The sequence below is a fragment of the Kogia breviceps genome, chromosome 13, assembly GCF_026419965.1.
Source record: "Kogia breviceps isolate mKogBre1 chromosome 13, mKogBre1 haplotype 1, whole genome shotgun sequence".
Lineage (NCBI taxonomy): Eukaryota > Metazoa > Chordata > Mammalia > Artiodactyla > Physeteridae > Kogia > Kogia breviceps.
The window spans coordinates 43,025,344-43,088,691 of NC_081322.1; the positions used below are offsets into that span (position 1 = coordinate 43,025,344).

The 63,348-nt window shown below is 46.1% G+C and overlaps 1 protein-coding gene and 1 pseudogene across 14 annotated transcripts; one reads left to right on the top strand and one right to left on the bottom strand.

Moving 5' to 3' along the window:
- Positions 1-510: 510 nt before the first annotated feature.
- TRAF3IP2 (TRAF3 interacting protein 2) lies at positions 511-43,823 on the bottom strand. Of its 14 annotated transcripts, XM_067011667.1 has the most exons (13): positions 43,684-43,809; positions 42,955-43,153; positions 39,111-39,249; positions 29,735-30,571; positions 19,254-19,446; positions 15,546-15,724; positions 13,368-13,456; positions 9,643-9,711; positions 8,432-8,548; positions 3,530-3,604; positions 2,656-2,842; positions 1,538-1,595; positions 739-1,085 (listed from the first exon to the last, which is right to left on the bottom strand). In XM_067011667.1, the coding sequence occupies exons 4-13, from the start codon at positions 30,561-30,563 to the stop codon at positions 821-823; spliced, it is 2,061 nt and encodes a 686-aa protein (XP_066867768.1). In that variant the 5' UTR covers positions 30,564-30,571; positions 39,111-39,249; positions 42,955-43,153; positions 43,684-43,809; the 3' UTR covers positions 739-820. The 14 variants fall into 14 exon arrangements, 10 of the variants coding, with proteins under 10 accessions (XP_066867771.1, XP_066867774.1, XP_066867770.1 ...); XM_067011666.1 differs by lacking the exon at positions 39,111-39,249 and having other exon boundaries at positions 43,684-43,794; XR_010836258.1 differs by lacking the exons at positions 39,111-39,249; positions 43,684-43,809 and having other exon boundaries at positions 511-1,085; positions 2,737-2,842; positions 42,955-43,356.
- Positions 5,150-5,559, top strand: LOC136792452 (NADH dehydrogenase [ubiquinone] 1 beta subcomplex subunit 3 pseudogene; annotated as a pseudogene).
- Positions 43,824-63,348: the final 19,525 nt, after the last annotated feature.

Sequence of the window (63,348 nt, forward strand, 5' to 3'; positions counted from 1 at the left end):
CAAACACAAAAAAAACCAAAAACAAGCACGTCAGTTTTACCAGGTCCCAAATGCTATGACACTAAAGGTACTTGTCATAAAGTCTTACAAGTGAGGACTTCAGGTATACTAGCTTTTCTTTTCTTTTCCTAGTTTTAAAAACATTCACTGTACCCAGTAGACATCTAGGTTATAATGTAAAGAAAACTAGTGTTCTTTGCAATTCATCAGCAAGCTTTCTTATTTATAGTTGATAAGTACTCATCTTCCTAAGAACTATGATTTTTATTTAGAATCATGGTTGTGTGTGGTACAAAGTTGTTTTGTTCAAAAAATCCTACTGCAGGAATAAAGCTTTCAAGATTAAGTTAAAAGGGATTGTTTAACTCTCTGGCCTTAATCCTTTAATACAAAGTAGTCTGTTACATTTGTCTAATATTCTATTTAAGCAGCTTTATTGATGTCCCTGGAAGCACCTGCCCAGATAAATTAATATACATCTATGTCCTTTGAGATAAGTGAAACACAATGTTACAAAAGAGTAAATATTTTATTATTTGTACATGAATCAGCATCTGGCTAACTCAGAAAAGTAGCCCAAAGTGATGAGAGAGTGTGGTCATTGACATTTATTGCAATGTCACTTGTATTGTCTACTTGCTAAGTGCTGAGAGCCCCTTCTGGACACGTCACACTCTTAGGAGGAACCTGCAGTGGGCTTAAGAAGCAGGGAATGCAGAGCATCCATGGCCTCTGTTTCAAAGACAAGGTCCTTTGAGGTCTGGGGTGGCCAGGAGGGAGAGGGCCCCGCAGAACAGGTTTTCTGGGGTGGGAGGGCCCCTCAGGGAGGGACTGAAAACGACAGCCCTGAACGCTGCCCCACAGCCTCAGCCAGAAGAGTGCTCGTCAGAACAGGGGCCCAAACGTGGCATGGCCCCCAGATCTGGGGATGGAGGGAGTCACAAGGGCACCACCTGAAGTGTGGGCAGAGGCCCTCGGGGGGGAGCCACATACTCTTCCTCTCTGAGCAGCCGCAGCAGGATATTTTTTTTATTCTTCGGCCAGCTGTAGATGTGAGTGTTCTGAAGCCAGGTGGGCACATGCTCCTAGGGGAGAGAGAGTGACGGAAGCAAAAGTCATTAGAGAAAAACCTGGACGCTAGATCCCAGATTCAGTTCCCAATGTTTCCTTCATGGGCGTCTCCTACTAAATTCTTCTGGGGGTTGTACTGTTTTGCTTTCGGAAGGGGTTCGAGTGGGAAATGCTCTTGGCTCTGGGTGCCAGCTGTGTAGCTTGTTATGGAAAGCGCATGTGTCCAGCATCTTCCTTCAGTCTCCCAGGCTACCTGCCCTTTGCATCTCAGTGTGCTTTTCACCACCCTCCCATAAAAGGGATAGGACAGAAGTCATGCAGAGTGATGTGAATTCCCCTGTGGCTTCTGCAGAAGGGTGCCAGGGCTTTGGGCTTAATCTAATTCATTATCCTATCACGCCAGTGACAGCGCTGGCTCACAGAAGAGGAAGCCCACCAGATCCCAGTTATCAGGCAAAAACAGAACCTGTAAGCCAGGGATCGTGAGGGTGCAGTTTCAGAGTGCCCTCGGGGGGGTGGACATTCTGTTGGGGAAAGAAAGACAATGAATAAGTAAAATATATAGTGGGTTCAATGGTAATGCAGGCTGTGGAGAAAAATAAAACAGAGAAAAGGGGTAGGGAGTGCTGGGCAGGGGTGAAAGATTTGCAGTTTTAAATAGGGTGTGAGGGAGAGGTCTCACTGAGAAAACAAGCAAAGATGTGACAGAGTAGAGTGAGCAAGCTTTGTGGATGTCTGGGTCCGGGCAGCTAGGAGAGCCAGTGCAAAGGCCCTGTGGTGGAAGCATGCTTGCCAGTGCGGCCAGAGAAGAATGAACGAAAGAGGGTCAGGGAGGGGTTTTGGAAGTAGAGGGGACTGTATCAGATAAGGCCTCAGAGATTTTTCACTGACTAGACAGGACTCCTTTGGGGATTACAGGATGAGCTTAGACGGAGCACCTGCTGTAGGTCAGGCACCATGCTGGCTATTGATGATGCCCAAATGAAAAAGACACAATTACTGCCTTGAGGAGTTCAGAGTCTTATGATGGAGTCAAAATGTAACTATTTTCTAGGCCATAACATGCCAAGGGGCCGGGGCAGGGGGTGGGGAGCAGTCTGCCCTGAGAGCGGGTAAACAAGGGGACTGTTTGAAGAAGTTTAAAAAACATTAACAAAACCAACTAAAAGCTGGTCTGCTTTTCTCTATCACCATAATGCTCCAGTAATTCTAAAGAATTACTCCCAACAGCCCCAGCCCCAGCCACGCACCACTGACTCAAGGTACTATATATAATTAAGAGCTCTCAAGAGGGGGACTATTCAGTACATTGGCACGGGGGAGGGGAGGAGCCATCAGGAGAGGCTAGAGGGATTGGGTGCCATGGGGATAAGAGTTCGCGGGACACACAACCAAGGAAGGGCACTGCAGAGCAGTCAGAGCACAAGTACAAAGGCACAGAGACATGAAAGAGTGGGGCATGCGTGAGGGCAAGCTGAAACAGGCCACTGTGCCCAGAGCGTAGTGTCATCTGTGCGCACGGCGGCAAGAGGGAAGGCCAGGCAAGCGGCGCAGCCCTCTTCTGAAGGGCCAAGCGCACCATACTGAGGAAGACCGATGTGATCTTGTAGCCGCTAGGAAACCAGCACAAGATTTCTAAGCTGGACAGAGACAGATCAGATCTACATTTCGGATGTTCTTCTTTGATGGCAGGACAGAGGATGGCTTGTACAGGGTCAAAGCGGACACAGGGAGACCAGGAAGGACGTGTTGCAGCGAGAACAGTCAGAGCCTGGGCGAGGGATGGAAAGCACACTGTTTGGCGTCCTGTGAACTGCGCAACCCCAGGGGTCCCGTTCCCGTAAATGGAACCTTCCCTCACCCAGGGCAGAAGTCTCAGTGAAGTCCTGACATCTAGGGATCCTCCAGGGTGGGGCCGGGCCTGAGCTCAGGGTGCTGTGGTGTGGCTCCCAAGATGTTTACTACACTGTTGCCTTCGCTTCTCCATGCCTGGCGTGGGACCTCAGAAGTTTTTGCCCCCGTGCTCCAAATCTGGCCTGCCTCTTCCAGTGAAAAAACCCTCATATGACCCACAGCAAAGTTCCCTTTGGTAACTATGTATGTTTAATTCCCATATTCTACAGCTCTGAGAGCTGAACTATGTGCAACGAAATATTTCCGTGGAACAGCCTGCAAAAAATGCACACATCTGGACTTTTATGTGCAAGAGATAAGAATCAGATGAACAGTCTCTTTTCGTCTCATGAGTTAAAACACAAGCCACTTCTTTGTGTGTGATGGCTGCTGGAACAATTAGGATGAGGTAAAGCTCTGAAACCTTCCTGACTCATGCTGCTCGACTGAGTGCTACAACCTGTTGATCTTTCTGGCAACACTGCTATCTCAAAGGATGGACAGAGGGCTGACAAGCTTTTCCACTTAAAATCCCAGATAACAAACAAACCGTTTGTTTGTTTACCTTCTTAGCATTTGGGAAGAGCACAGGAATGAATCTGAAGTTCATACTTCCTTGTTTTATGAACTCAATCTGCATCTGGAAGAGAACACACTTGAAGGATTAATTTCAGGAATGAGGATGAGTCAATGGTACTCGCATCATGCAAGCCCGCACAGGAGTTTTATTCTGATTTCCTTCAGTGCCCCACACTCATAATTTTTTTTTTTTTTTTTTTTTCGGTATGCGGGCCTCTCACTGTCGTGGCCTCTCCCGTTGCGGAGCACAGGCTCCGGACGCGCAGGCCCAGCGGCCATGGCTCATGGGCCCAGCCGCTCCGTGGCGTGTGGGTTATTCCCGGACCGGGGCACGAACCCGTGTCCCGAACCCCTGTCCCCTGCATAAGCAGGTGGACTCTCGACCACTGCGCCACCAGGGAAGCCCAACACACTCATAATTTTAAACTCTCCATCACATATGTATGCCATTTGTTCATTCATCGGTCATGTATCCAAGGCCTATTGAAAGTCATGCTCTGCGGTCAGGGGGCCTGGCCGGCACCACCACCTTCCCCGCCATGCTGTGAAGGCAGGCCCCGCACCCCAGTGCCCCATGCTCGCACTGGACTCTCCATCTTGTGCATATCTTTAACAACAGCTTCTGTCTCTCCCCAGTCTTCTAAAGACACTCTCTTTATCTTCTCATGCCACGGGTCCCTCTGACAGTCTGGTAAGGACCCCTTCTCCAAATAAAATACATAAGAAAATAAAACACCTAAGAGAACGAGAAAGAATAGAATATCTAGGAAAATAAAGGAACTATTGTTCCTGTTATTGAAAACCACTCGTCAAATATTTTTTAAATATGTAAAAAAATAAAAGACCTATTTGAGATTAAAAAAAAAAAGTCATGCTCTGTGCTGTACTTGGGGTTTCAAGGACTAGGATACTTTACAGGGTGTGCTGAGCTGCCTCGTAGCAGTTCACAGAAGCCACTCATGTGCATCTCTTCCCAATTCTGTGTTCAGTGACTTCACATTTGTAGCTTGAAATCGGCCATGTGAGAGTATTTGTACCATGGAAATGGACAAATGCTACAAATCAGGATCCTTTTTTTTTTTTTTTTTTTTTTTTTGTGGTACGCGGGCCTCTCACTGTTGTGGCCTCTCCCATTGCGGAGCACAGACTCCGGACGCGCAGGCTCAGTGGCCATGGCTCACGGGCCCAGCTGCTCCGCTACATGTGGGATCTTCCCGGATCGGGGCATGAACCCGTGTCCCCTGCATCGGCAGGAGGATTCTCAACCACTGCGCCACCAGGGAAGCCCCAGGATCCTTTTTTTTGAGAACCAGTTTACCAGACACCATGGATATAATTCCTATCCTCACAAAGCCAGCAGTTTAATGAGCAGGCAGAAAGGAAAACTACCGACCACAGTGCAGTGTGAAAGGTATGAACAAATTGCTGTGGAAGCCCAGTGGGGACCATCCTTTTCTACACCAGTGGTTGGAAGGAGTTACAAGGGAATTGTCATTTGGATACTCAGAGAAAATAAGAATTTGGTCAGGGCTGGTAGGTTGAATCTTGAGTGTCCTGACAGGTCAGATTGCTGTCAGAAAAAGTTCCTGTGATCCATATGTATTAACCACAGTAATACCGCATTTTTAAAGAATCATCTGAAGAAAGCACGTAACAAAACAGCATGGCCCATGGACATGGACATGGACATGGTCATAGTACAATGGAACTTCCAGATTATAAACAATGGAATATAGACGGGACACCATTAGAAACTGTCCAGGAGAAGCTGGCTGCATGAGGGCTAAGGGATCCATGGGGCCGCAGTGAAGCTTGGAGATACACGGGTGGCTTTGCAAATAATGTTTCCTTTGTTGGTGCATTATTAAAAGGATTCAGATGGGGATTTGCAGCATTTGTGGTAGCTGTAGGGGCTGAATATTACCTGGAGTCCCAGAAAAAAGATAAGAAGCATCACTGAAGATAATACCTGGAATTATCTTTTAATGTCTTCTTAACTCTCTTATAAAAAGAAGATTTTTTTCACTGTAGCCTACTCATCTGTGTGTTTGTTCCTTAAAGAATACTAGTAAGATTTAATAAAGTAAGAGAACATGAAAAAAAAAAAAAATTGGTCAGGCAGGGAAAATGGGGGGAGGGGAAGAACATTCTCAGCAGAGGAAACAGCATGAGCAAATGTCTGGAGGTGTGAAGGAATGTTTGTGGGGCTGGGACCAGCTAGTAATGCGTTGAGGCCAGAGCACAGGAGGGCAAGGGAGGGCAAGGGAGGCGAGGCTAGGAGGTCAATGAGGAAAGCTCTGTCTGCCAAGCTTTGGGTTTCCCACACCACTTCCAATTTGCTCCGACACTGTGGTGGCCCTGCAAGATTTAGCTGCCAAGAACTCTATCAAAACCAGAATTTTCAATGTGAGAGGAGTTAGAGCCTTCCAAATCCTGTAACCAGCACCAAGTTTTCAGTCATCTGATGACAAAGGAGATGAGGAATTATGTGTTCCCAACTATCTCATCTTCCAACTCATTTTTATAACTGAGAAGTCTTCACCATGCATGGGAATAAAAACAGAACAGAGAAGAAAGTGACAGTGGTGATGACTGAAATCACCATAGAAACAGCCTCATAAACACTCACTCTTACACTCATACACACACACACACACACACACACACACACACACACAGTCACAACACACACAAATCTTCCATGAGGTGTTTTCTCAGAGCCATCTCACATTAAAAATCAGAAGACGACACCAAAGGCATATTTTAAAATGGCCCGAGTGAGGTGCATCTAAAAGCACTGACCACACGAGTACAAACAAGTGAGAGGAAGGGTGTAGGGCTTGTCAGTTAAAAGTGAAGAACTGGATTTAGTCCCTGACTTCCAGGACACTGCATACTGTACAATTTTGCTTGTCCACTAGGCTACCCCGGCGGTGGTGCGTTTTTATTATCTCTTATATTTCCAGAGATGGGCCTTCTGGGAGCCGTTGGCTCTATGATGCGGTTAGTCATGGGTACCTCTTCACTCCCTCCGTCCTGGAGTTTCCTGCTGCCTGGAGGGGACCAGGAACTCAGCCAGGTGGGCAGCAAGGCACTTCTGTAGCTGGCCTCTTCGACCCCTCCAGGGATGAGGACGGGCCCGAGACATCGTTGCCCCAAGAAACCAAGTCTGGGGACAATCTGGTTCATGGCTGGGCACCGTCAGAAAAGCCCTGAGGCTTAGCTGCCCATTACTGCCTGGCATCACCACACACCAGCAGAGCTTGACAGGACCTGGGGCCCTTCACACACAAGAGCTGTCGGCTCCAGGACTGGCAGTTCCTAGAGATAAGTGCTTCGGGGCCATGCAGACGGCCAAGGGGTAGCAGCACCCAGACCCAGCCATGACCCTTTAGGGCAGAAAGGGTGGCTTTCCTGGGCCCCACCAGGGTCTGTCAGGCTGGGTAAGAATGGAATAGGAGGGATACTTATCTCCTGACTCCTTGGCCTCGCTCTCTGACCTCCCTACCTTGCCTCGGCTTTTGCTTTGGGTTGGTTCTGAGCTCAAGCAAGTGGTCGGCACTTGGTAGAAGAGGAGCCAGAGACCCTGAAGACTGAGATGGGGAACGCCCACCCAGCCAGCCTGCCTTTTTCCGGTGCCCCCGACCCACAGAACAGACCTGGATTTCAGTCCACCTCCCCTGAGGTGAAGCTGCATGTCCTTGACCGCCTGACTGCCTCCTGCCTGGTGCGGCTTACTTATTCCATCTGGGTCATGTCTGCTTCCTGCCCCATCTCCCTGTCTTAATCAGTGACCTTTTCTGCCCATTCCAGGTGCCTTCCCCCCTTGTGGAATGTTCAAGCTGAAATGGAGCTTACGAGTTCTAGACCAGTGAGTTTCAAGCCTTTTGAAGTCTCAGAATCCTTGGTAAACCAGCCTGAGAAAGGCAGACAGCTCTGGGTGGGGTGGGAGGCTCAGAGCCCCCAGCACATATGGGCACCTGGAGGGACTCTACAGGAGAGTGTGACAAGTCACAAGTCTAGCCCGGCATCCTAGTCAAGCAGGCACCGTCTCCACAGGGTCTATACGGTCATGGAACGCAGGGAGGCTGCTTGCCCATAACACAGCCAGCTCCAAAGCCGGTGACACTTTCAGCCAGAATGTTCTGTCAGATGCTGAGTAAGCTGAACTCCCTATAAATGTCTCCCCCTGGTTTTAGTTTGACCAGGCCCCCAGAGTTCAGGTGTAGTTCATATATCATGAGCTAGCACCATCCCTTCCCTTGCCCGAGCATCTGATCTGTGCCATATGCTCCACAGGCATTATTTCATCCATCTTCATAACAAACAACACGGTGTTAGTGACCCATTTTCTGAATAGGGACATGGAGGCACAAAGAGGTGTTAGCCTTTGGCCGGCGGTCACACAGCCTGTGCAGGAGGAAGCTAGATTTGAACCGTCTCTCTGACACAACAGGCCGTGTCCTTTCGGCTGCGCGACACTGGCTCTCTGAAAAGGCAGGGGACAGAACAGGACACAGATGCAGGAGCCCTCTCCCCTCACGGCCCTGTCTCCCGCCACCTCACCGCCCCCCCCTCCCCAGGCTTCACATTTGTTGATAAAACAACCAAGCCAGCGAAGCATTGCTTTCCAGAATCTTGGAACTTAGAGATCACAGATTAATCTCCCTGTTACTGAGACGTACACTGAGTCCCAGAGATGTGGGGTCTTGCCCCAGGTCCCGAAGGTATGCGGAGCGGGAACCGACACCCGCCTCTCCTGCGGGGGTTCTTCACCCATCAGCCGGCCTTCCTCAGTTGGTCTCTGGTGAAGGACAGGCCTTCACCGAAGAAAGAGCCTGACTCCGAGGGCCCAGGGCCGGCGAGGTGCTGTGGTTTCCTCACTCACCATTCGATGAATGTACTTAGTATGTAAGCCATGCTCATCCTCGTCCAGCTGTGACTCAGCACCTTCCACATCCTGTTTGTATTTGGGGCTGATTGCTACAATTATCATCACTGTCTTCTGTTAAGGAGAGGGAGAAAGCGTGTTTATGGAAGTGCGGAGTGTGGTCCCTTTGGTGAAGGCGGGATGCAAAACGGCCAGCGCGACCGTGAGCCTTCTCGGATACGCTGCAGGATGGAGGGCCGGCCTCCGTCCGCAGAAAGTGAAAGGCACACGGCCCCAGCCCAGGCGGACTTCCGCCTCCCCTCCTCCCCTCCGTCTCCCTCCCCAGCTCCCTTCAAACACCAAGAGCGAATGGCTCCGGCTCTCCTAAATGGATGCGGTTCTGCCCACCGATTTCTACAACCGTCGCTGATAAATGTCTAATGAAAACCGGAATCACTAAGTGACTCGGCATTGTGGCAAAATGGCTCTGCAACGGCAACGATGAAAACCCCCTCCCTCAGGCGGCAGGATCTAAGCTGTCAGTTACTGCACCCTTGACTGCCCTGCTTGCCGAGAAGCAGGCCCTTCAGCACAAAGCAAACATCAGGCTGCAGACAAAAGGAAAAGCCTCAGAACCCCAGCCTGCTGAGACTCTGTCCCCCACCGCTCCCTCGCTCCCTCGGAAAGAGGCGGCCCGACACGGACAGGCTGGCAGCAATCAATTTCTATCTTGTTAAAGCACAAAGTGTCCCAGTGGTCGGTATAGATTCTGTCAGTGGAAAACAAATCACAAGGCTGTGAGGGGGCGTCGGGGGCTGGGGGGGTGTGGGCAGTGTGCTGCACGGCCTGTGAGGCTGCCCTGGAAACCTCTTCAGCCTGATCCCACAAAACATTTGGGGTGGCCTCAGATTCAATTGAATTCTGACGCTCCCTCCCCGCTCCCTGCCTTCATTTCCTCCTTTCCTATTCTGGTCAAAAAATTGTTTGCTCTGATTGTTATCAACCACCTGTGTCTGGTTCGACAGTTATTTCCTGCCTGTGCATGTCCAGGAGGGTGACCCCATCCTTCCTTTCCAAGTCTTTGCACAGCTGTCAACAAGGGAAGCTTTGTTGGGACTTTGTCAGCTTTGCCCTTGGTGGGTATGCCAGTGCTTCTTCGATAAAATAACTCCACAAGCTAATTGTGTTTCTCACCGGAAAACAAGTTCAGAATTTTGGAATGTACTTACATCCCTGAGGTAGCGTTCCATCCACTTAATGATATCAATGCCTCGGATTCTATCCTCAAATATGTCAATCTACAAGGAAAAGATGTGGAAAGTGACTCTTAATGAGAAGCTCTGTCTAGATGCAAAGCAAGGGAAAGCACAAGAGGCTCTATATATTTAAGACTGAAAAAGTCACTAATGCTTTTTGCAAGGAGGAGCCTGTAAATGTAAAAATCAAGATACAATTTTCTTAAAATGTTTCCTATTTCAAGATTAGTGGGCATTTGAGTATTTAGTATTTGTAATTGTTTTAAAAATCTGAGAGACATAGTAGACCACCAGGTGCATGTAAGTCAGCAACATACGCATATATATATGTCTGTCTGTCGTTTGGAAGGCAAACATGATTCTGGAGCATTTTAATGGATGCGTAGTATGCGCGTACTGAGATAGGATACGGTACTTTGCTTGCATTAACCAGGTCATTATTATGGTATTATGTCCAGTTTCGATCTATATATTTAGAAAGGATTGCATGAAACTTGAAACAAGTCCAAGAAACAGTCACGAAAACAATTACTGAGATGGTGGGGAAAAGGTTTATGATGAAAGTCAAGAAGTAGAACGCCTGGGCCTTGAAAGGACTGGTATTAAATATCAAGCCTTCGGAGGGGAGAAAAACCAGTTATTTTCTGTTTTACAGAAGACTAAATAAGAAGGCCTTTCTTGGGCTCAGCCTTGTTCTGCAGCCAGAGGGTGGTGTGTCTGTGCACAAGGTACTCTCGGTTGGAAAGAGGGATTCTATACGGAAATGGGTAATACAAGGAGAGTGTCCTTGAAGAGGGGTTATTTGATTCAGTCACACTGCCCCCAGATCAATGGTCCTAAACGTTATGCCGCCATTTAGGGCCAGTCAAGTCAAGTCCCAGCCATGCAGCCAGCTTCTGTGCCACCCATGATCCAGGCTTTCCTCTCTTTTCCACACGTGTCCTGTCTACTTTACCCCCCACATTGGTGTCCCCTGCACCCTAAAAGCACAGTGCAAGCCCCCCTGCTCTGTGAATCCGCCTCACACACTGACTTCCTTCTCCACACCTTTATGAACTCTACCCCTTTGTGACCACTGGTGGTACTGGACAATGAACACATTATTATAGCATTCTTTCATTTACTGAATGTCTTACTGATGTCTGTCTTATCTCTTCAACCTGGTTCTAAGCTTCCTATGGAACAAGATCCTGCCTTGTGTACACCAAACTCAGATACATATAGTACAAATATGAGTTCAGAATGTTTTTCTTTTTAACTGATGGAACATCAAAAATGGAATGGCTTTCCTTTTGGTCTGGACGATTCCTGCTTTAAAATGTCCGATGGCCAGTGACTACATCAGGCAATCTTGAGAGAGCTTCTGCAGCTCTCCCAGGTTGTACCAATTATCCATTTCTGTTCTACGAGAGAGAAGCAATGTGATGTCAGGGCTGAGAAGACACGGGCAGCTTGGCTTTCCTCTTGGCTCCTGCCCTTCCCACTCGCATGACTTTGGAAACATTCCCGAAACTCTCTAAGTCTTAATATTTTCATTTGTAATATGTGGTTAATAAACCTACTCCCTAGGGTGGTTGTGAGGATTAAAATGAGTTAGTGTGGAAAGGGCATATCAAAATGCCAGACGTGAAGTAGGTACTCAATAAATGGTCATTCTTATTATTACCCCAGCACCTAAATCCTTCCTTGCTATGGAGGTGGACATTCACGAGGTGCTGGAGATCTTCCATTAGTCTCTCCAGATCTCTACTAAAATCCACAGCTCCTGTCAAGCCAACTTTTCCACCCAGCCACTATTATGAGCTGAATCGTGTCCCTCCAAATTCGTGTATCTCAACATATGTCTTAACCCCCAGTGCCTCAGACTGTGACTGTATTTGGAGATAGGGCCTTTTAAAAGGTGATTAAGGTAAAATGGGGTCTTATGGCTGGGCCCTGATCCAATATGACTGGTGCCCTTATAAGAGGAGATTATAAAGAAAGACCAGAGAAAGACCAGGTGAAGACACAGGGAGAAGATGGCCATCTACAAGCCAAGGAAAACACCTCAGAATGAAAGCAACCCTGCTGACACCTTGATCTTACACTACTAGCCTCCACAACTGTGAGGAAATAAACGACTGTTGTTTAAGCTCCCCCACCTGTGGTACTCTGTGGCAGCCCTGGCAGGCCAATACAGCACCCCCTTCAGGTGGCAGGCGTCACTGTTCCTTTGCCTCTTTAGACCTCAGGGTGGTAGGCACTCCTCCTTTTGCTATTCCTGGGATATTGAACTATTTATTCCCTGTGGATTCCCTAAAACTCACCTAGAACTTTGAAAATTGTCCCTTTATTAAATTTATTTTTCTCCACTAAGGGAATCTTGATGTATCAATATAGTAACTTAGCCGTCCAGGATGGGGCTATGGGATTCTACCACAAGCTTCATAGTGATGAGGATCAAGGACAAATTTAAGCTCGGCCTAAGCAGCCCCTGATTGTTAAGGCTAACAAAAACCTGTCCTCTTCTCCAGAGACAATCAGTATGCTTATTTGGCAAGGACCAAAAGCAAGATCTTTTCTGAAATGTTGACCTTATGTCTTGTCATTTGATTTTATATCATGGCTGCCACAGTGTTTCTTACCCCAGAAATGAGAAACCTAAATGTTGGTCTCTATATAGTCGTATATGTATATAGTCATGAAGTTGGAGTGTATACTTTTAACAACTTTCACGTACTTCCATTTAAAAATAATTATAGACTGAAGAAAAAATGTGAATAAAACTTGTGTCAGAAATGCTAAATAATCTTTACAATGGACATTTAGCTACTAAATGTCAACATTTATCCTTTATCCTTCAACATTCCTATTTGTAGATATTTCCCTTAATGTTTCACCACTCTTGAGAATTGACTGTCCCTAAATACCCAGAGGAGGTCTCTGGGAAGGAAGAGAAGCGATCTCAGCGTTTGAGGAAAGCCAGTCCTCCAAGTAGCCTCCTGTGGTTCTCTATTTATCCTAAGGAAAACTTACACGGGTTTAAGCTGAGCTTTTTCAAAGCACAGCAGGGGACTTGAAGAACATGTGCTTCCTGAGATTTCTGAGGCTAAGATCACAGTGAACTGCAGGGCTGGGGCGTCTACCTTCCTGAACTAGCCTGGACCAGCCGAGAACCTGGCCAGGTACCTCCCTGCCCAGAAGCATTGCTGCTGCAGCAAAGTGTGGACCAGCAGCTTCGCACAGCGGGTCCCCCAGGCTTCAGGGGCCTCCACTGCAAACCTCACAACCCAGTGCAGAACAAAAGGACCTTGTAAGATGAGTAGGTGACCTGGTGAAGCCTGCAGCCTCCTGTACCACAGGAAGCATAACCAAAGCGGGCATGATTGGTGAGGATGGGCAAAGATGCCAAGTGCAGCGAGAGCCTGGCGTTTTCTTCAGGCCGGGCGCCAGCTGCATACATGCTCAGCGTTTACGCCGCTCTGGCCGTTCGGAGGCACTCAGGGTCGCTCAAAAGGCATGCAGGAAAAACATGCTGGAGACTTTGGATAGTTTAAGCTCTAGAAAATAATTACCTAAATCCATAAGCATTTAGTTCATAATCACGTAAATCAATTAACATAGCTTAAAACATCAACAGCTCTTCATAATTTTTCTCGTTTTTCTTTCCATTATACTCACTTTAACAGTTCAGTCTTCTCTTTGGATAAAATACTTACTGCAGTTTGGAAGCCATTTACCAACAAAAAATTCACAAATTTCACCACCTCCATGGCCGTGTCCATAGAATAAGTGATAAAGACTTTCCCTAAGAGAGATTTTTCATATATTAGAAAATAGTCAAATTATTCTATTCTAAACCACACTTAAAAGTGTATGCAATGTCTTTTGTCCTTCTAGAATAATGAAGGGAAGCCTCAGGATGGCAGTGGTCTAAGGGCTTATGGCTACAGCAGGGTGAATTGCTGTCCTCAGGACATAGATCTGCTGGCCCAAAGGGGCAGGGGTTTCTGTCCAAGGGAATGCAGACTGCTCAGAGTGCATGGAAAAGAGAGAGAGTTCTGGCAGGCTGAGACAAGCAGAGGAGGTCTTCTGAAAAACCACAAGCAGAGGAGGTCTTCTGAAAAACCACATGATGCGTTAACAAAAAAATCCATCACCCAGAACCTGCGGGGCCTTAAGATCAGGCCACCCCTGGTATATTAGAGACACTTGGCTCTGTGCCCACCAAATACTCTGACAGCAGGCCAGGAAGTTGAGCCCTGCTAAGGGGCCACCCAGAGGGCCCTCTTTTGATCTCATGATGCTCTCCCGCGGCCCTGAACTTGACAGGAGCAAGAGAGGAGAGGGAGAAAGTGGTTCTCCCTCCTCCCCCTCCTCCCCCCTTCTCCCCCTCCTCCCCCTCCTTCCTTTCCTCCCCTCACTGGTGGGGGAAAGGCCAGGAAGTTGGAGTAGACTAAAGCGCAGCTCAGAAAAGTTACTAAGAACTTCAGCAGCTTGAAGGAGAGAGCCCGCCTCTGGCAGGTCCAGCATCATCGACTGCCTTGCTTCTCCCTGAGTCAGCCCAGAGCCGCAGATGGGATTGTGCCCATAAGCCTAACCCAGTCAGGGTGAGAAACAGGGTTTTCCCAGGCTAAAGTCTTGGGTAAATTATATGGCTAGTGTGTTAATGTGGTAGATGAATAATCTCTCTGTGCTGGCATTTAGTCTGGAATCAACTGGCTACATCTCAGGAAGCCCTGGGGCAGAGGGTGGAGAAGAAAGCGGGGGTTGGAGAGAACCTACTTATCTATGCTTAGGCTCTTGTTTTCTGAAGCACACCTCTCAAATGGAAGTATGTTCAATGGTCATATTGACTCATTTAAGCAGCCAGGCATATCGATGGCACTCTATTTTCTTCTCGACACCTAATATTCAACCAACTCCTCTGTAAGAATTTTAGGACTCCCTTTATAGGTTATGGTAAGGTAAATATGGTCTAAAAACGGACACCCAGACTATATCCTAACATCTTCCATTCTCCAGAAATGCTCAAAATTTAAATGTCTAAGATTTTAAGAAGATTAAAACAAAAATTTTTAATAAAAAACAACAATGGATCATTGTCATAGAAATCTTTCAGAGCCTTAAATGACCAAAGAGCATCGATTCCCCCAGTTGGAATTAACAAATGCAAAGGACTTAATTTTAAGTTTGGTTCAAAGCAGTGGCTAGATTTGGAAAGGGCTTTCTTAGAATTCCAGCAAGCACAACAGAATATAACAATTTCACAAGCAGTGACTGTTTTCTTAAGATTTCTGGAACTTACTGTCCTGACAGACCTTAATATGAGAACATTTTGGTGATATTTCAACATTTCTGGTTCTGGCTGCAAAATGTAGAAAAAGCATCGTCACCTGACACTTCGTCGAATGTTTCTTTAAATAAAAGGCTTAGTTTGCATTTGGTCGTAAAGCAGTATGGAGAATGTGAGACTGCTTTTTCCAAACAAGATTGCTTATTCCTACAGGAAATGACCTCGTTCTTGAAGGCTGCTGCTAATTTATGGCGAGACGCTGGATCCCTGGCCAATACCACATGGACATCAAATCAATCTCTCCAGGGACAAGTCCACTCAAGAGCATCATTTAGAAGAGGGAAAAAGAGTGGGGGTCATTTGCTGTTGGAGTACATGTTGAAGAAAATCTAGTCGTTAAGCACTCTGTGAGTATTGCAGGTAGTGTCAGAATCACTACAAACAGTCCTACAAAATGCTGGTTACTTTTTAAACAAAAAGCAAATTTCATTTCACTGTGTAGTATGTGAGAGATATCCAAGATTATGGATGAATAATCATCAAGTACTCTTAAACTATAAGACCTCACAAGAAGGAAAAAACAACATCGCAAACAACTTACGCAGTTCTTCTGGCAAATTGCTTGTTTTCAGAGTTCCTCTGGCTGGAGGGTTACTTGGGGGTCTAGGGATAGCAGCCGGGGATGGAGTCTGGGGACCCTGCGGTCTCAACTCTGCAGGACACTCCAAGGACCCCTCAATAGCACCAGCTCTATGAGGTGCCTGGTTATAAAGCCGGCCCCTGGAAAGGAATACATTCACAGTAAATGTTCATGTTTTATAAACACAAACCTAGGGGGACAGAAAGCCTTTAATGACTATGGGAAATACCAGTGAGCTATCTCTCTCCTCTGCCTCCATTTCTTTCCTGACCCAGAAGGACAAGGTTTTTTTTCTGCAGAGATTTTGGTCAATGAGCAATTTGGCTGGCTGCCATTTGTAAGGGCCTGTGCTAGGGGTCAAAGAGGGAAGCAGGATTTGATTTCTCTATTTAAGGACGGTCTAAATGGGGAAGATAAAGTCTCAGGTACAGGTCAGACAAGATCATCAACAAAAGAAAGTAATACAATGGGTGACACACAAGGTTCGGTGTTTAGGCATTCGGATAAAAAGACAACTTTTAGCTCACGACAGATAACATTTAATTATATCTCAAACGATAGAAAAGACCATGTAGGTTTAAAAGTATCTATGTTAATATACGAGTGAGAATCTGATTTTGAAGACCCTTTAAAGAGGTTTGTACCATATTTTTTTTTTTTTTGCGGTACGCGGGCCTCTCACTGTTGTGGCCTCTCCCGTTGCGGAGCACAGGCTCCGGACGCGCAGGCTCAGTGGCCATGGCTCACGGACCCATCCTCTCCGCGGCATGTGGGATCTTCCCGGATCGGGACACGAACCCATGTCCCCTGCCTTAGCAGGCGGACTCTCAACCACTGCGCCACCAGGGAAGCCCTGTACCATATTATTATATGGCATCTTTTTAATTATTTTGGTCACCAAAATATTCCCATGAACAGTCTGCTGAGAGGAACAACCAGATGCATTCGTGTGAGATTTGGAAGGTAGACGGAAATGGAGGCCATGCTTCTGCCACTTCTGTGGTCTCTGTTGTTAAGGGCTGTCTGTCATGAGGTGCTGAGTTCAACAGGAGGCATCCCAGTGTCCCGTTACAGCTTCACAGTGTCAAGGGCAGGGCATAGGCATCTGTTTTTTTGCCAGTGCACACCTAGCAGGAACAAAATGTTTCCAGTAGCTGAGGTGGTGGCAGCTTCTGGATTCTGGATTGTGCTGTGGCAGCATGGCCTAGAATAGAGAGCTCCATGGTGGCTTTCTGACCCTCTGCCTCTCTGACCATGCCAGAGGAAGCAGCCTCTTTGGTCTCCTGTTCCGTGACGTTGCTCTGGGATCATTCCTGGAAGCCCAGCCTAAAACTCGTTCCTCCAACCTCTTGACAATGTCATTAAGTACCCAATTCCCTATGTTAAATCCCTTCTGTTTACAATAGCTACAGTTGTTTCTGTTTTCTGTAACTGAATTCTAACTGATATGGAGACTAAAACTGTCTGTAATGTTTTATTTCTTCAAAAAAAATATGAAGTAAATGTGGCATTGTTAACATTTTAAAAAAACTAGGTAGTGGGAATAGGAATGTTTGTTATTTGTTATGTTTGAAATTGTTTTATATTCTAAATTTTACAAAAGTTTTGAATATAAAATCTGTGCATATATGCCTAGATTGTTACTTATGATTTTATATTTTTACCCAAAAGAGTATTAAAAAAATTCTGAAAGTCCTATGTAACAAGATTTAAAATAAAATTATACAGAATCTCAACTATATTATATTTCTAATTGTGAATGTTTGAGGAAATTATTTTTATTTTATATTAATATAGAAAAAAAATTTTACAAAATATGCCTTCATCTAATGGGGATCCAGTTCCATATTCTTTTTTGCATTAAATGCCTTTGTACCCAAAGTTGCTTAGTTGTTATAAAAGACGGTTGCTCATTTGACAAAGCAATGTTAAGGCCTTGATAATATGCATAAACTTTCATATAAAACAATATCATGGAGAGTAATGACAGAGTAAATTTTCTGTATTAAGGTTCTCTTTCAAAAGACCAGTAAGAGGAGAATTAGCTTCATTACCTGTACTTATTTTTCATTATCTTAAAATGATAAAATAAATTCAAGGAGACCATAGCAGGCTTAAATTGATGTTACAAAAGCAGTTACTCTGTACTACATTTGCTATTCTTCTGTATAACGAAAATTATTTCAAAATAAAAGTTTAATTTAAAAATTACTATTGCCTCTCCTATTCAACACTAAACATAGATGCTTAAATTTTGTTTGTTTTCTTGAAATTTTAGATATTTTTTCTGCAAGAGTGCTTATCTGGCTGTAAATCATTACTTAATTCCATTATATAAATTCCATGCAATTTTGTTTTTAAAAAAATACGGCATCTGTCTGCAAAGAAAATCTGAGGGCTTGTCGGATTTGAGTGAAGAGGAAAGGCAGATGTGCCTTATCTGCCATTGTAAATAGAGTGAGCTTTTTTCTTTCAATAAACTTTTTGAGCTGATTACCGATTTCTCTATTTCTGAAAAAAACCTGCTTTAATAGGACCTTCATATCTCATTCTGTTCTCAAAACAGAATATAGATTTACTCTGAGTGGTATATAAAAGTCGTGCTTGAGCAAGAGCAAACATTTTATCTACTCTCTTTCCAATTTTGTCATAAATTAGGAAGCTCCATTTACATGAGTTGTTCCCGTATATTTTAGATCTATAAATTAAGAGAAAAAGAAAACTTGAAGAGTCAAAAGAAAACAATGGGGCTTCCCTGGTGGTGCAGTGGTTAAGAATCTGCCTGCCTATGCAGGGGACACGGGTTTGAGCCCTGGTCGGGAAGATCCTACATTCCACGGAGCAACTTAAGCCGTGCACCACAACTACTGAGCCTGCGCTCTAGAACCCACAAGCCACAACTACTGAGCCTGCGCGCCTAGAGCCCGTGCTCCACAGCAAGAGAAGCTACTGCAATGAGAAGCCCAAGCACCGCAACGAAGAGTAGCCCCCGCTCGCCACAACTAGAGAAAGCCCACATGCAGCAACGAAGACCCAACACAGCCAAAAATAAATAAATAAATAAATTTATAAAAAGAAAACAATGAAGAGAAATATGATTAAAGGATTAGACAATTAAACAATAAAGTCAAGAAAAACCAAAATTGTTTTTCTGGAAGAAGTATCGGAAAGACCTAATGGTGTTCAACATGTGTGAATTCTTTTATTACAAAATAAAATAACAGGTTATTTTAAATTTCTATTAAGAACGAATTGAATTTAAAATTTCAAAGTAAGAAATGGTCTTAAACAGGTGTAGAAACTAGGGATATAAAAAAGAACTTCATAGCTTTGGAAGTCAGTCATAGTAAAAATAAAAACCTATTTCGTGGGCTAAAAGGCCAGGGGATCTGAAAGTAAAAGAAGCAGGTGTGACTTAGCATCTTAAGAGCCTTTCCTTCAAGAGCATTTTGACTAGTCACCAGTGGCTTTATGTGTCTGGTAAAGAGATTCTTTTCAACCAGTTTCCCTTTCCTCCTGACCTGAAAAGTCTATGTGGGGCGTTCCAGTGTGTGACTTGGTCAGCAGCCTGGGTAGCAAACCAACAGAGAGTTTAGATACATTTTGACTGCATTGGCATCATTCTTTTTCATGTTAGAACTGTTTGAAATTTGGCCTCATCATACTTACTGATCCCTCAGGAGCCCTAGGGAGGAGTAGTCTCTTTGTGGAGGCCTCTCCTCTTGGTCCCAGGGGCTGGGATAGTTCAGGACAACCTTCTGCACAGGCTGCAGGCCTCTCACACTGGCTCCAGGTGGGGCCTGCCCAGGTAGAGCCGGCTGGATCGCTTGCTGATAGGCTGCTCGAGGGTAGTCACGGCCATCTGCAGGTAAAGACAGCAAAGAAAACAGGGAAGGTTGACCCTAGCTCCTTTGTGTGAAAGGAGAGGTAAGCTCAGTGCAAAGTTTTGTCTTGATACCAACTGAGGGGTCCAGATAACGTTTACCACCTCTAAGATGTCTGTCATATTTCTGTACTATTATTTACTTGATTGCTTTCATGAAATTGAGTCATTGTTTTTATTTTTTTTTCCTAAATAAAAACATCTGTGGGGCTTCCCTGCTGGCGCAGTGGTTGCGAATCCTCCTGCCAATGCAGGGGACACGGGTTTGTGCCCCGGTCCAGGAAGATCCCACGTTCCGCGGAGAGGCTGGGCCCGTGAGTCATGGCCACTGAGCCTGCGTGTCCGGACCTGTGCTCTGCAACGGGAGAGGCCACAACAGTGAGAGGCCTGCGTACCGCAAAAAAAAAAAAAAGTCTGTGAAATCATGAGTTTGGTGTTCTAATTGGAAAGCACAAAGCTCCACATAGGCCCCGATTTAAATAAGATGCTTAAAATAATCCAAACTGAGCCTATTCCAGCTGCCTGGCTGATAAAGACCAGGACTTGGAGGGCTTCTCTAAGAATGGGGAGGTAGGACCACAGAGACCCCTTTGGTCTAGGACAAGATATACTGCTGTTACACACACACACACACACACACACACACACACACACACACACACACACACACACACACCAATCGCTCAAGAAGAAGTAAATGAATGAAAACTTGGCTCATACCTCTGGGAAGTAGCCAACCATTTGGCAACACCTCCCAACTTTCTCAGTCCTCTGTTGCTAAAGGCTGTGTGCACCTGGGGCCAGGGCAGTTAGAAGAGGGCAGTCTCAGAGCAAAGCCAGGCCTGGCAGTGATTTATATGACTTTGTAACCTAGGAGAAAGTTGGTCCGAGCCAGGCCCAGGAGTAGCAGAGTCCCAAAGGAAGAAGGGCAACCTGTCTGACCAGTGAGAGAAGAGAAGTGAAGGTCAGAGGAGGGCTGCAAGGGAACCCAGGAAGGGTGGAGGAAGGCTCTGGGGGAACTGTCCAGGCCCAAAGGGGCTCAGGTGTGGGAAATCTGAGAGCTCTGATATATCTTAGGGGTGGGCCTACCTTGGAGAGGGACTGGAGAGAGCCAAGTGGATCACCCTGCAAAATGAACCATGAGCACATCCTGGTAATCCAGGCATTGCCACCTCTGCCCAAGTAACAACTTGGATGATGGAGGACGCATAGCTAGTTAGAGCAAGAAAGAACCTTGGTTTTCCAAAGATATTTACTGGTCTTTAGTCTTTTTCTGATTATATAAATAATAACCGATTTGCCTGCTATGTAGGTAGGATACATGCCAGGATGTAAAGTGAAATAAAACTAGGAAGTGAGCAAGAAAGTAACAGATAAAGAAGGTTGGAACCAGAATGTGGAGAGCGAGAACGTGGTTAAGAACTCTATTCCTAGTTTGGTAAGTAGTCAGGAACCACTGAAGTTTTCATGGGAACATCTAGGGGACTATTGGCCTCAAGTACAGAAGACAAATAATATGTGTATTCACTTCACTAGTGTGGCCCCACTGTCTGGACTCAGGAAACTTGGCTGAGTGACCCTGGAAATGTGCCCAAGCCAGTCTCTCAAGCATGGTCAGAATCCCTGGATTTAGTCTATTGTCTGCTCTGACCTGTGACATCAGCTAGGTCCTTCCTGTCCTGCTTCCTTTGGCAAAACTGACCACACCCCTCTTAACCCAGGTTGTCTCCCAGCCCTGACCGTGACCCTTGCCCTGCTATTGCTTAGGCCTGGTTATGATATTAGGGGCTTAAGGAAAGGGAGGAGGATAAAAGGATCTGACTGGGTCTATCCCAGCCCCTTGGCTGAGAAAGACCAGGACATGGAAGGCATCTATAAGAATGGGGAGACAGGACCACAGAGCCCCCTATGGTCTAGAACAAGATAGACCACCAAGGTTTTGTTTTTACAGCCTTCCTGGGGCAGGTCAGACACATTCCAAGGGGTTCAGCTCACCAGTTGGAGTTTCAGGGCTATAGGGCTGGTATCTCCTGCTGCGCTTTTCCCCAGCTAGAACAGGGTAAAAAGTGCCACTGCTATCAGGTCTCTAGGCCAGCCATGTTTTTAGATGAGTCTTGTATGAGTGGACCATTTACAAAACCAGCTATAGATACAACCCTCCAGAGAGTTCCCATTGCATTTAAAATCCACCTTGCATGATTGGGTCTCTGCCCTCCTTGATTTTACCTCCTACTATACTCTGCTCACCAAGCCCCAGCTATCCTAGCTGTCTTTCTTCTTCTTGAACGCCCCAAGCTAGTATCCCACCTCTGGGACCCTGAGTCTGCCATCCCCTCTGCCCAGAATGTTTTGCCCTGTGTCTTTACAGATTGACATCTCGACATTCAGGGCTCAGTTCAGATATCACCTGTTCACCAGTGAATTCACCTGTTCAAATCCCATCTCCCTATTTTTATTTTCTTCCTAATGCTTATCATGTTTGTATAAGTAAGCATGACTCTTACTTATCAACTTCTTACCTGCCTTCCCTACGAGACTCTAAGCTCTGTGAAAGCATGAACTGTGTCTGTTTGCCACCACATCTCCAGGCACAGCGCCGAAACCCAGGGGATGCTCAGTAAATGAATGAATGAAGACTGAAGAGTTACAAAGCCAACTTCACACACGCACACAAGCGAAGCCATGGAGCACTGCACAACCTGCCCGCTAGGTATTGGGTCTTCTAGACTGTCCATGTCTCATCTGCTATCCATTTGCGGTATTTTTCAGCGTCCCCTTTGGAAGTAGGAAGAAGGAAGACAAGGAGAAGAAGAGCAACGTTGCCAGTGGCCTTGAAAATTTTTAATGCTTAGAGCCATTCTTGTTTCCCATATCCATTAAAAAGTGGTTAATAAGGTTTTATTTGCTTTAAAAGGACTACCAAGCTCTAATCATAGGGTTTGTTTCTTTTCCAGAAGGCGGATGTTAGTGCTGTTTATCAAAAGCCTTTGAATCAAGGACATATGATTTCTAACAGATTATTCCTCACACAACAGGTTATTGTCTCATAGCAACCAATCATATCATTAAAATCACTAAGGCATGTGGGCTGTGTTTGATTAGCTGTAACTCTCATTTCTGAAATGGCCACCTGTGATAAAAACTTACACTGGTTTGTGTGAGCAGATGAAAACGATCCACCTCACCTATTTTTGAAATTAGGGTACTGACAATATAGTTCTCTATGCTGCCCTTTGATTGTTAAAGCAAAGAGATATTGAATATCAGAGGGTCAATCAAAAATAAGATTTCCTTTTTTAAAAATAAATTTATTTTATTTATTTATTTTTGGCTGCATTGGATCTTCGTTGCTGTGCGTGGGCTTTCTCTAGTTGCAGTAAGTGGGACTACTCTTCGATGCGGTACGTGGGCTTCTCACTGCGGTGGCTTCTCTTGTTGCAGAGCACGGGCTCTAGGCTTGCGGGCTTCTGTAGTTGTGGCACGAGGGCTCAGTAGTTGTGCTGCACGGGCTTAGTTGCTCCACGGGATGTGGGATCTTCCTGGACCAGGGCTTGAACCCGTGTCCCCTGCATTGGCAGGCTTATTCTTAACCACTGTGCCACCAGGGAAACCCAAGGTTTCCTTTTTGTAAGTGGAACTTGACTGGTTTTGTCTGGAATTTGGCTGGTTGTGTGGAAAAGTTGTGAAATAAAATCTGTATTTGTTGGGTAAATGAATGTCTTTTCATCGCTCAAATTTTGATAGTTTTGTTCCACTATTTTGACCAAGGCTTGCTAGTTTAGCTGGGTACTATATATATAATGGTTAACATTTATCAAGTACTTGTTACATGCCAAGTACTGTTCTAAGTTCCTTATTCAGGATTATAGAGTTCAATTTTTTGTTTTCCTAAAGAAGAAGTTTAACTTAGAAAAAAATCCAAATTCCTTACCACAGTCCTTGCCTCCTTCATTTTCTAGCATATCATTCTCTCCCTGCTCACCCTGCTCCAGCCCCACTTGCTTGCTTTTGGTACATTAACTACAACAAACTCCTTGCTTCCTGGACCTTCTTTTCCTTTACATTTCAGCTCACATGTGTCCTACACTCAAAGAGGCCTCCTCTCTCCATCCTATTAATGTCTGTTCTAACACCTGGCTATTTCCTTTATAACACGTACACTTTGTTATTCTGTTTGTCAATTTCTTCTTATCTATAGACTTATCTCCAACAGACTGTGAACTCCGCAAAGACAGGACCATGTGTGTTGTATTCACCCCTGCACATCCAGTGCCTAGCAGAGAACTGGGCAAATACTTGTTGAATAAGTTGATAAATGAGTGAACAAGGTCTGTTTCCAAATCTCATAGACCTCCTTTCTTTCCTCTGCTCTCCCCTTAGACAAGTAAAGATGGCCTTTCCAACCAAGGCTTGATACCACAAAGTCTCTACTCATGATTAGGGAATCACTCCCTGTCCCAGGAAGTAGGGAACAGATTTCTTTTTGTTCATTCAACAAATATTATTGAACCTCTATGGCTAGGCAGGCAGTGAATAGAAATAAATAGGTTATAGTTCTCCTTAGTAGCTCAAAATAAACGGAGAGAGAAAGAGGAAATCTGTGTGTCCATGGATGTTTGTTTGGAAACACAAACCCACGCTCAGTGCGTGAGTAAGAGAGGCATGCAAGCCAGCAGCCAGCTACATGGTAGATTTAAGAATCACTGCCTAAAATATCTCCCCCAATGACTTGTCCTCATGCCTAAAATTCCATCAAGAGAGTGCATTCTGTGGAATGTGATAGACAAGTGATTTGTTAGCACAGTAACTCCTAGATTCTGATGCAGTGTTAATCACAAAACAAAAATACAAATCTTGCACATCATGAATAGGTGCCCAGAACTGTATGTTACTTGTCAATCTTACGATCCTCTTGGCCTGGGTACACATGGTCTTCGTGTTACTGGGCTTTGACCACTTGGAATTTGTAAACCAAATCCTAAACGAGATTTTCCACTTATCAGTCAAAACAGTCAACATTTTTCTTCCTTATTAAGAATGGTGGACTTCCCTGGTGGCGCAGTGGTTGAGAGTCCGCCTGTTGATGCAGGGGACATGGGTTCGTGCCCCGGTGCGGGAAGATCCCACATGCCGCGGAGCGGGTGGGCCCGTGAGCCATGGCCTCTGAGCCTGCGCGTCCCGAGCCTGGGCTCCGCAACGGGAGAGGCCACAACAGTGAGAGACCCGCGAACCGCAAAAAAAAAAAGAACGGTATTAAAAGAATTTATGAGAGAGAAAATAAAATCGGATTTTCAAGTTGTCAAAAGGCATGATGATATAACGCAATCACTTTAGCCAGGAAAACAAAATGGCCAGCATAAACTGTGACAGGAACTCCCACAGCTGTAAACAGCTGTAGTTCCTGAAAGGCAACGCCTTTCTTTATCTCTTCCATCTGGTTTGTTTTTTCCTTACTTTTAATTGTGCATGCATTCTAGCATACAAATAATCACTCTTTGGGGTCCATGTGAGCAATAGTAGGCATGTACCCACAGGTTTATTTTATTCAGTCTCCTTGGTAGAGAAAGCAAGAATTTTACAGTAAAATAAGAGTCTTTTAGACTTAATACATTCTTTTCTCCCAATTTATTTGCGTCATGGGTTTTATTTGATTGCATAGCCATGAGCTCCAGTCTGGTGACCTTCAGTGGAAGGATTTTGAGGCAGTAAGAGCCTGACTTTTCCCGGGGGGTGGGGGGGAGGAAAGAAACAGTCTTTTCCCACTTCTTGTTTTCACCTGCTTTCATAACTTTTTTTTTTTTTTTGACATGAAAGGGGTGACCAGTAACCATTTTTGCTTTAACTTGCAAAGGCTAAGGTATGTCATTTGCACAGTGATCATTATTTATTTATATTTTCATTAATGGATGAGGAAGCAATACTCTTCTAAAGCCAAGTAGAACCACGTAGCCATGGTTTCCAACTGCATGAGCATCACTTAGGTGAACAGCTCTTTTGAAGTGGTTTTGTTGGCAATTAAATGCAGTTACAGCCCTGACATGAAACTAAGCATTTATACACCTGCTTTGAATGCTTAAAAGCTGTGCCAGCGAGAGGGATCTAGAAGTAGAGGGGTACTTTACAGGGCTGGCTACAGGATCCATTTAGATAATAGCAGTAATAACTAAGAGCTGCTAGTTTTTGAGGGCTTACTACAAGCCAGCCACTTTCCTAGTGTCTTTAATACATTATCTCATTTAATCCTCACAGTAACCTTCCTGAGAGCCATTGCTATTGGAGGCTTCATAAATATTTTGGGCTTGCAGTGCCCTGAAGAAAAACTGTTAAGCACTGAATTTCCCTGACAAACCCAGCCCGACCCTGACCCTCTTCCCTGTGATTAGATGCCCCTGGGAACCAGGACCAAGGCACATGCAGGGTGGTTTAGGCTGAGCCTACCTGTACACTCTCATTTCCCCTTACTTTTCTTTTTTCTTTTTAACTTTTACTTATTTTTAAAAATTATTTATTTATTTATTTTTGGCTGTGTTGGGTCTTTGTTGCTGCGCACTGGCTTTCTCTAGTTGCAGTGAGCAGGGGCTACCCTTCGTTGCATTGTGCGGGCTTCTCATTGCGGTGGCTTCTCTTGTTGTGGAGCATGGGCTATAGGCTCGCGGGCTTCAGTAGTTGTGGCTCGTGGGCTCAGAAGTTGTGGCACACGGGCTCAGTAGTTGTGGCTCACGGGATCTACAGTGCAGGCTCAGTAGTTGTGGCGCACGGGCTTAGCTGCTCCGCGGCATGTGGGATCTTCCCGGGCCAGGGCTCAAACCGTGTCCCCTGCATTGGCAGGCAGATTCTTAACCATTGCACCACCAGGGAAGTCCCTTTACTTATTTTTTAAATTATAAAAGTAATGCCTGTTTGCTCTAACAAATTCAACAAAAATATGTAGAGTTAGAAGAAAAATCTCCCTGTCTCTTCCTAATTCCTTGTTCCCCTTCCCCCGTGATCACAGTTAGCAGTTGGGGCCATCTTACATACTTTTTAATGGAGTCTTTAACATATATAATTTTAAAAAATAACATGTATGGGATCAATACTTCATGATTCTCCCTTAATCTTTTTCATGTCAGAGTGTGTATTTTAGTCTATGTAACAGGGGCCTAGTAGTCTATGGTATAAATAAATCATAACTTATTTACAATAATGTATATTCTTTATAACATAATTTGATAATTATTTATAACTTACTAATTTATAATTATTTACGATAATCTGTCCCCTTATTGATAGGCATTTTAGTGTTTTTATTCTTACTCTAATACAATGCTTTAATAAACATCCTCATTCAGGTATTTCTATATGTTCTTTTAATGTGTCTATAGGACAGATTCCTACAAGTGAGACTGCTGGACCAAAGAGGACACATTTAAAATTTTGGTAGTGAAATTGTCTCTTGGAAGACTGTACCAGTTTATACTCCTATCAAGAGTAGATGGGGAAGTTCATTTCCCCATAAACCCACCAACACTAGATGTTGTCCCAGGGTTTTTTTGTTTTTGTGCACCTGATTGGGAAAAATACATCTTAAAAAATTGTGCATTTCTCAAATTCAGTAATATTAAGCTTGGTTTCATATGCTTATTGGCTGCTTATACGTGTTCTGTGAATTATTCCCTTCTCCTGTCCAAGTTCTCTCCTCTCTGCCTTTCATCACTTATCTTCACTTGCAGGATCCTAGGCCTCCCCTTCCTCCCCCACTTCAACAGAAGTAAATAATATAGAGAGCAAGGGGAGGGGATCTGATGAGAGAAAGCAAGTGTTAAGAGACTAAAAGTATTCCCAGTGGGAGTGTTTGCATTTTAACAGAGCCTGCCCAAAGAGGGCAATGCTTATCTCCAAAGACTAGATTGCTAACGATGCCATTTCAGGGTTCAACAGGAAAAATATTTTCAAGTGAGAAGATCTTCCTGGAACCCTCAAATTATGAGTCCATGCTTTCTCTGTCTATCACAATGGGGCTTTCTCCTGTTAGTGGTTAAAGGCAACTGCTTGGGACTTAGTATAACAAAGCCCTTGATGAAGTATTCACACTTCTACATATTAATCTAAGAAACTAATCAGAAATGCAGGTAAAAACTTATGTACATGATGTATCATATCATTGCTTATTGGATCAGATATTGGAAACTACTTAAAATGTCCAACAACAGAGAATAACTTTAAAACAACTTGATAGATCCATCTGATGAAATAATATGCAGCATTTTTAGGTGATGCTGGAAGAATTACACTGAAATTATTTTAGTTTTATATTAAATATATATGCAAAGAAATAACCCAGTAAATATGTCAGACCCCAATAAGGAATTATTTTTGGGTGATGGAAACATGGTTTTTGGGCATATTTCAACTTTGAGAGTGAGCAAACATTAGTATTATGATCAGAAAAATTATCTTTAAATGCAGATTGGAGAATGTTAAAACAAAAGTATTTTGTGGTATTATTCCCACAAAATTATTCCTTTTTAACCTAGAAATCCTTGAGAAAAAAATGCAAAACCTGACCCTGCCAAGGTTCAGTTTTCAGTGAGTGATTCATGCTCAAGGAACTCTGCCACCACACCCGTCCTATCGCTGGGTGCTCAAAGTACAAGTGAGGTCCTTGCTTCCCAATCACCTGACTTCCCAACATCCCACACCAATACCAGAGTCCCAGTTGTAGACCTCAGGGGCTCTTTCTCCCAAAGCTCCCGCTGCTTCCTCATCTCTTAGCCTCACTCTTAACTCACATTCTGACTCTTTGGTCAGACCATTTGAACTGCTTTCGATACAGTGTGTTTTTGCTAAGAAAAATATTGCACCTCCCAGCCCCATGTTTCATCTGTAAAGCCCTATTGTTTTTTTCCAGCAGTGTCTTAGAGAGCTGACATCAAGAATTGTGATGAAGCTTTTATCTCAGTCTAAGACTTTATCACTTTCAGAGATGCTTACTGTACTGATACAGATTATTCATTCATTCATTCATTCAGAAATAATTTATTGAGAAACTAGTATATGCTGGTCACTGTGCTAAATGCTGGGGAATTATGGATTGAAAATACACCTTTGCTGAATGTGCAAAAACTTACAGTCTGGAAGGAGAAGTAAACAAGTCCATAAGTAAATGCCATACTGGCATTAGGTGCCCCAACAGGCAGAGTATAAGGAAACAGAGAGCCCAAAGGAGGGACTGATCTGGGGAGACTGCCAGAGGGACACTTGAGCTAAGTCTTAAAAGAGGTATATAGTGATGGCTGTATAATTCTAAATTGAATTGTACACCTAAATGGGGGCAGGGTGAACTTCATAGTATATAAATTAGATCTCAAAAAAGCAGTTAAAGGGCTTCCCTGGTGGCGCAGTGGTTGAGAATCCGCCTGCCGAAGCAGGGGGCGCGGGTTCGTGCCCCGGTCCGGGAGGATCCCACGTGCCGCGGAGTGGCTGGGCCCGTGAGCCATGGCCGCTGAGCCTGCGCGTCCGGAGTCTGTGCTCCGCAACGGGAGAGGCCACAACAGTGAGAGGCCCACGTACCACAAAAAAAAAAAAAAAAAAAAAAAAAAAAGAATAAAAGGTATAGAACTGGTTCAAATGTACAAGAAGGGGAAAAACATCCCGGGGAGAGAGAAGAGTATGGGAAAATGCAGGGGGATGTGAAACAGTTCGACAAGTTAGGGGGACTGTCAGTCCTCAAGTGTGGCTAGATGGTAGGGTAGATGTTGATGGTGCAAGCTCCAAAGGCCTTTAAGCAATATAATCACAGCAGCAACTGGATCTTCATGTAATGCATGAATTCAGAGTCTCAATGACATTCTGGGCACCTTCTGATTTTTCTTGACAGAAGGCCCCTTTCTCTGAAAAATCTAAGGTGGAGAAGAAGCATGTAAAGAAGGAAAAACCCAGATGCCCAAGAATTTGGATAACAAACAAGTTTTCTAGAAGTTATTTGAGTTGTCTCCCTGCCTCTTGGCAAGCTTCACTTAAAACTACACTAGAGAGGAATCTGTTTTATACTTAAAGTTTCCTAGAGAAGCAGGTTCCAAGAGGAACGGGCTTTGGGCCAAGATAAAGCGTTATTCTAAAGCCCCCTGCAAATCCAATCACATGCGGAAGGCCCCATAGGAAGCAAAATGTCCTCCCTGCCTTCTGACCTGTCTGTGCTGGTCTAACGATGCAAGACATTGACGTGAGATTCCCGTTTACTCAGTTACCCAGCCCAGAATCTCCAGAGGAGGTAAAGCTCACTTACATGGCACCAGGTGATCAGGGCCTCCAGGACAATAGTAGTGATAGTTCCACCGAGCCTGTGGAGAAGGGTTGGGAGGCAGCATCTGTGCACATGCTGGATATCTCTGAGGTTCAAACTGATGGAACTCCCTGGATCTGAGAGGCCTGGGGAGGTCCTGGGGGTAACACACAGAGGTGAGGGGCAGGGGCCTTTCCAGTTGCCTGATGCCCAGGACGTCCTGGGGCTGTGAATCATATCCCGTGTCTATCGTACGCAGGTCAGGGGCTGCTCGGTTCCTGTGGGTCCGGGCCCGTGGCACCATCTCTTCGCTACTGCCTGGGGGGTCTGCTGAGGCATTAGGTAAACTTTGGTCTGATTTGTCTGAGTCATGGCCAGTGTCAGGAGAAGCTGCTGAAAGCTGAGACCCCAGCCATTGATTACGTTTTTCCATAAGTGAAAACTGATGCTCGGGCGGGAGGGCTCCAACCACAGACTCAGCCTCAGCCTCTCTGGCTGCAGAGCAGCCCGAGGGAAAATCTTTGCCGGGGTCTGGGTGTCTCCTCCAGAAGCTGTCTTCACTCTCTGCCAGGACTTTAGTGAGCAGGCAGGTGACCTGCTGGGACACAGGCTGCTGGTGATTTGAAAGCTTCAGGGTTGGGTGAGCATGAGAAAAGTCTCCTGAGGAAGAGTGAGGGGTTTGAGGTGCAGACAAGCTGTTGGGTGCCATGTTACTTATATCTGGAGTAGGTAGTTCGTATTCTTCTTCTAGGGAGTATTCTGAGAGAGGTTTCAGCAACTGACTTGGGTATGGTTCTGATTCATCAACCTCCACAGGAATGCTTCGGTTCATCCTAGTTTCTGGAACAAGAGAAAAAATGCCACAGCCTCAGAAGTCAGATCATTTCTTGGAGTCCCCCGCTTTATGACCTTAAGGGACCTCATTCAAGATATGTTTTAAATTAACAGTAGAGTAACACCAATGTGCTGGCAGAGCCCTGATCACGTAAAATTGTTCACTTATCCTCCAGGCAAAGGCACTAAGGCTTATTAAGATATTTTTATCTGGAAGGCGAGTCAAAGAATGTGACTGGACCATTATGTGGTAGAAGTCATACACCAGCAAGGGAAAGACACGGATGAAAATCAACAGCCAAGTTTTGAGGAAGGAGAAATAATCAGAACGTGGGTTGTTTCATGTGTATTTGGAATCCATGATGAAAGAAATCTCAGTAACGAATGTGGAATGATCTCTAAAATATACTGTTAAGTGATTAAAGAAAAGCAAGGTGCAGACCAATGTGTATACAATGCTGCTATTTTGTGTGAAAAAATAAAGAGAGGGGAATGTGTGTGTGTGTGTGTGCACAACTACTTGCACACGTATAAAACGTGGATGGAGGACACAAAAGACATTGGTGCATTGGTTGCCTTTGAGAATGGAGCTAAGCTGAGGGAGGGGGGGAGGGGGAGAGTTTTTAACTTCTGAAGTTTTAAACTTTTGCCCCCTGTGACTATTGCCCAATTAAAAAAAAAAAAAGATTTTTAAAGCCTGAGTTTACAAAGCACTGGAAAAAAGGTCATAGGGCTTCCCTGGTGGCACAGTGGTTGAGAATCCGCCTGCTGATGCAGGGGACACGGGTTCATGCCCCAGTCTGGGAAGATCCCACATGCCGCGGAGCGGCTGGGCCCATGAGCCATGGCCGCTGAGGCTGCACGTCCAGAGCCTGTGCTCTGCAACGGGAGAGGCCACAACGGTGAGAGGCCCGCGTACCACAAAAAAAAAAAAAAAAAAAAAAAAAAAAGGTCATAGTGACATTTTCCACTTAAAACTATAGGTTATTTGGAGGGCTTAATTCCCTCTTGCACGATGCCTGCATGACCATCTGGCCTGTGACGTAGTAGCTGCACGGACAAGGCTTGCTAACCTAGCCTTTAGCCCACAGAGCAGTTAGCCCACAGTCCGGGTAATATTGGTTTTACCTATAAAAATAGAACTCTCAATCAACATAACAGAATGAGAACGAAAATTCACCTCCCCTTATCAGAAGATTGGTTGAGATGATGTCCCAGGATGCTTAGGCTCCAGGGGAAGGAAGGAGGCAGGTCACGGAAAAAGATGTCACAGGGTGATGACGGGAGGCCTGCAGAAGGCTCCAGAGCAGGGATAGTGGGAGCAAGGAAGTGAAAAGAAAAATCCTGGCCGCCTGTTCCATGCAGGCCTCGTACATAGCATACCTCAAGTGCCAAACAGGGAGAAGGGGTGGTGCCGGGGGATGGATTTTTAAATTCCTATTTTATCCACGTAGAATTTCAAACACTCACTGAGGGCTTACTGTGCCCAAAGGCGCGACGATGCCCGTCAGTTATTGTGCTAAGACAAGTTGGAAAATTATGAATTCCCCTTCTCTTGTGCCCAGTACCCAACCCAATGGCAACAAGACAGCACGCATTTTAAAATGCTGCCCCAAAGAGCAAAGGTGGGATCAGTAGTTTCCCACCAAATTGATCTTCCTGGCCTATAAAAAGAGACCTCAATCTGCCCTGCACTCCCTGACAAATGAACGCCCTCTAACACTTCTCTGACCCTCACTTGGTATCAAACTTACCTGTCTGCCGCAAACAACCTTTGTACCATTTTCTGGCACAACAGAAAATTCCCTCAGGCTCCAAGTCCCTGCCGGCCCTCCCTCCTTGCCTTGGTGTCCCCTGCCCCGGACTGGCTCTTTTCTAGGCTGCTGTCTAGGCTGGGTGTGCTTCCTGCCCCTTGACTCTGCAGAGGCTAGACATCATCACCTAAATTGCTTAGACCCTGTAAAAACACACAAATTTCAACTGATTTCAATTGATGAGACTTACCCCAAACACACATATTTCAACTACTGAGTATTTTAAAATGTTCACCACTGTTTTCCTTTCTTTCTTACAATTTTTCTACAGCTATGAAATTGGATATGCCATACAACATGCTCTTCAGCTGGTCAGGAAACAGAAGTATTTTCCGAAGGGCTGGCTGAGTGTTGTGTAATCTCCTGCAAGCATCTGTGGGCCCACAGCTGAATGGGGGGGGGGGGGGTCAGGGGGGAGGGGGAGTGTCGGGGTAAGAGGGGCAGCCAGCGAGCCAGCCAGCAAGAAAACTAACTGCTGTCAGCTATTTCTTGGTATGCAATTCATTTTCATTTTCCACACTTCATGTACAATTGTTTATATTCTCCCTGGGTCTTCAAATGTGAATACCTTAGAAGTGCTTCCCTAAAAAAATTAAATTAAATTTTAAAAGTTGCAAATTCTCTTCTAGCTGAGGAACCTTCAAGGACTTGGAGGAAGCTAATAAAAAGGGTGACAAATGTGGTCATCTCCAGAGTGCGGTCACTGACTGGGAACCTGAGGTCCATCCTAGGGTGGGAATTCTAGAGTTGAAACTGGTCTGAAAATGGACAGATGGTTCCTCGGATGATAGTGAATAAACCTGGCATGGCAATGAACAACCTTTCAGGAAAGCTATGGGACTAGTAATCTTTAAAAAACAAAATGAACTCTGATGTTTTAAATTTGTCACTACAAATACTCAAACAGCAAATGATTACTGAACCTTACTATGTGCCCAACTCTGTGCTGTGTACCCCCTCTTCTGAGGCATAAGCTCAGTTAAAATTTTTTTTACAAATGGTAATACCTACAAGTGACACAAAACTCAAAAGGTACAAGAGGGTATATTGTGAAAGGAAAATAAAATTATTTCTAAAGACATAAAACATTATTCCTACTTTCAAGTTGCTTGTGATCCAGCTCAAGGAAGACAACAAATACAGGAAATCAAAGGCCCTACCTCAGGGCCATTGCACTTGCTGTGCCTTCTTCTTGGAACACTCTTCCCCTACATATCTGCATGGCTTGATTCCTTTCTTTTTTAGGTCTTTACTCAGCTCTTGCTTTCTCAGTGAGGGCTCCCTGGTCACCGCCTAAAATTTTTACATGCTTCTTGCATTCTCTGTCTCCCTTCCCTGCTTTATCATTCTCTCTAGCAGTTATCACCACTGTATATACTGTAAAATGTATGTTATAAATACAAATATCTAGTACATTCCTTGTTTATTGTCTCCCCCCTTCCCCAGAATGTAAATTTCATGAGGGCATGATTTTTGACTCTTCTGTTCACAGCTGTATTCCCAGCATCTAGAACTACACCTGGTACACAGTAGGTGCTCAATAAATATTTGTTGAATGAATGAATGATTGATGCCTGTTTCAGAGAGGAGACAGATCCATGTAGCTGGAAGGATCCCTGACAGTGAGGATGTCAGGCTCATGAAAGGTGGCAGGGAGGATTTCAAAGTTCTTGAAATTATACCCTTCTCTCTTCCTCGCAAATATGTATTAAGTTCCACTAAGTGTCAGGCCCCAAGGCGGGCCTGGGCCATGCCTGAAGAGGTCCCACCCCCCCCACGGCAGGGATGACCTGAACCCTTGCTGGCAGAAAAACAGTGAGTCCACCACCTAGAGTGCTGGGACATCTGCTCTTCTGCTCCAGACAGGAAGGCGGCTGGTCTCCTCCTGCATCCTCAGAGCTTCGCAAAGAACAGCAGAGGGTGGGGCAGGCCTGCAGTCACCACGAGGGCCCCTCCAGCCCTAGACCCCGGCCAGAACTGACAGAAAAACGCTGCCACCCTCCTGAGGGTGTCACAGAGAGAAACTACACGCCGACACCACATCGGAGGGCCTTGGGAAGATCAATGGGTTGGGTTGGAAATGACAGTTTTACTTTTTGGTCTTTAATGTCAATTGTAAAAAAAAAAATAATAATAATGCACGTTGAAAAAAATTAGCTCAGGATCTCATCGCTCCTAACCATTTCTAATTTCCCTGTTTTATTCCAGACTCTTCTCTATATGATGTCCAGGCAGTTGTAACCCTGGCACAGCCTGTGCTCCCATCCTTAACAGCGGGTGGCAATTGGTTTTAAGTGGAAAAGCCCTGTTCTCTAGCCATGACCTAGAGGAGAAGTCTATGACCCCTGAGGGGGACAGAAGACCTGCCAGCCAGGCCCTGGTGAGCCCCAGGGTTGGCGGTGCTCTAGACAGTCTCAGCTTATCAGCATGATGCTGAGCTTGGAAGCGGGCAGGAAGCCGGAAGCCGGGGAGAGGCTGGAGCATGACAGCCATATCTAGCTCATCGCTTCAAACACCTGAGGGAAGGCAGAGGCTGGCTGGCCAGGGACCCCAGCAGAGTTTCTGTTTCAGAAGCGCTTTCTGAGGCTCACAATACAGATGTCCAGGCCTCACACCTAGAGATTCTGAGGCGGGGCCCGGGCTCCCTTTTTTTTCTGTTTAAGTCCCACAGGTAAATGGGTTCTCTCATATTTTGCCAAGGGGAGTGTAATCTGTACAATCTGGCCATAACTATCAGAATTTTAAGATCTTATGTCCTTTGACCTAGTAAGTTCATTTCCAAGAATTTCCTCCACAGAGATATGCACATATTATTTAAAACGAAGAGGCTATGAGGATAGGCAATGCAGCAATGTTTGTAACAGCAAAGACTACAAACAACCCACGCGTCCAAAAAGGTTCTGCTTTTTAAACCTATGGTCCAGGGGCTTCTCTGGTGGTGCAGTGGTTGAGAGGCTGCCTGCCGATGTCGGGGACAGAGGTTCGGGACACGGGTTCGTGCCCCGGTCCGGGAAGATCCCACATGCCGCGGAGCGGCTGGGCCCGTGAGCCATGGCCGCTGAGCCTGCGCGTCTGGAGCCTGTGCTCCGCAACGGGAGAGGCCACAACAGTGAGAGGCCCGTGTACCGCAAAAAAACAAAAAAACCCACAAAACTATGGTCCAGCCTTACAATGAACATTCTGCATCTTTTTGAAAAGACTGAGGAAGTGCTGTGTGAACCGATGTGGAACCATCTCCAAGATTTACTGTGAAGTTAAAAAAGGAAAGAGCAGAACAGTGTGTAGAGTACGCTACCCTTTGTACGATCTGAGATTGTGTATGCCCACACCATCATATCCGAAAGCTGGAACAGAGGATGCCTCTGGGAAGGGAACTGGGTGACTGGGAACAGGGGCAGGAGAGGAACTTGCTTTTCAGAGCATTTTTTACCTTTTAAGTTTTGTACCAAGTGCCTGTGTATCTAGTTAAAAGATAAAAAAGGAAAAGGAGAAGCTCCACCAGTGATTCTGATGTTCACAAAGATTAAGAACAAATGTGAGAGGCACTTCTGAGACCACCCAGGAGAGAGTGAACCGTCCCATAAAATACAAAAGACCGGTCCGCAGAGGGTGGGGACATCTGTCCACAGTGGGAGTGGGTGAGACTGGGGTAGCACAGGCTAGGAATGGAGGGCGAGTCCCAGGGCCACACAACCAGGTGAAACCGTGGTGTATGTGAGCCTGGTTCTTGCTCTGATCTGACCCAAGAGACAGCAGTTTTCCTTCTCTGGAATCTCATTGCCCTTTGGACTGTGAGCTGTGGTTCCAGCTCTTAGGATTCTGACCAACATCTTTCTTCAAATTTGTCTGTCAGTTTTTCTGTCCCAGCCTCTCTTGCTTCCTTTCGGCCCCCTACCCTTCCTGCGTAGCCTGGTTTTGCAGATAAGACCTTATCCAGACATCAGCAGTTTTGACATCCCCTGTGACAATGCTCCCTGGTGTCCCATTCACAGAATTTCCCATTCATTCTCTCTTTCTCTCTCTTTTGCTGCCTCCAAGTCTTTGTTTGTGTCTGTTCCCAGCAACCTTTCTCTCCTCCCGCATATTCTGCCTTAAATTATTAGTTTCTCGAAACAGAGCCTATCAGTCTTCTCAGCATTACCTTTCTAATCTCATCGTTCATCCAAAAGCTTCTTTTCCTCCCATCATGCCCGCCTCGCTTTCTGCAGGTCTCTTAGACCACACCCTGGTGTGCATAGGGCACAAGTCTCTCTCAGGACACATATTCACAGATATGATGTCCAAATTCACAGTTAACTGTGGCTTCTGCCATCCAGACAGGCTTACCCTGAATAAATACATATTTCTAGGATGTGGAAAATATGCAGGACTTAAATGCACAGGCTCTAGATTCAAGCTTCCTATGATTAAATTCTTTCTCTGCTAGCTGCACGATTAGACGTGTGACCGTGAGAAAATTACTTAACTTCTCTGGGCCTCATTTTTCTCATCTGTAAAGTGGGGAAAATGACAGCATTTGCCCTATAGGAGGGTAAAAGAAGAAGGTGTAAATAAAGTGCTGACTGTAGGGCCTGGCCCATATCAAGCTCTCCAAAAACAACAGCTGTTTCGTTATTTTTACAACAAGTGATTTGGCTTTAGAACTGTTTTCTAGATAATGTTCACTTGTTTTATACCTGGACGCTAAACCTATTATATGAACCTAATGTATGGAGACCGTATCTTTTTAACCAACATGTGTATTTCTGGCAGATTCGATATACATCATCTCATCTGTTCCTTAAAACAGCTGGGTCCCAGGCGAGGTACATGGTTTCACTTCACCATTCCTATTGTACAGAGCCGTGGGCACATTAAGTAGCCTCTCCAAAGTCGCCGCCAATTCTAGCCTATAGATCTCCTACCTCTTTCCATTAAACCACATAGATCAGGGACTGGCAAACCTTTTCTGTAAAGAACCGGATAGTAAGTAGTTCACATTTGTGGACCACATACCATCTCTGTCTCATACTCTGCTTTTCAGTTAGTTTGTTTGTTCTTAAACAACCCTTTAAAAATATAAATTCTTAGCAATAGGCAGGTACAGAAACAGACCATAGGCCACCTTTGGCTTGAGAGTTGTAGTTTGTCAAGCTCTGATATAGATTATGCTGATAAATCAGTATAAACCTAATGAAATGGATATACTTAAGAAACCTTACCCTTTAACAATATTTGTTAAATGTTTACTAGTGTCAAATACTGTTCCAAGTGTTTTACATGTATTAACTTATACTCTCAGCCACCCTATTTGTAGGTACTGTTGTCAGCCCCGTTTTAGGAATGGGGAAACTGAACACAGGGAGGGTAAGTAACTTTCCCAACACCACAGGGCCAGTAAGTAGCCTAGCTAGGGTTCAAATCCAAGCAGTTTGGCACCAGAGCCTGGGCACTGAACCCACTCGATTCTCGGTTGGGGGCACTGACTTGTACAGCAATGTGGGGGAGGGGAGAAAGCCCACAGGTGGCAGGAGCTGAGTAAACCCTAGAAGCTCCTGGAATAGAGAGGTTTCAGAACAATTCACCCTGAAGCTAAGGAGGCGTGGATACATGCCACCTGTGTTTTATGAAGAATGGCCAGGCTGGAAACCTGTGATGGCTTTCCTTCATGCCACTACAATAGAGGATATGGATGAGACTGCAGAGGCATCTTGATTTGAGAAAAGCACTTGATTGGATCTCATTAAATTTTAATCATAAGCTGAATTCAAAGTAAATTGAAAACTTGTTGACAGAGCACAAACAAAGGGTGACGATAAATGGTGATGCATCTAGAGAGGGGATATCTTCCAGGGGACGCCTCTGAGGCAAGGATGGATGGGATTTAAAGAAGGTGTTATGTCCCTGGAAGAAGACAAGTAGCAGAGCAAGGGCAGGAGTGAGCGGCCTGAGTAATTAATAAACCACAGTACCAGCTCCTAAATGATCAAGGCTTGCTGTTACCAACTGCTTGGATTTTTTTTTTTTTTTTTTTTTGGTGGTACGCGGGCCTCTCACTGCTGTGGCCTCTCCCCTTGTGGAGCACAGGCTCCGGACGCGCAGGCTCAGCGGCCATGGCTCACGGGCCCAGCCGCTCCGCGGCATGTGGGATCCTCCCGGACCGGGGCACGAACCCGTGTCCCCTGCATCCGCAAGCGGACTCTCAACCACTGCGCCACCAGGGAAGCCCTGCTTGGATTTTTTTTAAAAAGCATTCTTTGGGTCAACAGTAGGGTTGAAGGGTCCTAGAGACACACAGCATGAATATTTCAGGTGGACTTTTTTTTTTTTTTTTTTGCGGTACGCGGGCCTCTCACTGTCGTGGCCTCTCCCGTTGCGGAGCACAGGCTCCGGACGCGCAGGCTCAGCGGCCATGGCTCACGGGCCCAGCCGCTCAGCGGCATGTGGGATCTTCCCGGACCGGGGCACGAACCCACGTACCCTGTGTCGGCAGGCGGACTCCCAACCACTGCGCCACCAGGGAAGCCCCAGGTGGGCATATTAATAAATATTTAAATTTACAGCTAGGAAGATCCTCAGATGCAACTTGGACCAAATCCTTGCAGTCACAGATCCTCAAGGTCTTACTTCATTCTCCAGGGAGTAGTTATTTTTCACAACTGTCCAAAAATTTTGGATTAAAAAAAAAAAATCTTTAAACTCATTAATGTGCTTTGTTACTGCCCCAACGCATGCAAACTCTCCCAACTTACTGGAAGTTGGTTTTGAGTGAACTGTGTGGCTCAGGTTCAAATTCCAGTGAAGAAATATTTCCAAGTTGACTTGCAGAATTTCCCAAACGGAGAAGTTCTTCCATTTGGTGTGCCAGAGGATTGGAAGCAGTGGTGAGCCCTGGAGACAAGGGAACATTTACTGGCCCTTGTTCATACCCTGCCCAGTACAGCTCACAGCAGGCTGAAGGCGGTGCAGCGTGACCCGACCTGATGTGCAGAAGTTCGCTCTGCAACTCCTCTGAGCTGCTCAACGCAGTGACGGGGGCTAATGGGAAAGGACTGACTCCACCACGCTGGAAGCTGGTAAAAACCATTCCGAGAACAACCTCAAACCAGCCCATGGGTTCTCTTGTTTGTTTGTTTTGTTTCAGATAAGGTTTCTCTAAACACACGTTCGTGATTCTTAATTCAGTCCAGACCCCAGAGTGAGGAAAAGAAGGGGCAGAAAGGAAAAAAATCGTCAGAGGGAGGAGAAGGGATAGAAAAGAAGAAAGGAAAATGGAAGAGAAGCAAGGAGAGTGGGAAAACTTGAAGGAAAAGTTTAAAAAACTTGCCCTTTATTGGTGGAGGAGAGAGGCTTGCTTAAACTGTGATTTTTACATATTGTTTAAACTGTGATTTTTACGTATTACAGTTGGAAGGGAAGGGAAAGAATGAATGCAGGCAAAAGGCAAGAGTGTTACAGGTAAGCTGCTGAGCTGGGAAGAATCTGGGCAGACAGCACAGAGGAGGAGGAAGGGAAACCGGAGGTGGGATGGGGACCTGGGACCCCGCCTGGCAGAGGAAAAAGGAAAAACACTGGAACCATGAGTGCAGGAAAACAGTGAGGTGGGGAAGAGCCAAGTTTCCATCATCGCTCGGGGAGCTGCCCAGACCCCAGCCAGCCTGCGTCTTCGGGATGAAGGAAGGGGGTCAAGCAGGCCGGGGGCTCCAGTCAGTCCTGAATAGCTGCTTTATCAGGGAACCGGGCCAAACTGGCTCAGCTCTGCGAATTACGAGGGGATGAAAGCCCACCTTCCTCCCTCAGCCAATTTACAACTTCTGGTCCCCAGGAAGGTCTGTGTACATATCTGTACACACACACACAGGCACAGAATGAGCTTAACACTCAGGCATCGAAGCATATGTGGGCAAGTAGGAGGCCTGCTGGGCAAGAGACGCAAAGAATGTCAAATGTCGCAGGGAGAAGGACAGCCTGGGCTTCAGGAACTAAAAATATCTCGGTGACAATGCACTAGGAAGAAACAGGAGAGGCCCAGGGGGAGAGCTTCTTGATTCTAATCCTCAGATACCTTCTCACGGAAGGCCTGCAGCGTTGTTTTGATAAGGAACTGTGATCAAACATTAGGGGTCATTTCGTTGGATCTGAAAGGAATTTAAAGTTTAATACGGCTCATCTGTGTGCTCTTTTTTGTTTTCCCTGCAGCAGTTGCCTGCAATTCACATGTGTTTTGAAAGGCTAATCTAAATTTTCCTGTAGCAGAAAAATGATTAGAATTCAGGATATTTCCGAGATTTCGATTCTTCGAAACATAGATTTAATTTAGACAAACTACTCGCATAATCGATCTTTCTGAGTGCCTGCAACTATGATTCTGAATTCGTGCAACTATGACTGCCTTCTTCTCTTCTTAGTTTCAGAGTATTTGAAAATCACTGACACCTTCATCTTGAGAGAAGCAGGCTTAAATATTTTCCATCTTTGCACCCTCCCAAAGTGAGTACTCCCAACTTAAAAGTCTTCTCCCCAACACACTTTCAGTCCTAGTCAGCCCACCCCAGGCCCGGAGCAGAGCAGGGGCTTCTGTCTAGTGCCACCCCATCACAAATGACACCAGATTAAGAATGACTGTGGGTGGCCTTTCTGGATCAAAGCTAGGCTGGCAGCAAATAACAGCCTGATTTCAGATAGTGGTGCATGTTATTTGAAAACAAAACAAACAAACAGACAAAAAAAAAAAATCAGTAACTCATCACAGGTGAAACATCTTTAAATTTCTGTCCTCCCATCCCAGCGTGATAGAGCCATCTAAAAACATGACAAGGACCATACCAGGGCCTTGATATGCCACAGAAACAGCTGAGCAATACCGAAAGCCAAGAGTGAGTCCACCCCACACAGTCAGGGCCTGTTTGAACTGTATGGAGGGAGAGTAACAGCTCAAAAGAAACAATCAGGATTTTTTAAAAAGTAGTGGTTTGGAAAAGGTTAAGGATTCTGTGTGTCGGTCATCAAATAATGCGTCTGATCCTAGTCATCACCCTTACGTGGTATCTGGATGTGCTTCGCAGCTTCCCTTCACCCCCCATTAAAGCCCCCCCCCCCCCCCCCAACAGTGACTGGTCTAGCCAAGGAGTGGTTTCCAGCTCCTGCTAAGTCAGTAACGTAGCCTTCTGGAGCCAGGCTCGTCTGCCAGCTCTCGGGCCTGCCTTGACTCTGTGGGCAAGTGCACGGACTGGTTCTTCCTGGGTAACCCAAATGGGACATAAACTAATTCAAGAAACCCCCTGCTTTCTCCTATTTAACTAGAGCCAACAATAATACCTAAATTCCAGGCAGCCTCCTGCAGAGCCATGCGGCAGTCCAGCACACCACGCCACCACTCTCAGCCTCTTACTCAGGCTATGGCTTCACCTTTTGCCTCGAGAGCAGATGAGTGAAACAAATCAGAGCAGCTTATATGGAAGAAACCTGAGCGCCTACAAGATGCTCGATAGTATACTGAGTGCTAGAGGGTAGAGAAGGATTAAGAAAGGAGTCGTTTTCCTCCAGGGACTATCTCTTAGTAGCCAGAGGTAAGATGAATGTATTTGAGTAATCAGTAAACAAAACGCACTCTTCTAAGACCACCCATTACGGCTACCCCTCTGGGATTCCCATCACCCCAGCCTTACTTAGTTAGAATTTCGACATAATCTTGTTAGTTCACCACACCACACACACATTTTACTGATGAAGAAATCCAGGCCTAGGGAAACCAAAGTAAATTGCATAAGTCACAGAGCCAGCAAGGAGTGGAGTGAGAACTTGAAACCAAGTTTCTTGTCCTCTGCTTTTATTATTTATTTGGTCTGTTTTTTGCCCTGTTCATTAAAAACTATCCCCCTATGCTAAGAAATCATCTTGAACTTGAGAGTCACAGGAAGCTCGATTAGCTTCTAAGATCAAATAATAGCACTTCTCCCCTGGTTTTCCCTAAAGGCTCAGGCCTACCGTCCGTGCCAGCAAATGTCTGGGTCATTTGGGAGGGTAGAGGGCTGTGGGAGAGGAGCTGAGAAGGCACCACAGCCAGCACAGAGCGGAGATGAACTTCCTGGCCCGAGAACGAGGTGTTGATTCCCCCCCACCCCTCCCCGAGTGAAACAGGGATCCAGAAAACTTGGGAGTTCTCCTTCCCTCTCTGCCATGGACGTGCCTGAGGCTGGAAGCCAATTCCTTAATCTGTGCCACCCCCGGCTCCCTCCCTGGAGAATGGGGCTTGTCTTCTTAATGGAAACTTGCCGGGGGGGGGGGGGGGGGGGGAGGTGGGGGGGGTGGACACTAAGTACTCAAACACAGGCATGTGTGTGTGTGTCTCCACTCCTCAAAGAGTTAATCATCGCTCGCCCCTCTGAAATACGAAACCACCAGCATTTTCTCACAGCAGAAATGTCGCTGTCATTTTCCCAGCCCAAGCTGGTCTCTGTATACAAACAAACGAAAAGGTGGGGAGAGGCGGGTGGAGGAAAGTAAGGCAGCATGTTTCAGTAAAGGAGAAAACTGTTTTGGGAAACGGGTCAAAAGTTAAGAAGGCGAGGCAGATGACAGCTCTGAACAACTTACCTTACAGCCACCACGGACGGACAGACCGGGTCTCAGAGTGATCACGCTCTCTCCTTCTTGGGTCACTCCACCTTGGGTCGCTCCGGGCCTCCCTCCACCCTCTCCCGGCCCAGGTAAGCTGGAACAGGCTCCGAAGCAGGAAGTGGAAGTTGTATGCAAATTTCTACCAAGGCTAGGAAGCCTCGGTTCAAAAATCTCCCTGTGGGCAGTGAATCAACAGCCGCTGAGAAGTCACTCTATTTCTTAAAACAGAAACCTCCTTCATTCACTAGAAAAGGCCACTGGCCAATTAGGCTGCATTTTTTTTTTTTCACCACCCAGCTAAGTAACTGCTGAGGAATGTTGCCACTGCCCTGGACCTCAGCGTTGTCGTCTGGTTGTAGTACCCTGGCCTGACACGGTGCCTGGGGAGGGGATTGAACTTGGGTGTTAAGATGGGTTATTCATTAGCAGCTCCAGAGGAGGAAACGGGGGGGGGGGGGGGGGGGGGCAGATCATGGGGAGGAGTATGAAGCAAAAACTTCTTACTGTCTCTAGCTGCATTTGCTGCTCTTAATCACAAAGGGAGGACTCACTGTCCATCCCCCTACACATACACACACACATGCACACACATGAAAAAGTGACAGACATGAAAAAGTGACTAGTTTTGAGAACCACACCCCCCCCGCCCCGACACACACGCCTCCTCTGGCTGCATTTTTCATGTCCTCAAGTTTATTTCCTCACCTTTCCTTCTCCTTGCTTAATCAGTGCCTACAGAGTTTATTGCCAAAGGAGATGCTAGAAACAGGACGACCAGGACGGCAGACTGTGATGGGAGCTGTGTTGGCCGCAGCTCTGGAGTCAGAGGGACCCGGGTGTGAACTCAGTTACCCACGGGCCAGCGGGGGGCTGGGCATGCGCACTGTGCTCCTGGACTCTGCCTGCCTGTTGAGTCCCGAGGGTCAGCCCACTCGGCTGGCCACCCTTCTACCCTCGAGCAGGGGGCGGGGCCCCAGAGCATCCCTATCCAGACCTCCAGGTTCTGCTCAAGTGAGCCATGTGGAGCAGCTTGCTCTATGTTCTGCAAGCAGAGGGAATGCTGCTTGTTTTTAAAACAACATATACAGGGTGTATACATTCTGGTGTATCCTTACAGTGGAATACTACACAGCTGTTAAAAACCATAAATATTTATGTATATAGTTATTTCGACATACGAGGAAAAGTGGCTCTGAGATATTATTTATTGAGAAACGTAATCTCATTTTTGCCAACAGATATGACAAATACGTGTGTGTGTGTATATATATATATTTGTATTTATGTATGTATTTATTTATTTATGTTTATTCACCATTGGTTCCAACACCTATCACTCTGCCCAGAACATAGTTGGCAAGTACTACATATCCGCTAAATGACCAAAAATGACAGAAATGTCTGGAAAAATGCATACCAGACTGTTAAGTGGTGGTCACCTCTAGGGAAAAGGATTGAGGGGAATGGATCAGAACAGAGGGCTTGGGCTTCCCTGGTGGCGCAGTGGTTGAGAACCCGCCTGCCAATGCAGGGGACACGGGTTCGAGCCCTGGTCTGGGAGGATCCCACATGCCACGCAGCAACTAGGCCTGTGTGCCACAACTACTGAGCCTGCACTCTAGAGCCCACGAGCCACAACTGCTGAGCCCGCGTGCCGCAACTGCTGAAGCCCGCGCGCCTAGAGCCTGTGCTCCGCAACAAGAGAAGCCAATGCAATGAGAAGCCCCCGCACCGCAACGAAGAGTAGCCCCTGCTCGCTGCAATTAGAGAAAGCCCGCGTGCAGCAACGAAGACCCAATGCAGCCAAAAATCAATCAATCAATCAATAAAATTTATTTTTAAAAAAGAACGGAGGACTTTTATCCTATTATAGTATTTATATAAAATATGTATACTATACATATGTATATGTATAGTATACATATGTTGGATTCCTTTTCCAACAAGTGTGTAGTACTTCATTCATTAAAAAAAAGATTTAAAAATTGTACTTATTATCTTGGCCTTGAGCTTTCTGCCTCAAAATTATTATTATAATAATCTTTTTTTAGTTTAGGGGAAAATAGCATTTTTTTGCATGTGAAGCAGTTGGTACCAGGATACTTTGAAAAAGCTATCAGTATTAGGAGATGAGAATAGAAAAGACAAGAAGAATGACAAGAGGAGGAAAAAAGAGGGAGATCAAAGAAAGGGCAGGGTGAAGATAATTTTCATTTCTCTTAGATGCCCTTAAATGGATTGGGAAAAGCCTGAAAGATGCTTCTGTCAAGCATTGCCTTTGGAATACAACCCATCAGGAAGAACAAGAGGAATCTTTTTTTCCAATTCTCCCACCAACTGTTTCCCCAGATGTGAGCCTAAGGGCTCTGTGGGGAGATACCAAGTGTTGCAGTGTTGCTTTTAATTGCTGGTAGCTGGGCCTTGCTCCCATCTCAGTTTATCCCGAGCAGAAAGGCAGCACTTAGGGGAAGGAGTTAATGGTTCCTACCTAGGAGCCCTTGCTGGGGCCCCACTGAAAAGTGGCCTGAGGATGTAAACTGTTTAGAGAGGGTGTCCTGAACACAAGAAACTTCCATCTGGACATGCCTGAGGCAGTTACAGTGAAATATGGATGACAGGGAAAGTGTCAGAGAGCCTAGGAAATGAACACCTCTGGCCCCCAGCAGTACCCCCTGGTGTTCTCAGGCTAATACACACACCCTTTTAGCTGGCATCACAGGAGATGAGCTCTTTTTTAAAAAAATATTTCTTATTTATTTATTTATTTTGGTTGCACCTGGTCTGAGTCGCGGCATGCGGGATCTTCAGTTGTGGTGTGCAGGCAGGATCTAGTTCCCCGACCAGGGATCGAACCCTGGCCCCCTGCATTGGGAGCATGCAGTCTCACCCACTGGACCACCAGGGAAGTCCCAGGAGAGGAACTCTTCACTGAGGACCTACCATATACTACTTGTTAGTGCATTTAATCCTGCAAACCGTCCTGTGAGATGCATTTACTACTGTCCTTCCCACTGTACCTTTGAGGAATCTGAGGCTCAAGACTTGGAGTAACCTCTCCAGAGTCACCCAGCTAGTCTGTGGAGACGGATTCCTGAACTGTCTCACTTCTAGGTGGATGTTACCTCCCCTTCCTTTGTTGCCCTGCTGTAGTCTGTCCTTCCTTATGTGCTTGGATGGAGCCCACGTAACTTGCTTTCTTTGCACAATTCTTTTTTTTTTTTTTTTTTTTTGCGGTAAGCGTGCTTCTCACTGTTGTGGCCTCTCCCGTTGTGGAGCACAGGCTCCGGACGCGCAGGCTCAGCGGCCATGGCTCACGGGCCCAGCCGCTCCGCGGCGTGTGGGATCTTCCCGGACCGGGGCACGAACCCGTGTCCCCTGCATCGGCAGGCGGACTCTCAACCACTGCGCCACCAGGGAAGCCCTGCACAATTCTTGACAACGCTTACTGTGGGTGGGGAAAAGTGTAGGCAATAAAAGGGTGGGGCTGAGACTGTGCCAGTTACCAGGGTGCAGTGTTTATATGGTGATGGCTGCTGTGTACATTATAGAGTAGTCAAGAGGTGGGCCAGCCCTCTCCCTCTAGTTAAAAGTCTAGGAGGGAGGATTCGTGTTTGCCAGATTCTAGAGTTGCTCAGTATTCTGGCAAAAGGCATGATTCCATAAAGGTCAGCTTCCCCCACCTCTGTAAACAAAACCGTTTGGACCTAATGCTCAGAACTTGCCATTCTACAGCTTTCATAGATGGAAAGAAAGGAAAAAAGAAAAAAGGAAAAGATTCATTCCTTGGACAAACTTTCATTTTCCATTTTTAAATGCTATGATTTTAAGTGCTGAAATGGCAGAGTGAAACTATGACACACAATGAGGAAGAGAAGAAAACTCCTGTCCTGCATTTCCCTGAGGATGGTCCTCACCCAGAGGGTCCCTAGCGTTGGCTAACTCTCCCCACAACTCAGTTCTGGCGTCACTGCTGGAACCGAGGCAGGAAGAGAAGAAACACCCAGGCTCCTAGTGCCTGGTCCTTAACTCCAGTCCCACAGCCTTTAGTGAGCCTTAGCCTTATTCCAGACGTGCACTGGGTGCTAGGCACGCAAACTCTAAGATTCTCAACATGTTCTTGTGTCTCTTTCAGAAGCAAAAGCTGGGAGATACAGGCAGTTTGAAATAAACTAGCCACTAGACAAAGCCGTAGAGCCGCTGGTTACTTCTCCACTGCTTTGGTGGGCTGCTTCTTGTCCAGAGGGTCAGCCAGACGCAGGCAGAAGCCAGAGCCCGTCACCACCCTTTTCGCCCACACCCGCTGAAACCCAAGATCCTGCCCCACCATCCAGGTGGCCCTCCTTCTCAGTGAGTTGCCCTCTAGAACTGTTTCTTGTTCTGTCAGCTGATTCAGACAGGACCTCACAAATCTAGCAAAGAGGTCCTGGAAACACAAACTCTCACCTGGAAAGGATTACCTGTCAATCCTTTTCTTTTCGAGAGGTTCCTTGAGCCCCGTACATATTTATTCATCTCCTTCCCCTACAAAGGGTATATTGGGAACAGCAGCTTCTGTCAAGCTACAAAAGCTCTGTCATTCCGTTACCCCAGGGCAATGGCGTCTATTCACCTTACATTTGCATATGTAAAGGGGAACATTTTAAAGTTCTGGGAAAGCCAAAGATTATCTGCTCCAAGGTGACTTTCCTCAGAGTGGTCAACTGGACCCAAAGTTGCTGGCAGCGTCTCTTGCTAAAAAGGGATTAAATCCTAACAAACTGAGCTCCCCATTACTACCAGTACAATAATAACAGCTAACCTCAGCGCTTAAGTGTTCTAAGAACTTTGTGTGCATTTATTTACTCACTTAACTGTTCACAGTACCCCTGTGAGATAGGTACCAGAAGATTAGCTACCATTTATTATCTACTATATATCAAGTGATTTTCATTATCTGTATAATGAAGTGGAAAATTTTATTCACCAGAATTCCAGACAGCTGCTTTCCAAGAGAGAAAAGCACATGGAGACCAGATTCTACTTCCTGTGGAGGCTGAACACAGCAGGGCAAGTCAGATGAGAGAGGAACGTTTGGAAAGGGATGATGAGAAAGTAGCATGAGCCCCACAGAGGAGGTGGAGGAGACACAGTGTAGTAGTGGGAGAGCAGAAGGGATCCTCTGCCCTTCAAGAAAGTCTGTGATAAATAATCCCATGTTATTCTCCAAGTCTTCTCTGTACTCATTTGTTTGACTTTTGGACATGTATATGGGCAGCTTTATTCAGGTTATATTTTAAAATTAGGATGGTTAGGGCAGAAGAACTAAATAAACATTTCTCCAAAGGAGACATACAGATTGCCAACAGGCACCTGAAAAGATGCTCAAATCGCTAATTATTAGAAAAATGCAAATCAAAACTACAATGAGGTGTCACCTCACATGGGTCAGAATGGCCATCCTTAAAAAGTCTGTAGGACTTCCCTGGTGGCGCAGTGGTTAAGAATCCGCCTGCCAATGCAGGAGACACGGGTTTGATCCCTGGTCCGGGAAGATCCCACATGCCACGGAGCAACTAAGCCCGTGTGCCCTAACTACTGAGCCTGGGTGGAGCCTGCGAGCCACAACTACTGAGCCCGTACACCACAACTACTGAAGCCCGCGTGCCTAGAGCCCGTGCTCCGCAACAAGAGAAGCCACTGCAATGACAAGCCCGCGCACTGCAACGAAGAGTAGTCCTCGCTCACCACAACTAGAGAAAGCCCCCGCACAGCAATGAAAACCCAACGCAGCCAAAAACAAAAAATATAAAGTAATAAATAAATTTTTTTAAAAAGTCTATAAATAATAAAATGCTGGAGAGGGTGTGGAAAAAAGGGAACCCTCCTACACTGTTAGTGGGAATGTAAATTGGTACAGTCACTATGGAGAACAGAATGGAGGTTCCTTAAAAAAACTAAAAATAGGGACTTCCTTGGTGGTGCAGTGGTTAAGATTCCGCCTGCCAATGCAGGGGACACAGGTTCAAGCCCTGGTCCGGGAAGATCCCACATGCTGCAAGAGCAACTAAGCCCATGCGCCACAACTACTGAGCCTGTGCTCTAAAGCCCGCGAGCCACAACTACTGAGCCCACGAACCACAACTATTGAAGCCCATGCGCCTAGAGCCTGGCTCCGCAACAAGAGAAGCCACCGCAATGAAAAGCCCACTCACTGCAACTACAGAAGGCCCACACACAGCAACGAAGACCCAATGTAGCCATAAATAAATAAATAAATAAACAAAAACTAAAAGGAGAGTTCCCATATGATCCAGCAATCTCACTCCTGGGCATATATCTGGAAAAGATGAAAACTAATTTGAAAAGATACATGCACCCCAATGTTCATAGCAGCACTAGTGCTTACAATAGCCAAGACATGGAAGCAAGCTAAGTGTCCACTGACAGATGAATGGAAAAAGGAGATGTGGTACATATATACAATGGAATATTACTCAGCCATAAAAAAGAATAAACTAATGCCATTTGCAACAACATGGATGGACCGACCTAGAGATTATCATACTAAGTGAAGAAAGTCAAAGACAAATATCATGTGATATCACTTATATGTGGAATCTAAAATATGATGCAGAACTTATTTACAAAACAGAAACAGACTCATGGACATTGAGACAAGACTTATGGTTACTGAAGGGGAAGGGTGGGGAGGGATAAATTGGGAGTATGGGATTAACAGATGCACACTACCATATATAAAATAGATAAACAACAAGGACTTACTGTATAGCACAGGGAACTATATTGAATATCTTATAATAAACTATATTGGAAAAGAATAGAAAAGAAGAATATATGTATACATATACATGCATAACCAAATCACTTTGCTGTATACCTGAAACTAACACAATATTGAAAATCAACTCTACTTCAATTAAAAAAAATTAGGATAGTTACTATAAAAAAAGAGAAAATAACAAGTGTCAGGGAGAACGTGGAGAAATTGGAATCCATGTGCACCATTGGTGGAATGTGAAATGGTGCAGCCTGTGTGAAAAATAGTCTGGCGATTTCTCAAAAAATTAAAAATAGAGTTACCATATGACCCAATAATTCCATTTCTGGGTATATACCCAGAAGAACTGAGGGTCTCAAAGAAACCCTCAAGAAAAGGGAGTCTTGAAGAGAAATTTGTACACCATGTTCATAGTAGCATTTATACACTACAGCCACGGTAGAAGGCAACCCAAGTGTCCATCGATGGATGGATGGATAAACAAAATGTGGTATACACATACAATGGAATATTATTCAGCCTTATAAAAGGAAGGAAATTCTGACATGTACTATGACAGGGATGAACCTGGAGGACATTATTCTAAGTGAAATAAACCAGTCATAAAAGGACAAGTACTGTATGATTCCACTTAGCTGAGGCACCTAGAGCAGTCAAATTCATAGAGACAGAAAGTAGAATGGTGGTTATCGAAGACCGAGAAGAGGCAGGAATGCAGAGTTATTGCTTAATGGGTATAGAGTTTCAGTTCTGCAAGATGAAAAGTGTTCTGGAAATAAATAGTGGTGCTGTTTACACAACAATGTGAATGTACTTAATGCCACTGAACTGTACACTTAAAAGTGGTTAAGATGGTAAATTTTATGTTACGTTATTTCATCACAATTAAAATGAAATAGTCCCCAAAGCAGGAGTGCATGGTGGGTTTTATTTCCCTCATTTTACAGGTGAGGAAATTAAGGTGCACAGAAGTCAGGCAGCTTGTTAGGGCCGCACAGCTGGGTTTCGGACCAGAGCTGACTCCCTAAGAAAGCCACGCCTCTCTCCCCTGCACCGGGCTGCCCAGTACCCACGGGAGGCTCAAGGTGGGCGCGGACATAGGCTGAGGCCACACAGATTCACCTCCTTCCTGTGCCCTTTACACTCTAGACTGTCCTTTCTCCAGCACCGGTTTTTCTAGTATCCTTATTCTCTCTTCTGCCTTTCCCTCATCAAAAGTTCCTCTCAGGAAAAAACCCGATCCCTCATTTATACCTCAGCTACATGGTGTGAATTTAAATCATTGTGCTGCCTCTCTGAGGGGCGCTTGCATTTTAAGCTTCATCACTCTCTATGAAATGAAAGCCTTTGTTCCATGTTCAAGGAATTTCAGGCATCAGGGAGCAAACAGGAAGGAACTGGAGGGTGCTGGTGGCAGGTAGGACAACTATAACCCAGAGAAATACATTAAATGGGGGGAATTTGGGTGCAAAGTTAGAAGGCAGATATATTTTATGGACAGACTGATCTTTCAAGGCTCCACAAAGATGTGAAGTGTGGGTGAGAGGGAGGTAGGTGGACAGTTCTCGTTAAGCTTTCCCCACTGAGCAAACTGGGCTGCCTGACCTCCAGACTCCAAACTTTTGTTTGTCGTCAGAATCTAGAGGGTTGATTTCCTCAGGGTGTTGTTTCCCTGACAGTTCTCAATGCCTCTTCTCTTCCTGTTACATTGTGAAATTCCAGTCTAAAGCAGCTGGCTGCAGTAGCTGGAGATCTCTGCCCAAAGATCTGAGCAATCGTTCCTTTAGTGTCAAGAATGCATCTCATGGGCTTCCCTGGTGGCGCAGTGGTTGAGAGTCCGCCTGCCGATGCAGGGGACACGGGTTCGTGCCCCGGTCCGGGAAGATCCCACATGCCGCGGAGCGGCTGGGCCCGTGAGCCATGGCCGCTGAGCCTGCGCGTCCGGAGCCTGTGCTCCGCAACAGGAGAGGCCACAACAGTGAGAGGCCCGCGTACCGCAAAAAAAAAAAAAATCAAAACAAAAGGCCAGTAAATTTTACTCGTGTGTGTGTGTGTGTGTGTGTGTGTGTCACAGAGAGACAGAGTTTTAACTTTTAGATTATGCCCAAACCCCCAAAACTCCACAACCCATTTTTTTTTTTTTTGGCCACGCTACGCGGTGGCATGCGGGATCTTAGTTCCCTGATCAGGGATCGAACCCACATCCCCTGCAGTGGAAGCGCAGGGTCTTAACCACTGGACCGCCAGGGAAGTCCCTCCACAACCTTTTTTTTCTATGGCTATTCTACCTCTCCTAGTGAGCTCCCATTCCACTAAAGTGTGGGGAAAGGACCATATGCTTGCTAGTGAGAGTAATTCAGTCTCCTTCAGTTCTGTCTCTCCTTGGTAATTATTGAACATTTTGGCATTTCTCCCTCTTTCTCTTCGGCATAGGGTCTAGATGTAGAGGAGAGCCTGTGGGTCTTCTCATTAGTGAGGGCAGAGCCTCAGGTCCCTGTTGGGCTTTTCTGTTCTCTGTGAAAATAGTCTTTGTCCCAGACTGGGCATCTTGCTCTTATCTGAAGATGGTGACAACCTGAGCACCTTCTAAGTGTTCACCTCGGCTCTCCTGGAGGGTAAGCTGACTTGTTCTTCACCTTCCCCAGGACACTTTCTCAGGGAACTGGACCAAGCTTGGTGCAGCTCAACCCAGTTTGGGTTGTTGATGTCTGAGCGGAGGCTCAGAGTGAACCCCAGCATTCACTCTCTTCTTCTGCCATAGTAGTAGAATCTTTTGTTGGCCAAATGGCTCCCCAGAATAAAGACTCTGTTACCCAGCCTTCCTGTCCGTAGGGATGGCCATGTGGACTAAGTTCTGATCAAAGAGAAATGAGAAGAGTCTCATTTGCTCAAAGGGCATGTCTTCCTCTTCTTCCCCTTCTCATTGGCTAGAGCGTGGATTTGGTGGTGGGGGTGAGCTGTTGGGGGACCATGTGGTGACAGCAACACCCCAAGGATGGGGGAGCAACAAGAGGGAAGGAGTCTGGGTCCCTGATAACAACAGAACCTATATCCTAGGTATGTAATGTTGTACAAGACTCCTACTGGGCTTTGATTTGATTGTCTTGCTGGAATTTTCACACTAAAATCGCATCTGAAACCATTTTCCCCCCAAGAGCTTTAGGTAGAGGATAGATTTTCCTTGAAGCTTATTAATCATCTTGAGAAGAGCTCAACCATAGAAAGGATTTGAGGACTAAGACAGGCCTTGGAACAGAATGGGATACTAAGCTCTTCCCCTCTTGGGGCCTCCTGGATAGGTCCAGGCCCCAGGAGAGAGGGCACGTCCTCTGAAGGGAGGGAAGCTAGTCTAAGAGAGGAAGTTGCCGGCTGGACTCCCTGAAGATGGCCTAGTTCTGGGTTGGAAACATACAAGGAAAGAAGAGCCTGCCTCTGACAATCATTGAGGCTAACAAGGAAGCTGAGGCCATGAGACCCTGACAATGCACGAGACCACCCCTCCCTCTCTCTCTCTCTCTCTCTCTCTCTCTCTCTCTCTCTCTCTCTCTCTCTCTCTCTCTCTCTCGTGCGCGCGCACGCACACACACACGGTAGAAATGTCAGCCCTTCCGGGGAGCTTTCAGGCCCTTTGAGAGGCTGGGTTTCCAGCAATTTGTGGGGCTCAAGTCCTCACCCTTTGACTATTTTAAAGGAAGTGTTACTTGGCATTTGGGTGAGAGGGAGAAGGCTGGTGCTAAAAACCTGGGAAGGAGGTGATGTTTGTCTTTGACCTTTTTTCATTAATCGTTTCCCTTCATCGGTTCTGGGTGCCCTTCTTTCAGGGCACCATCTTCCCGGGAGACTCCTCTCACAGAGGCTGCTGCCTGTTGTCTCACCTCCTCACTGGCTGCCCCCTCTGGGCCTCCCAGCGTGACTGCCACCTGGCCCTTTGCCCTCCTTGACCCTTTCCTGCCCCAGATCTGCCCCAACTCTCTGCCTTCCGAGGGCACACTAGCTTCCAATACACTCCCCGAGGTAGAAACAGAGTAGGAAATGGAAGCTTAAGCCACTTCCCCAAGGCCACAGGCTAATCCGTGGTGGAGCTGGGAATTTAACCCTTGCAATCCAACTCTAGTCTCTGGACTCTTTGTCCTAAGTCCTCCAGACTTTAGAAATCATCCTTCCTTTAACAAATAAATAAAATGCCTTAAGTCCATCTCCTGCATTCTGTGGGAAGTCTAGTACCTCCCCGACATTTCCAAGGGCTCCTGGGGAGTGGATGGTGGGTCATATCCTCCTGGGAATTCCCACTTAAATTCCTGATCCTTCGAGTCCTCTTGCCTCCAACATGTGGGGTCCTCTCTCTCCTTCCCTCACCCAGTGCAGGGGCACTGTCTCCCTACTGATTCCCCAAAGCACACCGAAGCCCAAACCAGCATGTTAAGCGTGTTCTTAAGGATCGGGGACGCGTGGTGATAACAGAGGGCCACCATGCCATAGCAGAGCTCAGGAAAGAGCTGCAAACTCAAAACGGGGTATGTATGCCTAGTCTGCAGGCCCACTCCTACATTTACAGGGACGGGGCAAGAAAGCACTGGAGGCCCAACTCTCACCCTCTCTGCCATGCCCTTCCTAACACCAGCTACATCCTGCACACGAGGGACCTCAGCTGTGAACACTGTGGCACATGTTTAAACTCTGAACCACCCCCTTTGGGAAGAGGCCTGCATAGCATCAGGGTATTCCAAGGTCCTGAAGGACGGGGAGAGACTCGGTGTAGACACACCCCACTGGCCCCATGCAGTGGTGTGCTGGTTAGCACAGGTTCTTGAGAGTCAAATCATTGCTTCCTGGACTTCCCTGGTGGCGCAGTGGTTAAGAATCTGCCTGCCAATGCAGAGGACACGGGTCTGAACCCTGGTCTGGGAAGAGCCCACATGCTGCGGAGCAGCTAAGCCCGTGTGCCACAACCACTGAGCCCGTGCACCACAACTACTGAAGCCCGCGCGCCTGGAACCCGTGCTCCACAACAAGAGAAGCCACCGCAATGAAAAGCCCGCACACTGCAACGAAGAGTAGCCCCTGGTCGCCGCGGCTAGAGAAAGCCCACGTGCAGCAACGGAGACCCAATGCAGCCAAAAACAAATAAGTAAATTTATTTAAAAAAAAAAAGAAATCATCGCTTCCTAACTCCACTTTCAGGGAGCTGCACTGGTAGCTTGAAATCAGCTGTGCTGTGGGGATAGTGGAAACTGGCAAACATTTCAATCTACAGATCAACCTTATTTTTTTTCTGGATAGGCTGTTTATCAGTGCACCCCTGGCCCATGGACACCTCCCACCACGCACAGGGGTACAGCCAGAAAAAGCCCAGATTGGAGCTAAGGCAGTGGTTCTCAGATTTTGCTACATATTAGAATCACCTGAGGGTTCTGGTGGTGGGCTGGCAGTATTTTTAAAAGTTTCCTGGGCAATTCCAATGCACAGCCAAAGCTGCAGACCAATGTTCTAAAAACATCGCTTATGAAAATTTAGTGTACATATAAATTGCCTGGGGAGCTTTGAAATGACAGATTCTGGTCCAGTAAAGTCTGGGGTGGGGCCTGGTTTTCTGCATTTCTAACAAGCTCTTAGGCACTACTGATGCTGCTATTCTGTGGACCACAATTTAAGCCGCAAAATTCTACAGCACAGTCCCGAGGGACATATTGCTATTCTGAGGACCCGCAGCTTTGCCTGTCATGGAGAGTTTCTCACTGGAGTTACTTTTCTCCTTAAGCCCTGACCTTAGCCATTTTTGGAGCATATTCTGATCCCTTTTACCCTATTCTGGGTAATGGGGCACAAATCTCCCTTGATGCCTGGGGGGAAGCCCCTAATTCCTACAACCTCGTTATGCAGATGACTTTGGTTCTCCTGCCAGATGATGCCAGGAGGCTCACCTTTCATAACCAAACAGGTGTTTTCCTAAACAATCAAGCCACTTTTCTTATGCTTCCTCTCCTCCTCACCCTGTCCACCCACCCCCCCATCTGTAGAATTCAGACACGCACCTATAGTGGTTTACTTTTTGTATCATTTGTTTTCCTTTCCTGTATTGGCAAAGCCTGAGACTTAGCGATAAGGGCTCTGATGCAGGTGTGAACAACCTGCACGGAGCAGATGATGTGGGATGAGAACAAGGTAGGACGTGCAGAAGACAGACCAGACTGAGGAGACGGGAGGGATATCCCATAGTCACGTGGGCTCCAATCCCCAGACCTTCAGCTAAGAGAAACACAGGACTTGTTTCAGAACTAAAATGACAGTGAGGGCTTCCCTGGTGGCGCAGTGGTTGAGAATCCGCCTGCCGATGCAGGGGACATGGGCTCGTGCCCCAGTCTGGGAAGATCCCACATGCCGCGGAGCGGCTGGGCCCGTGAGCCATGGCCGCTGAGCCTGCGCGTCCGGAGCCTGTGCTCCGCAACGGGAGAGGCCACAACAGTGAGGCCCGCATACCACAAAAAAAAAATAAAATAAAATGACAGTGAATCTTTTAGTTTGCTGTGTATAAAAGTGTAACTAGAGATGAATGAAATGACACCTCAGTCTTCCTACAGAGTGTGGGTCCATTTCATGATAACAAGTCTTTCGTTGCTTACAGTCTTGATGAAAGAAACCTCCCTTGTTTTTGCAGTACGCGGGCCTCTCACTGTTGTGGCCTCTCCCATTGCGGAGCACAGGCTCCGGACGCGCAGGCTCAGAGGCCATGGCTCACGGGCCCACCTGCTCCGCGGCATGTGGGATCTTCCCGGACCGGGGCACGAACCCATGTCCCCTGCATCGGCAGGCGGATTCTCAATCACTGCGCCACCAGGGAAGCCCCTCCCTTGTGCTTCTACAGATGAATCTCTGGACAGAGGGGATCCAATCTGATCAGCAAAGTCAGGGTTCTGATACCCACGGTGGCCTTACTGAGGCGACAGACCGGTATGAGGTCCTCTCTCCGTATGAGGTGTCTCTGTCTGAGCAAGTTCACACTCCCAGGCCAGTCCCTGCTCTGCATCGCCCCGGAGTGACTCGTTTGGGCAATGTTCCTCATGGTAGTGGGAATTTAGATCTACACCAAGCCGTCCCAGTGTCACCCAGCTCCCTGAAAGCCGCAGAGTTGTTTCACAGGCTGTGCATTTTGCCAAAACTTGGCTCCAAGAGGGTGAGTCTCTGTTTCTGGCCTGCTAGAACATTCACTAATATTCTGCCCACATATGATGCTGGAGCTTCACCTCCAGTGGCTCTGGTTCTTCTGTTCCAAGGCACCGTATTCTCGGGACAACCCGGAAAGCCTCAAGTCTTCCCTTTGTCTGCAGTTGTCTTTAACCTCTACTCCAAGTGGCTGCAGTCCCCGCCTCACTTCCCGCAGGATTTCTGACGTGCCCCACAGGAGCCCCGCACTCAGTTCCTGCTTCTGCTCAGCGTGGGTGCAGCCCATCTCCCCCAACTCTGGAGAGCCCCTCTCCCACCTCTCTGTCCCTCCCATTTGCTTGCAGGGCCTTGCACATAAGAGATTTTAGCTGAAGGTTTAGGGACAATGGAGGGGAATTACAGCCCAGGGCAGACCAAGTAAGCTATTTCTCAATAAAATCAACTATGAGGCATTCTAGCTTCATTGGCAAAGATCTCCTTGGTCATCTTTCACCTTAGGCCCCCGGACCCTGGTGGTGCAGAGCTTGGCTCCCTCTCTCCAGAGACTTCTCTCCCTTCTTTCAGGGTCTTAGACCCCTGCCTCAGCACCACCCAGGGAAGACAATATTCTTGCAATTTTATCAGGCCAATACCGTCTAGTTCCTTTTTCTGGGTGGTAACCTTTCTCCTGAGAGGGATCTCACCTTTCACAGCCAACCATGTCCTATCAAGGTCATTCCATAAACAGCCATCTACTACGGAGATCAGTTCTATTCCCTAAATGACAAAAGAGATCATTATTTTATCCTTTTGTAATGATTTTTTTTCTTTCTGTTACATGAGAAATTAGGGAAAGAGTTAAAAAAATTAGGAAACAGTCTGGTGATTCCTCAAAAAGTTAAACACAGACTTACCATATGATCCAGTAATTCTACATCAGGGTATATACCCAGAAGAACTGAAAGCAGGGACTTGAACAGATATTTGTTCACCCATGTTCACTGTAGCACTATTCATAGCGGTCAAAAGGTGAAAAGAGCCCAAATGTCCTCCATGGATGCATGGATACACAAAACGTGGTGCAGAGCTAAAACAGAATATTATTCAGCCTTAAACAGGAATGAAGTACTGATACACGTTACAACACGAATGAACCTTGGAAACATTATGCTAAGTGAAATAAGCCAGACACAAAAGAACAAGTATTACATGATTCCACTTACATGAGATGCCTAGAGTACTCAAATTTATAGGGAGAGAAAGTAGAATAGAGGTTACCAGGGGCTGCGAGAGGGGAGAATGAGGAACTCGTGTTTAATGGGTGCAGAGTTTCTGTTTGGGATGATGAAAAAATTCTGGAAACTGGTAGTGATGATGGTTGCAGAACATTGTGAATGTACTTAATGCTACCGAACTGGAAATGGTTAAAATGATAAATTTTATGTCATGTATATTTTACTACAATAATAAAAAAAAAAATTAGAAGTCTTGGCTCTTTCATCTTGCACAGCCTCAGGCCAGGCCTTTCTCGTACAAGTCCCTGAGGAGACCCCGAGGGGACAGGTGAGGGCCGAGGACACGGTGGGCTGGTCTTGCAGCACAGCTGTGCCTGTGAAGCAGGCGGGGCTGTACTGCAGATTTCTGCTTCCCTTTAGGACTCAGCATCAATGCCTGGCTCACAGGTAAGCCTTCCCTCTAAAGATCCCAAATGCTTTGCTGTTCTCAGTTTTCACCTGTCTTTTGATTGGGTTGAAGCCAGCTCCCTCCCTGGGATTAATATTCACAACAAGCAGTGAGCGATTAATTTAACCAGTTGAAATTTATTGTGCACTTGCCTTAACTCCAAGCCAGCTTCTGCTGGGTGTTTATTTTTCACCGTTGATGCATTGCACATGACAGCCCCTAAGCATCTGAATTTAAAGCACACCGTTGTGCAGAATTCCTGCTGTCCCCCCTTCCTCTCGCCCAAACCTCTGAAATCCACAGAGCTCCGAGTTCCACACCACGTCTCAGAGAAGGGAATTCTTGACTGCTGGCCTGTGGGAACAGTTGTGAGCCTTGGGACAGTTTCAGATTTGGATTTCATGCCTGGCGCAGGGAGCTGGTGACTCATTTCATTTCAGGGGGGCTTCAGTCAATAAATTCTGACTCTGACCTACCGGCACATCCTACTCTACCACCAGCTGTCACAAAAACAACCAGAGTCTGAGTCTACCTCTCAGAGCGTTCAGGAAACCCTTTCTGATGGGTCCATCGGCACCCGGGTTGCACATGGGCCACCGGGCATTGTGTCGCTTCTCCAGCCCAACCCCTCTCCTCCCACCTCACCCCACTGGCCACCCTGCAAAGTGTGTCTGTCTGGAGAGGACTCTACTGCTGGCACTAACACCGCAGAACAAAGGCCTGCGTGCTCGCAGAGTTCCATTCGGAGTGCGCGACAATTTCAGAGCACAAATGGAAAAAGAAAAAAAAAAAGGTTTGAAATCTATAGCTGGCTTTTATTAAACCAGAACTTGTAGCTCTCAGCTGACAATCAGCCAGCAGCTAAAACCCATGAGGGACGGTTCTTTCTCGCAGCTTCTGGCTGGCTATTAGCTACCAGCAGCCTTCTGACCCCCTTTCCAGGGAAGTAACAGCTGGCAGCTGACAAAGACGCTGGCAGACTGGGCAACTTTCTCTTCTCTGGAAACAGATATAAGATTGGCAGGAAATAAGGCATTTAAAATATGACGATTATAAGCATTTTTCACTTGCCTTTCTTTATCACGCTTTTGGATTCTGGCTCTGATTGCTGAAATGTATTATGTGCTAAGGAGCTTTGATGGCTTTTTTTTTTTTTTTTTTTTTTTTCCCCAAAATAGAAGTCCCAGCTCTTTTCCCTGTCACTAACACAGAGCCAGATAAAGGTGCATCCCACCAGTGTGGTCTACTTAGCTGTTTTTCTTCTTCTTTTTTTTTTTTTTTAATTTTATTTATTTTTTTATACAGCAGGTTCTTATTAGTCATCCATTTTATACACATCAGTGTATACATGTCAATCCCAATCGCCCAATTAGCTGTCTTTAAAACAATTGTCAGTAAACAAAGATAACTGACTAATGGCCATGAGCATAAAGGAACTTAAACGTGATGTTCCTGACTGATTAAAACACGGCTTTAGCATATCTGAGCCTGTCAGGCAGGGCCTCCTCTGTGGTGTTTGTGGCAGTTGAGGAGAAGTGGAATTGGGAAATATGGGGTATAGATGGATTCATGAGCGGCGGGTTGGATAAAGATCAATTTAGCTTAATTTCTCTCTTCTATGCACCACCCAGCCCTCCATTTTTCTGTCAGAAAGGGCAGAGGCAGTAGGTATACAGCAGGAGGCCCCAGCCGAGGAGACAGTTACTGCGAGAAGGGACACCCATCCTCGGGAGAGGGGAAGGACACGGTGGGGGGGGGGTCTGACACTTCAGCCACTTTGGCTCTAGCTGCTTTGCCACTGTGTCTCCCTTCAAAGGGCATACTACTCTGGGGCTGTAACCAATACACTATTTGCAATATTGCTGTTTTTATCCTCGTAATAATATTACAATCTGCCACTGTAACAGTTGACCTATGCAGACAATTTTAAAATGTAGATGTTCAAGGTAATGTTTGTCCAAAGAGCACCCGATGGATGAGGACGGAAAGCCTGGGCTCTGAACTCAAGTGGTCAACAGGACAGAGAAATATCTAGAAGGTCAAAAGGCCTAGACTAGATGGACAGAAGTATGTTTCCATTTCAGACTTAAATGATACATATCTATATGCATTTTGACTTGGCAAGCAGAGAATTTTCAGAGCAATGGATTCTGTTCCTTAAGTTGTTCCCTAAGAAAAAAGTGAGTCAACCTTGAGAGGAAGGCTTATTTTTCAAGATGTCGGACTGTGCACATGGGTGTCTGTCTGCTCCCTTCCTAGGACCCATTAGAATGACAATGAAGGAATATGAAAAAGATATAACCCACAACATGGGGAGAACTGAGGGGCAGGAATCAGTGGATGGTGGGAGAAGGAAGGTAAAAGAGAGGACAGTTGATTTTCGAAATAAGTCATCTGTACAATTTTTTTTAAAATTGTGTAGATATGTTGTTTTTAAGTTTTTTCTTTTTTTTAAAGTTGGATGGGAGCTTGGCTGTTGTCTTGTTCCTACTCCTGCTTTTAATCAAGACCGCACGTACACCGTCCTAAAGACACAAACTGCCATCCTATTCTTAATAATCCCCAGAGAAAGGCGATGCCAGCCTCTCCTTAACTGAGCCATTTCATTGTCTGACAGTCCTCATAGTTTTGATTCACTTTTTCCTTGCAGCCTGAAGGTGATAATGTCCTGTCTGAAGGAGCTAATGTACACCCAAGGGAGTAGCCTGGCTCTGTTCAATGAAATAAAATGTCCAGAGCTGTCCTCTTTCTGTTTTCTATGGCAACACACTTTTATGTGTGATTAAGAAACAAAACAACAAAGGGGGAAATGTACGGAGCTTATCAAAGTGCAATAGTTGCTGCTTCACCAGGAAAACTAGTGCTTTCATTCTATTTCTGGTGCTGTTAGGCTGATGCTAGGGAACCAAAGATGTTTTGCACTGAGATAAAGATTAACACTGAACAGTTACAGTCAGCCCATGGCAAAACTGTGAAATAGGCAAAGTTTGTCATTAGGATTTTTCCAATATCCCCTGCTGGGTCTTTCTTCTTATGGTCCCCTCTCTCAGCTCCAAGGTACCTGCTGCTCTCTAGATGCCAGGAAAACAAAACAAAACTGTTTTATACTAAAGTGTCATTGACTGCCTGTGAATTCAACCGCAAGGACATTTGCATCCCATAGCACTCTGGATGCAGTCAAGAGGGAGAAGCTGGGCTTCCCTGGTGGCGCAGTGGTTGAGAATCCGCCTGCCGATGCAGGAGACACGGGTTCGTGCCCTGGTCCGGGAAGATCCCACATGCCGCGGAGCAACTAAGCCCGTGAGCCATGGCCGCTAGGCCTGCGCGTCTGGAGCCTGTGCTCCGCAATGGGAGAGGCCACAGCAGTGAGAGGCCCGCATACCGCAAAAAAAAAAAAAAAAAAAAAAAAGAGGGAGAAGCTATACAGTAATTTGGACAGAGAAAGTATAATATAAAAAAATATTAACTATAACAGGGGATTAAAGTAGCAAAGAGTTAGTAAGAAGTAAAGAGAGCTCTAAAGAATTTAGGAATAGCAGATAAGGAACAACAACCCATAGAGCTGAGTAGAGGTCTTGAGGAAGAGGTCCCCACGGCCGAGATTCAGACCTTCTTGAAGAGGGCACAGCTGTGGCTCACCAGATGGCAGAGAAGACTCCAGGATGCTGCACCGGGGGAACTTGCTGGAAATCTGCTTTCTAGGGTTTCAGGAAAAGCTGATCACAGGGCGCTATCTCACCAGAAGTACTCCGCTATAAAACTACCCAAGGTGAGGGAAGTGCCAGGAAGCTGCTGGCCACTGCGCATTACAGGAGCTGGGCACTGGAGAAGCTGCTGGTGCTACAGGAGCCTGGTAAGCTGCAGGAGTCTGCCAGGCAAGCATAATGGAGCCAGGACAGAAATCCCCTTCCTCCTGCAGTGTCTCTCCAGCATCCCCTCTATTGATGTAACTTACAGTGGTGCCAGCTGCAAAGGAAAATATTTAAAGGGTACAGGTCCATTTTTGAAGAGCAGGTAATGAAGGATAAATTTGGAGCTCAGGAGGCAATAAACTGATAACTGGCACGCATCTTAAAACAGAAAGACAAGATCAAGATGATGTTGAAGCCAATGGGATGATTCTCTGATGGCAAAGTCCCAGAATAGGCAGGCAAGAGAAGGTATTTGGGAGCAGAGAGCTTTCTAATGGTCCAGAAATCACACTATGTAGGTGACATAAATGTATATTAGGATTGAGTGGGATTATTAAATGTTGCTTCTTGGTAGAACAGGGATGCTGTCAGGCCTTGAACTCTTAGCTCAGGTTCACCTCCATTCCTAGATGTGGTGGAGACTGGCTAGATGGCCACCACTTCTATTTCTTCTTTCAAGCACATGTGGAGACAGCATTCCCCAGAGTATGCAACATGTTCTAGTTGATGGAATGTGGGAAGAAGTAATACATGTCACTTTCAGGTCTAGCCCCTAAAATGTCCCATTAGACTGTCAGTTCATTTTCCCTTCACTGATGAGCAGGTGAAGGCAGAGGATCCAGTAGAAGCTTCAAAGAAGCTCTCGGGAATGGTGGTGCCATAAGACGGAAAGAGCCTGAGTCACGGCTCAGAGGAAAGATATACAGGTGAGCTGCTCGGCCCACATTAGATTAGAATGGGACTAAACTGTGTTAAGCTTCTGAGTCTTCTGGGATTTGGTTACTGCAGCTAGTGTTCATTTCCCTGGGTAAATTAAGACCCCTAGGACAGCCTCAATCTTAAATAGGAGAGAGATGG

Coding starts and splice junctions, on each gene's coding strand:
- TRAF3IP2 (XM_067011667.1), bottom strand. CDS start 30,563: ATGAACCGAAGCATTCCTGTGGAGGTTGATGAATCAGAACCATACCCA. Junction 19,447..29,734: donor CCCTGATCACCTGGTGCCAT/GTAAGTGAGCTT, acceptor CTTTACCTGCAG/ATGGCCGTGACTACCCTCGA. Junction 9,712..13,367: donor TAAATGGCTTCCAAACTGCA/GTAAGTATTTTA, acceptor TTTTCCTTGTAG/ATTGACATATTTGAGGATAG.